The 66,293-nt window shown below is 40.2% G+C and overlaps 8 non-coding genes and 3 pseudogenes across 8 annotated transcripts; all 11 read right to left on the bottom strand.

Annotated features, from left to right (window-relative positions):
* Positions 1–6,697: 6,697 nt before the first annotated feature.
* LOC116803096 lies at positions 6,698–16,017 on the bottom strand (annotated as a pseudogene).
* Positions 16,018–16,411: 394 nt separating this feature from the next.
* On the bottom strand, positions 16,412–16,590 carry LOC116803099. Its single transcript, XR_004363381.1, has one exon. It is a non-coding gene; the product is annotated as a 5.8S ribosomal RNA (ribosomal RNA).
* A 686-nt stretch (positions 16,591–17,276) lies between these two features.
* On the bottom strand, positions 17,277–19,272 carry LOC116803092. Its single transcript, XR_004363376.1, has one exon. It is a non-coding gene; the product is annotated as a small subunit ribosomal RNA (ribosomal RNA).
* Positions 19,273–23,107: 3,835 nt separating this feature from the next.
* On the bottom strand, positions 23,108–23,286 carry LOC116803098. The gene has a single exon (XR_004363380.1). It is a non-coding gene; the product is annotated as a 5.8S ribosomal RNA (ribosomal RNA).
* Positions 23,287–23,973: 687 nt separating this feature from the next.
* LOC116803091 lies at positions 23,974–25,969 on the bottom strand. Its single transcript, XR_004363375.1, has one exon. It is a non-coding gene; the product is annotated as a small subunit ribosomal RNA (ribosomal RNA).
* A 9,370-nt stretch (positions 25,970–35,339) lies between these two features.
* LOC116803095 lies at positions 35,340–44,708 on the bottom strand (annotated as a pseudogene).
* Positions 44,709–45,102: 394 nt separating this feature from the next.
* Positions 45,103–45,281, bottom strand: LOC116803097. The gene has a single exon (XR_004363379.1). It is a non-coding gene; the product is annotated as a 5.8S ribosomal RNA (ribosomal RNA).
* A 687-nt stretch (positions 45,282–45,968) lies between these two features.
* LOC116803100 lies at positions 45,969–47,964 on the bottom strand. The gene has a single exon (XR_004363382.1). It is a non-coding gene; the product is annotated as a small subunit ribosomal RNA (ribosomal RNA).
* Positions 47,965–53,577: 5,613 nt separating this feature from the next.
* Positions 53,578–59,124, bottom strand: LOC116803094 (annotated as a pseudogene).
* A 394-nt stretch (positions 59,125–59,518) lies between these two features.
* Positions 59,519–59,697, bottom strand: LOC116803090. The gene has a single exon (XR_004363374.1). It is a non-coding gene; the product is annotated as a 5.8S ribosomal RNA (ribosomal RNA).
* A 687-nt stretch (positions 59,698–60,384) lies between these two features.
* LOC116803093 lies at positions 60,385–62,378 on the bottom strand. Its single transcript, XR_004363377.1, has one exon. It is a non-coding gene; the product is annotated as a small subunit ribosomal RNA (ribosomal RNA).
* Between the last annotated feature and the right edge of the window lie 3,915 nt (positions 62,379–66,293).

Genomic DNA, 66,293 nt, shown 5'->3' with positions numbered 1-66,293 from the left:
CACCAGATCGATATCCTACTCGTGAGCCGAAACCCACTTCTCCCCCAGATCCCATTTAATATCAGCGGATATGACCTCATCCATGCAGACCATCCTTCTGGCAAGAGCACGCGGTGGAGGCAGCCATCCTCATCAGGAGGGTATTCAATACCTAGAGCTGCCCGCGTTTCAGCAAGCTGGGCACAATGTCCTGTCATCAAGGATTGTCAGCCCGCAAGGAGATTTAGCATTGGAGCGGTCTACTTTCCCCCAGATACCGCATAACAGCATCTCACCTCGTGAGTTCTTCGAGCATTTTGGGCCGCTTCATAGCAGCTGGAGAATTATAACGCCAAACATTCTTGGTGGGGATCGCGCGCCAACAACCCCAAAGGGAAAACTCTGTTTTGGGTACTGCAACGCCACCGACTGGACTGCACTCCACTGGCGAGCCCACTCACTGGCCAACGAATCCCCTCAGACCCAGACCTACTGGACTTTGCTGTGTCGAAGGCATAGGGCATGCGAAGATCAGCTGCACAACAAATGCTGATCTCCTGTCAGACCACTGTGCAATAAACGTGCTAATCACCAGCCAGTCATCAGGAAACCCGCTCAGAAGGCTCCTGGAAAATATACCGACGCGCAAGTTCGCGTCCTGGATGCTTCCACCGTCAATCGAACCCCATCCTCAACACACCCAGGAACATTGATGAAGCATCGGGAATCTCACCAGGCAGATGCAAACGCTGCGGAATTCGCAAGCCCACCGCCACCAAAGACTGCGAAACACCTAGCAGGGACCTCCCTCTGGTCCCGGAAATTGCGGCGTGACTGAGAGAGGCGTCTAGGAGAGTTTGGTTCTTGACGCGCAATCAAGAGACAAAACAGCGCTCAATCACGCCACAAAGGAGTTGAAGGACAAGATCTCCAGCCTACGCCAGGACTCCTTCCTCAGATTCCTCGAGGAACTCTCTCCCGGGGACCCAGACCACAATCTGTGGAACGTCACCCGCCACATTAAACGACCAGCCAAAAAGGTTTCCGCAGTGCGCAAAGCAGATGGATCCTGGTGCCTTTCGGATGCTGAAAGAGCAGAAGCTTTCGCCGAACACCTTCACAACGCCTTCTCTCCGTTCGACTGCTGCACTGCCGAAGAACATGCTGAAACAGCCCGGTTTCTCAATAGCCCAAGCTCTCCCGGTCCCCCGTTGGAACCAGTCGACCTGAGGAAGTTGCGCAGGAGATTGCTCTACTGAAGAACAACAAATCTCCAGGCCTGGATCGTATAGATGCGGCGGCCCTAAAAATGCTCCATCCGCTGCACACAAATGCTGGCCAGCATTTACAACAGCTGCTTCCGGCTAGGGTACTTCCGGAAGAGTGGAAAAGAGCAGAGGTTATTGTCCTCCTCAAGCCTGGTAAGCCTGAAGCCAATCTCGCCTCCTATCGTCCGATTAGTTTGCTGGCAATCCTCTCCAAAATACTCGAAAGAGTATTTTTGCGCAGAGTATTGCCAGTACTGGATGAGGCTGGTTTGATCCCGATCACCAGTTTGGCTTCAGGCGCTCCCACGGAACACCAGAGCAATGCCACCGGCTAGTCGAACGGATCCTCGAGGCATTCGAGCAAAAGAAATACTGCTGCGGCTGTAATGCTCGACGTGAAGCAGGCATTCGACAGAGTTTGGCATCCTGGACTCCTCCATAAACTCAAATCCTACCTCCCAAGCCCCCATTTTACCCTCCTCAAATCCTACACTGAGGAGAGCATTCCAAGTCAGATGCGGAAGTGCAATAAGCCTACCCAGACTGATCAGAGCTGGAGTTCCGCAAGGCAGTGTGCTCGGACCAATACTGTAACCCTTTACACCGCAGACTTCCCATAATCCCCTCCAGGAACCTAACTATAGCGATTATGCAGATGACACGGCTTTCCTCGCCTCCTCATCCGACCACGAGAAGCTCCGAAACAATCCAAAGGCAAATGGACGCGCTACATCCCTGGCTCAGCAGGTGGAACATCGTAGTGAACGCGGAAAAATCTACCCAAACAACATTTGCACTAAGGAGAGGAGACTGCCCACCGGTCACGCTAAACGGAGTCATCATTCCCAACGCACCCGCACCCAAGTACCTAGGACTTACCCTGGACCGCAGGCTCACTTGGCGTCCCCACATCGTCAGCAAACGCATACAGGCCGATGCGCGTCTGAGGCAGATGCATTGGCTTATTGGGAGAGGGTCCAAGCTAAGGCAGAACCACAAAACCTGGTGTACAAGGCAATTCTCAAGCCATCTGGACCTACGGGATACAGCTATGGGGCACGGCAAGCCACACGAATCGCCTGCGTATACAGCGGTTCCAGAATAGGTGCTTGAGAATTGCCTGTAATGCGCATCCCTACCACGAGAATGTCGCCATACATAGGGAATTGGAATCCCACAAGTCGCTGATGAAATCTCCAGGCTCAGCGAGAGATACCTGAAAAGGCTCGAAACCACCCTAACCACCTCGCCACCAACCTGTTAGACAATAGCCAAACAAGCAGACGTCTCATGGGAGACACCCTCTCGACTTCCACAACAATAGACAACACATATAAAACCCGCCACAAATACATGTACAATAGTATCCCTTAAGCTAATGTTCCCCCCCGCAAAACCATTTAATTATTGTCCACTAGGACAGATTTTAAATAAATAAACGCACGCTAAAAAAAAAAAAAAAAAAAACTCATATAATTGCCAAATTCATATGAATACATAAGTTTTGAACAATATGAGAGGTCGGCAACACTGCCTACCTATAGTAGTTTTTGAACCCTGTCGTAATTCCGGTCGTTTCACTACTATACCTCTCACTATAATGGCTTTTCTCTATAATACTAAGAGAATATGGGAATATCTCAGCATTTTTTCCCATATACATATAATAATAACCATTTTCATATGTATATTATTTAATTTAATCATATAATTGCCAAAATCATATGAATACATAAGTTTTGAACAATATGAGAGGTCGGCAACCACTGCCTACCTATAGTAGTTTTTGAACCCTCTGTCGTAATTCCGGTCGTTTACACTACTATACCCTCTCACTATAATGGATTTCTCTATAATACTAAGAGAATGTGGAATATTTCAGCATTTTCCCTTATACATATAATAATTAATCATTTTCATATGTAATTATTTAATTACTCATACAATTGCCAAAATCATATGAATACATAAGTTTTGAACAATATGAGAGGTCGGCAACCACTGCCTACCTATAGTAGTTTTTGAACCCTCTGTCGTAATTCCGGTCGTTTACACTACTATACCCTCTCACTTAAATGGCTTTTCTCTATAATACTAAGAGAATATGGGAATATCTCAGCATTTTTTCCCATATACATATAATAATTAACCATTTTCATATGTATATTATTTAATTTAATCATATAATTGCCAAAATCATATGAATACATAAGTTTTGAACAATATGAGAGGTCGGCAACCACTGCCTACCTATAGTAGTTTTGAACCCTCTGTCGTAATTCCGGTCGTTTACACTACTATACCCTCTCACTATAATGGATTTTCTCTATAATACTAAGAGAATGTGGGAATATTTCAGCATTTTTCCCTTATACATATAATAATTAATCATTTTTCATATGTATATTATTTAATTTACTCATACAATTGCCAAAATCATATGAATACATAAGTTTTGAACAATATGAGAGGTCGGCAACCACTGCCTACCTATAGTAGTTTTTGAACCCTCTGTCGTAATTCCGGTGGTTTACACTACTATACCCTCTCACTTAAATGGCTTTTCTCTATAATACTAAGAGAATATGGGAATATCTCTGCATTTTTTCCCATATACATATAATAATTAATCATTTTCGTATGTATATTATTTAATTTACTCATACAATTGCCAAAATCATATGAATACATAAGTTTTGAACAATATGAGAGGTCGGCAACCACTGCCTACCTATAGTAGTTTTTGAACCCTCTGTCGTAATTCCGGTCGTTTACACTACTATACCCTCTCACTTAAATGGCTTTTCTCTATAATACTAAGAGAATATGGGAATATCTCTGCATTTTTTCCCATATACATATAATAATTAACCATTTCATATGTATATTATTTAATTTAATCATATAATTGCCAAAATCATATGAATACATAAGTTTTGAACAATATGAGAGTCGGCAACCACTGCCTACCTATAGTAGTTTTTGAACCCTCTGTCGTAATTCCGGTCGTTTACACTACTATACCCTCTCACTATAATGGATTTTCTCTATAATACTAAGAGAATGTGGGAATATTTCAGCATTTTTTCCCTTATACATATAATAATTAATCATTTTCATATGTATATTATTTAATTTACTCATATAATTGCCAAATTCATATGAATACATAAGTTTTGAACAATATGAGAGGTCGGCAACCACTGCCTACCTATAGTAGTTTTTGAACCCTCTGTCGTAATTCCGGTCGTTTACACTACTATACCCTCTCACTATAATGGATTTTCTCTATAATACTAAGAGAATGTGGGAATATTTCAGCATTTTTTCCCTTATACATATAATAATTAATCATTTTCATATGTATATTATTTAATTTACTCATACAATTGCCAAAATCATATGAATACATAAGTTTTGAACAATATGAGAGGTCGGCAACCACTGCCTACCTATAGTAGTTTTTGAACCCTCTGTCGTAATTCCGGTCGTTTACACTACTATACCCTCTCACTTAAATGGCTTTTCTCTATAATACTAAGAGAATATGGGAATATCTTAGCATTTTTTCCCATATACATATAATAATTAACCATTTTCATATGTATATTTTTTAATTTACTCATATAATTGCCAAATCATATAAATACATAAGTTTGAACAATATCAGAGGTCGGCAACGGTCTTTCCTCTATAATACTAAGATAATATGGGAATATTTCATCATTTTTTCCCTTATACATATAATAATTAATCATTTTCATATGTATATTATTTAATTTACTCGTATAATTGTCAAAATCCTATGAACACATAAGAGAATACAATATGAGAGGTCGGCGCAACCATAATATAGTAGTTGATGACGAGGTGTTTGGCAACTTGACACAATCCATTAAAGTCTTTATATTAATTATATGAAGGGACAATATCATATGCGTCACTAAATTGATGACGAGGTGTTTGGCAACTTGATACAATTCTTTAAAGTCTTTATATCAAAAATTATATGATAGGACAATATCATATGCGTCACTAAATTGATGACGAGGTGTTTGGCAACTTGACACAATTCATTAGAGTCTGTATATTAATTATATGATAGGGACAATATCATATGCGTCACTAAATTGATGACGAGGTGTTTGGCAACTTGATACAATTCTTTAAAGTCTTTATATCAAAAATTATATAATAAGGACAATATCATATGCGTCACTAAATTGATGACGAGGTGTTTGGCAACTTGACACAATCCATTAAAGTCTTTATATTAATTATATGATAGGGACAATATCATATGCGTCACTAAATTGATGACGAGGTGTTTGGCAACTTGATACAATTCTTTAAAGTCTATATATCAAAAATTATATGATAGGGACAATATCATATGCGTCACTAAATTGATGACGAGGTGTTTGGCAACTTGACACAATTCATTAAAGTCTGTATATTAATTATATGATAGGGACAATATCATATGCGTCACTAAATTGATGACGAGGTGTTTGGCAACTTGATACAATTCTTTAAAGTCTTTATATCAAAATTATATGATAAGGACAATATCATATGCGTCACTAAATTGATGACGAGGTGTTTGGCAACTTGACACAATCCATTAAAGTCTTTATATTAATTATATGATAGGGACAATATCATATGCGTCACTAAATTGATGACGAGGTGTTTGGCAACTTGATACAATTCTTTAAAGTCTTTATATCAAAAATTATATGATAAGGACAATATCATATGCGTCACTAAATTGATGACGAGGTGTTTGGCAACTTGACACAATTCATTAAAGTCTTTATATTAATTATATGATAGGGACAATATCATATGCGTCACTAAATTGATGACGAGGTGTTTGGCAACTTGACACAATCCATTAAAGTCTTTATATTAATTATATGATAGGGACAATATCATATGCGTCACTAAATTGATGACGAGGTGTTTGGCAACTTGATTCAATTCTTTAAAGTCTTTATATCAAAAATTATATGATAAGGACAATATCATATGCGTCACTAAATTGATGACGAGGTGTTTGGCAACTTGACACAATTCATTAAAGTCTGTATATTAATTATATGATAGGGACAATATCATATGCGTCACTAAATTGATGACGAGGTGTTTGGCAACTTGATACAATTCTTTAAAGTCTTTATATCAAAAATTATATGATAGGGACAATATCATATGCGTCACTAAATTGATGACGAGGTGTTTGGCAACTTGACACAATTCATTAAAGTCTTTATATTAATTATATGATAGGGACAATATCATATGCGTCACTAAATTGATGACGAGGTGTTTGGCAACTTGACACAATCCATTAAAGTCTTTATATTAATTATATGATAGGGACAATATCATATGCGTCACTAAATTGATGACGAGGTGTTTGGCTACAGGAAAAAATCATTTATTTATCGAATCATCAAGCAAAGGATAAGCTTCAGTGGATCGCAGTATGGCAGCTGCTCAACCACTTACAACACCTTGCCTGTTACAAAAGTCGTTTACAATTGATTCTAGGCTTTGTCATTGTATTAAATAATGCTTTTATATGTAACTAGCGCGGCATCAGGTGATCGAAGATCCTCCTAATTTACTATGTTACAAATTACATTGGCATCACATCCATTGTCGTTTATAAAATAAATTATAAACTTTAAATGGTTTAGAAGCCATACAATGCAAATTGCCCCTTATTTATCATTGCAGTCCAGCACGGATACGACCTTAGAGGCGTTCAGGCATAATCCAACGGACGTAGCGTCATACCACTGTTCGCTCGAACAAGTATTGTGCCATTGGTCCGTACCTGCGGTTCCTCTCGTACTACGCAGGAATGCTGTCGCAACAACGTTTTGTCATTAGTAGGGTAAAACTAACCTGTCTCACGACGGTCTAAACCCAGCTCACGTTCCCTTGCATGGGTGAACAATCCAACGCTTGGTGAATTTTGCTTCACAATGATAGGAAGAGCCGACATCGAAGGATCAAAAAGCGACGTCGCTATGAACGCTTGGCCGCCACAAGCCAGTTATCCCTATGGTAACTTTTCTGACACCTCTTGTTAAAAACTCTTTAAACCAAAAGGATCGATAGGCCGAGCTTTTGCTGTCCCTGTGTGTACTGAACACCGAGATCAAGTCAGCATTTGCCCTTTTGCTCTATGTGTGGTTTCTGTCCGCACTGAGCTGGCCTTGGGACACCTCCGTTATTATTTGAGAGATGTACCGCCCCAGTCAAACTCCCTACCTGGCAATGTCCTTGAATTGGATCATACCTGAGTAATTGGAGTTATACCAAATTTTCAAATCAAAAATACATAAATGCATCGTTTTATTAAAGAATTTGTTTGCGATTATATAACAAACTCGTGATACTTTGATCAAGAAGCTTGCATCAAAACCCAATACCATAAGATATAATAAATATATCCGTATAATGGCTAGGAAATGATACACGTTCCATTTAATCAAGTAAGTAAGGAAACAATAAGAGTAGTGGTATTTCATTGACGATACCAAACCGAGGTCTAATATCTCCCACTTATTCTACACCTCTTATGTCTCCTTACACTGCCAGATTAGAGTCAAGCTCAAAAGGGTCTTCTTTCCCCGCTAATTATTCCAAGCCCGTTCCCTTGGCTGTGGTTTCGCTAGATAGTAGATAGGGACAGTGACTTTCGGACTCTCCGAACTTGTTTTACGTGGCGTGTTCCACACTGAAGGGATTACAACCACGACACCCTGAACACCCACAAGTGGTGCATGTATCAACATGGTGCATGAGTCTGGATACGCCAGACAAACGTCCCGGACTGGAAGCTATAGCTATGTACATAGCGACCACCCCGGTAGCAATTCGAGTACTTGCTTGCCGGGCAAGCACTCCCCCTTGCTGAGGAGCGAGATCTACCTAAAATCTCTACTGATCTCTGGGTCACAGCACCGAGTTTTGCGCAACTAGCACCGTAACTCAAACGTCGAACACGAAGGCTCTACCCGCGATATGGGTATCAACCACAGCCACCACGATACTCCCACCAGGGGCCTACCTCAATGTGCTGTCTTGGAGCAGCACAACCCGTGGTACCGAAAGAGAGGCTCGGTGGCCTCCTCCTTTTGCTCCGACAAGCATGGTTAGAGGAACCAGTCGCTATATTAGTCGCCTCTTACGACAAGCAATAGCGGGCTGTGGAAGTATTCTCGCCCGCTAACCACACGGCGAAGTTTTGGGCTAAATACCCCTCCTCCTACGGAACACCTCGTCCGCAAACGCTGCCAGCCGTTGAATCCTCTGCTGATCTTCCAGGATTCTATTGAAGGTCCAGTTTTCGCCAAGGCGCTGCACTCCAAGTCCATCGAGGTTTCGCAAATCTGCATATAGAGGACAAGCGCACAATATGTGCATCCAGTCCTCATATGGATCACCACAAGCGCAAGCAGTGGTATCGCTGAGGGCTCTCCCTTGCAAAAATGCGTTAAACGACCCGTGACCTGTCAGCAGGAAAGACGTCCTCATCGAGAATCCAAAGCTTGGATCTCGATAGGCGAGAGTGACGTATGGGATGAACTTGTGCGTCACCCGTCCTGGTTCGCTGTCGTCATCCCATCTGTTTTGCCAATTCTGCAGCAAGCACTCCTCTAGGCGAGTCTTCCTCTGCTTCCAGCTTAGACACGTAGTGTCCTCGCCGTATAGCCAGTCGTTCTCCTCCAGCGGGTATCCACGCTTCAGCTTGTACTTGACCGCTAAAAACTTAGCAGCCAAGTCAAGCGGGGGAGCTCCGCCAAGTACCTGCAGTGCCACTGTGGACACTGTTCGGCATACCGAAAGGCATCCAAGCAGGATTAGCCTCTGGCAGGAGGCTAGTCGTCTCCGGGCGGCTACCTGTTCGGCGGTGTCATACCATACGGGGCACCAAACAGCACACAAGGTGCCATGAGTCCGTCATATATGGTCCGCCTGGCTCGAGGACTGAAGCCCAGTCGGCTCGAAGCACACGCGCCAATGCTCCAACGACTCCGGTCATCCGCTGGCGAAGCGAAGCTATGTGCGTGAGGAATTTCATTCCTTCACTGACCGTGATGCCAAGGTACCGACAGCTACGCACATACGGAAGGTTCGCTCCAGCAAACCTCACCGTAGGCGCACGTCTCAAGGCACCTTTCAGCAGCATTATTACCGTCTTGCTGGTCGAGACGGTAACGCCAACTTCCGCTCCCCACGCTTCTACGATGGACATCAGCTCTGCACCTTTTTCCTCTAGCTCAGCTCGGGAATTTCCCTCGACGAGAAGCAGCAAGTCATCCGCGTATGCACTCAGCTGCAATACGGCTGGAGACGCTGAAGCAGTACATCCATCAGTATGTCCAGATAAATGGGCCACTGATTGACCCTGCGGGCAGCCTCTAGTTACCGGTACATCCACAGTACCGGAACTGCTTCGGATCACTGCTCTTCGGCCGGAGAAAAAGCTCTGCCACAAGCCCATCTCCCGCATCCCAAGTCGGCTAGTCGGCGGAGTGCAGCACTCCATTCGACGTTGTCGAATGCTCCTTTGAAGTCCACGAATGTGCCGAGCACGTATTGCGCCGGGCTGGCACAAACACTGCTCTTCACGTGCCTCCAAGCATCCTCCACACATCGTCCTTGGCGAAATCCAAATTGCCATCTGCAGCCTTCCGGAAGAACTTCTCTCACACGATTCACCATGATGGCCTCGAGCACCTTACCAAAGACTGGTAGCAAGCATATTCCTCTATATGAGGAGGGCTCACATTTGTCCTTATCTGGCCTTTGAGCAGCGAGACAACTCGTGGGCACTTCCACTCAGCGGGAAAGTATCCTAATCGGATGCATCGGGAAAACAACGATGCAAGGTGCTCGGGTATGGCGCGCCAGACTGCCTTGCAGATAGTGCCATTAATGCCGTCCAAGCCGGGAGAGCGCCTGCTCTTCAACCGGGCAACACATGCATCAACCTCGAATACTTCGAGGGCCGGTGGACTTCCTCCGCGATGGCAGTCGGTGCTTCGGACTCCGCAACTGGGAAGAAATTGCGGAGGAGCACTCGTGCACAGTCACCCCAATCGGTGATCATCTCGCCATTCACGCGGAGGCACCCAATCTCCGTGCACTTCCTGCGGCCTCGGCAAATCTTATAGACGCGCCCCATGGGTCGTCGGCATGATCTCCCACGAAGCGTTTCCACTCATCCATTTTCGCCCTCCAAATGAGCTTCTTGTAGTTGGCTGAGGCCCGCCTCAGGTCGACCAATACACGCTCTATTGCGGCATCATCATCATGACGCCTTCCATTTTGAAGTAGGCGACGAAGTCTCCGGACTTCGCGCCTTGCATCACAGAGGTCGGCAGTCCACCAACGTGCTCTCCTGCTGGGCAATCGGATGGACTTTCTTCCCAGCGCAATATCACATACATTATGTACTATACTGCGCAGGGTCGAAACTTGCTGTCCAACGGCGACTCTGAGAAGTTTTCCGGAAGTTCGGCTGCTCTACTCACCATTTCCTCCTTGAACAATCGCCAACGTGCATTGGAGAAGTTCCAGGACGGCACAGGAGCTATGCTCTCAACTGCGCGCGCGGTAGTTGGTTCGGCCACAACAGTAATGATGTTGTGGTCACTCAATTCCCACTCGTCCACTCTCCACTCATATGTGGCCCACATAGATGCTGCCTCATTGACGATTGTCACGTCGATATCGCTTGTAGCTCTGTAATTATCGAACGTGTACACCTCTGTTGACTGGTTTAGGGCGGCGACTCTTGCCTCCAGCATCCACTCTGACAGCAGCTCACCCGTCTGTAGTTAGCTTGCCCCTCGGCATGACGAGAGAGTTTGCTAAGCCACATGGGGGACACTGCATTCGCGTCGAGGCCCAGGATTGCGGGGGTTCTGCTGGCCTGCAGCAGGACCGCATCCATGTACCGGATGTACGGTTCCAGAGGTGCATCATACTGGCAGTATGCGGCGCAAAGGAAGATTGAGCCAAAACTCCCTTTCACGACCAGACATACGCCATAATCTGTGGTGAGGGTCTCCACTGGCATACAGATGGCTTCCTGGTGATCCACTAGGATGGCTGCCTTCCCTCGCCGATCGATGAAAATTCTCATTCCTTCAGGCAGCACATCCATTCCGTCCCCGCGAGATACGGCTCCTGCACCAGCGCGAACATAGACTCCGATCTCCTGAGTCGGACTCCGAGCTCGATGGTCGCAGCTCGGCCTCGCCACAGTTCGCTTGGATGAAGCTAAACATTAGTGTCTAGCTTGCACCCTCGCCAGCAACGCCCCGTATATCGGGCAAACGCTCGAGAGCATGTAATGCCCCGAGGGTTGCCCTCTGTGCGGCAGTTCCGGCAGTCCACCGGGTTTTGGCACTTTGCCGCAGTGTGGCCTTGTTGCCCGCACTGGCGACAGACACTATCCTTCTGCCGGCATTCGCTGACCTTGTGGTCGAAACCCACACATCTGTGGCAGGCGTATGTGCGGACCTGTGACCGGCATCGGAATGAGAACCACTTGATGTAGACACGACCTACATCAAGCTTCGCCATCGCCCGGTCGTCAACCTCCAGCGTCACATTTACTGTGGCGCCGTCAGCTACCGACCACGCCTTGGTCACCAGGTGCACTGACTTCTTAAACTGGGCCAGATTCATTTCGCTGTCGAAGTTGTTTTCGTGGAGCTCCTTCATAAACTCCTCAGGGCCGATAGCTGTGTCGACGTCATATACGACGACCTTCGGCTTCTCGGCCGCATTCCGTGCCACATTTAGGCCAACCTCGGCGAATCTTTTTGAAGCGACCACCTTCTGCAGCTCTCCCACCGAAGGAGTGCGAATGATCGCACCACCACCTCGACGGAGCTCACGGACCTCGTGTACTCTGACTCCGAGAGAGGGTGCAACCATCGTTCGCACCTTTTCCGCTATGTCTTTCCCGATAGCGCAGGGTCGTCGCACTTCACCACCGCTGACCACGTCTCGCGGACCTTGGTAGTCCGCGGGCAGCGATGGGTGCAACCTGCTGCATCTGGGGAGCATTGGCGGCCGTATTTTTCAACAGATTCAACGACGGCGCGGCGGTGGCGGCATAGCAAGCCGCGTCTCCAGCTCTCCGCACCGGAGCATTAGCGCCAACACCAGCTCATCGTAGCGGCTGATAGCATATGAGAGCTCTTCCGTGTCCACTTCTCCTAGTCTGCGGAAGCTGCTTCTCACCATGCGCTGTGTGGCCGACAGCTCTGCCATCATGGCTGCTTGCCCAGCACGGGCGGCAGCGGTGGCGGCAGTGGCAGTGGTGGCAACAATTTTAGCAGCAGTGAAAACGGCGGAGGCAGCAGTGTGGTCGGCAGCAGGGGCAGCAGTAGGATCAGCAGCGGTGGCAGCAGCGTGGGGGGGGCAGCATCAATGGCAGCGTTCTCCGTAGCCGCCCGGGCGTCCTCCAGCGACGAAAACGGCTCCTCCAGTACCCCAACGGGTTCTGGCACTCCATTCGATGCCAGGGCAACCAATTTCGCCTGCGTTGGCGCCGAGCTCTTAGATGCCAGATGGCTTCTGCGCCTGCCTCGTCTGGACTTCATCGAGGCACTACTTCCGCTCAAGGCACTCGCGCTGCTGTCGCTCTCCATCGGCATAAATACGATGGTGGCTCCACCTACCGTCGACGCCAGCAACCGTATGCTCGTTTACTCGCTGACAAAAGGTAGTTGCTCTGGAACTCGAGCTCCACCTATCGGTAGAGTCTGGTAGCACTAAAACTCTCCCTAGACACAAACCTTAGCAGTGACTCCCACCAATAAGCTTTGTGACAGCTGATCAAAAGCTTACTCGAAAAACTTACTCGTAAGTTCGCCTTCAGCACGTGCTAAGTGGAAAATTCCCAACAATTAATTGTTAATTACTTCCAAACCGCTTGTTTATAACACACGAAAATTAGCACACGACTTTCGCGGAGCACTAATTCACCGATTTTATTACTTTCCAAACACGGAAAACCAAGTTCTTCGCAATCTGTACACGAGCGCAACGAAAACACGTCCGTCGTTAATCCATTCATGCGCGTCACTAATTAGATGACGAGGCATTTGGCTACCTTAAGAGAGTCATAGTTACTCCCGCCGTTGACCCGCGCTTACTTGAATTTCTTCACTTTGACATTCAGAGCACTGGGCAGAAATCACATTGTGTCAACACCCGCTAGGGCCATCACAATGCTTTGTTTTAATTAGACAGTCGGATTCCCCAAGTCCGTGCCAGTTCTGAATTGATTGTTAATTGATAATCGTTATAATTGATAAGAACTAATTGGTTTAACCCAAATAGTATTCTTAAAAATTTTAGCAAGAAAGTTCCACAATTGGCTACGTAACTAAACTATCCGGGGAACAAGTAACTAACATAAATGCTAGAAACTCTATTTACCCAGAACGAGCACATAAACCATGTTATTGTTTCCCAATCAAGCCCGACTATCTCAATCTTCAGAGCCAATCCTTATCCCGAAGTTACGGATCTAATTTGCCGACTTCCCTTACCTACATTATTCTATCGACTAGAGACTCTTCACCTTGGAGACCAGCTGCGGATATTGGTACGGCCTGTGAGAAGTTTGCGTGTCCCCACCATAAATTTTCAAGGTCCGAGGAGAAAATATCGACACAACAGTATATGTCATGCTCTTCTAGCCCATCTACCATATCTCTCTGCGAAAGACTTCCATGGTAGTACGGCTATAAAACAGAAAAGAAAACTCTTCCGATATCTCTCGACGGCTTCTTTATGGTCGTTCCTGTTGCCAGGATGAGCACGAGGCCCATATTTAATAACAAACGGATACTCAACAGGTTACGGAATTGGAACCGTATTCCCTTTCGTTCAAAATTATTCAAGTGTATTATATTCGCTTTGTTTATATAGTTAGGCATTTTTGTTTTACTTGAAAATTTTCGGCTTTCGCCTTGAACTTAGGACCGACTAACTCGTGATCAACCACTGTTCACACGAAACCTTCTCCACTTCAGTCCTCCAAGGTCTCATTCGATTATTTGCTACTACCACCAAGATCTGTACCAATGGCAGCTCCATGCAGGCTTACGCCAAACACTTCTACGCATACCATTGTACCTTCCTACTCACTAAAGTTTCAAAATTTATATCACAAGTAATATAAATCATCTACTTTAGCGGTAATGTATAGGTATACAACTTAAGCGCCATCCATTTTAAGGGCTAGTTGCTTCGGCAGGTGAGTTGTTACACACTCCTTAGCGGATTTCGACTTCCATGATCACCGTCCTGCTGTTTTAAGCAACCAACGCCTTTCATGGTATCTGCATGAGTTGTTAATTTGGGCACCGTAACATTACGTTTGGTTCATCCCACAGCGCCAGTTCTGCTTACCAAAAGTGGCCCACTGGGCACATTATATCATAACCTTGAACTTCATATCAAGAAAGTTAAGGTTCTTACCCATTTAAAGTTTGAGAATAGGTTAAGATCGTTTCGACCCTAAGGCCTCTAATCATTCGCTTTACCAGATAAGATTATTTTATATAATATTAAAATGCACCAGCTATCCTGAGGGAAACTTCGGAAGGAACCAGCTACTAGATGGTTCGATTGGTCTTTCGCCCCTATACTCAATTCTGACAATCGATTTGCACGTCAGAACTGTTTCGGTCTTCCATCAGGGTTTCCCCTGACTTCAACCTGATCAAGTATAGTTCACCATCTTTCGGTCACAGCATATATGCTCAAGGTACGTTCCAGTTAGAGGCATAAATAATATAAATATACATTATACATAACTATATAGAACGCCCCGGGATTGTGTTAATTAGCTATAAATAGCTAAAAAACTAATCCCATTATTAGTCAAGTTAATTACGCTATTAGGTTTACATCCCAATAACTTGCACATATGTTAGACTCCTTGGTCCGTGTTTCAAGACGGGTCCCGAAGGTATCCTGAATCTTTCGCATTGTTAATCATACAAGAGCATATAATAAACACAAAAATCAATGATAATTATGCCATTATATAATTCCGAAAAATTAACGCTCTGTAATAATATAAATCTATCAGCACTTTATCAATTAATAACATTTATTCTGTGTTAAAATGCAAGCAATTTAATTGGAATAAACTATAAGTTATATTTTATGATAAATTTGGGATATGCTAATAGATTACAATGTCCTTATATGGAAAAAATGCACATTATTCTTAATAATATTATTTAAATATTACAATTTTAATGATGAATTTTCGGGCTTAACCTCTAAGCAGTTTCACGTACTGTTTAACTCTCTATTCAGAGTTCTTTTCAACTTTCCCTCACGGTACTTGTTTACTATCGGTCTCATGGTTATATTTAGTTTTAGATGGAGTTTACCACCCACTTAGTGCTGCACTATCAAGCAACACGACTCTTTGGAAACATCATCTAGCAATCATTAACGTTATACGGGCCTGGCACCCTCTATGGGTAAATGGCCTCATTTAAGAAGGACTTAAATCATTAATTTCTCATACTAGAATATTGACGCTCCATACACTGCATCTCACATTTGCCATATAGACAAAGTGACTTAGTGCTGAACTGTTTTCTTTTCGCTCGCCGCTACTAAGAAAATCCTTGTTAGTTTCTTTTCCTCCCCTAATTAATATGCTTAAATTCAGGGGGTAGTCCCATATGAGTTGAGGTTGTATATATAACTATATTTTGCCATAAATTCTTTATATATAAATGATAAAACAATCAATTAAATTCGTTATAAATAGTTCCAATAGTTCTTGTAAGCAAAGTCATTTTTATCCATTTAACGAACCAACGAAGAATAATAACAAAACCAAGATTTTTCTTTTTCCGAATCATTAATAAGAGACAATTCTAGATGAAAAATATTTCAATTTTTTATGCTAGACATTTCTCAGTATTATTTGATTGAAAAAGAAAATATTTCTCTTCGTTTTTCACATTCAAATGTGAGATAATGTTTTTCATTTCTTTTTTAATATTATGAATAAAATCATTATTTAATCCAATAATATACCATATGCTTATAAAAAATTTATAAACAACTTAATTAGCATAGTCTTACAACCCTCAACCATATGTAGTCCAAGCAGCACTATAAAATTAATTAAAGTACATAACAGCATGGACTGCGATATGCGTTCAAAATGTCGATGTTCATGTGTCCTGCAGTTCACACGATGACGCACAGTTTGCTGCGTTCTTCATCGACCCATGAGCCGAGTGATCCACCGCTTAGAGTTTTATAATTCAATTTTATATAATGTCAATATTGTTTTTATTGAAAGAAATTAAAAATACACCATTTTACTGGCATATATCAATTCCTTCAATAAATTTATTTTTATACCTAAAATAAATGTTGCGAAATGTCTTAGTTTCATATAAGCATTATGTATCATAATAATCTGGTTATGGTTTGCTATTTTGGGTGACACATACTGCAAAATTTATATAAAACATTAACCTGATGGATGACAGGTACAAACATTGTATATTTTAGGTTGTTGCATTAGCCAACGTATGCTCATAACATAGATGAACAATACATATTCGCAACGCGTGTATATTATGGTCCATATACACACACACTTATTTGATTACCACACATTCAAAATTATTTTTATTTTAATTCGACTTCTACTTTCGAATTTAGTTTAGTTTCTTCGATTTCCATTTTCGAGAATTTGTTTTTATAGGAAACGCCGTTGTTGTAGTAAGTACTGCCACAAATACGCACAGCAACATTAATAATGTTAAAGTCTTTTTATGAGGTTGCCAAGCCCCACATATAAAATAAAAGCCATCTTCATTTTATTTTGACTTTAACTTTTGATTCCGTGGAATCATTTTGTAATATTTTTATTTTGGTAAATTGTATTTATTTGTATTATAACAAATATTTATTAACGATAAGGATATTATACAATAATGATCCTTCCGCAGGTTCACCTACGGAAACCTTGTTACGACTTTTACTTCCTCTAAATAATCAAGTTCGGTCAACTTTTGCGAAACAACCGTAACACGCAAGGCGTCACAGTGATCACGTCCGGAGACCTCACTAAATAATTCAATCGGTAGTAGCGACGGGCGGTGTGTACAAAGGGCAGGGACGTAATCAATGCGAGTTAATGACTCACACTTACTGGGAATTCCAAGTTCATGTGAACAGTTTCAGTTCACAATCCCAAGCATGAAAGTGGTTCAGCGGTTTACCCGGACCTCTCGGTCTAGGAAATACACGTTGATACTTTCATTGTAGCGCGCGTGCAGCCCAGGACATCTAAGGGCATCACAGACCTGTTATTGCTCAATCTCATTATTGCTAGACGCAATTTGTCCATTTAAGAAGCTAGTGTCCTTATAATGGGACAAACCAACAGGTACGGCTCCACTTACATAAACACATTCAAACACAATAAACATTTTACTGCCACCATGAATGAAGGCTAACATAAGCTTCAGCACCATAATCCTGAAGATATCTATTTAATATATTTGAGTCTCGTTCGTTATCGGAATTAACCAGACAAATCACTCCACGAACTAAGAACGGCCATGCACCACCACCCATAGATTCGAGAAAGAGCTATCAATCTGTCTTACACACTTATGTTCGGACCTGGTAAGTTTTCCCGTGTTGAGTCAAATTAAGCCGCAGGCTCCACTCCTGGTGGTGCCCTTCCGTCAATTCCTTTAAGTTTCAGCTTTGCAACCATACTTCCCCCGGAGCCCAAAAGCTTTGGTTTCCCGGGAAGCGACTGAGAGAGCCATAAAAGTAGCTACACCCAATTGCTAGCTGGCATCGTTTATGGTTAGAACTAGGGCGGTATCTGATCGCCTTCGAACCTCTAACTTTCGTTCTTGATTAATGAAAACATCTTTGGCAAATGCTTTCGCTTAAGTTAGTCTTACGACGGTCCAAGAATTTCACCTCTCGCGTCGTAATACTAATGCCCCCAAACTGCTTCTATTAATCATTACCTCTTGATCTGAAAACCAATGAAAGCAGAACAGAGGTCTTATTTCATTATCCCATGCACAGAATATTCAGGCATTTGAAGCCTGCTTTAAGCACTCTAATTTGTTCAAAGTAATAGTACCGGCCCACAATAACACTCGTTTAAGAGCACTAGTGCAGGTTTTTAAATAGGAGGAACATATGAAAAAATACAAGTATTTAATCACATATAAGAACTCCACCGGTAATACGCTTACATACATAAAGGTATAGTACTAACCACAATTGTAAGTTGTACTACCCGTATGAAGCACAAGTTCAACTACGAACGTTTTAACCGCAACAACTTTAATATACGCTATTGGAGCTGGAATTACCGCGGCTGCTGGCACCAGACTTGCCCTCCAATTGGTCCTTGTTAAAGGATTTAAAGTGTACTCATTCCAATTACAGGGCCTCGGATATGAGTCCTGTATTGTTATTTTTCGTCACTACCTCCCCGAGCTGGGAGTGGGTAATTTACGCGCCTGCTGCCTTCCTTAGATGTGGTAGCCGTTTCTCAGGCTCCCTCTCCGGAATCGAACCCTGATTCCCCGTTACCCGTTGCAACCATGGTAGTCCTAGATACTACCATCAAAAGTTGATAGGGCAGACATTTGAAAGATCTGTCGTCGGTACAAGACCATACGATCTGCATGTTATCTAGAGTTCAACCAATATAACGATCTTGCGATCGCTTGGTTTTAGCCTAATAAAAGCACATGTCCCATAAGGTTCATGTTTTAATTGCATGTATTAGCTCTAGAATTACCACAGTTATCCAAGTAACTGTTAACGATCTAAGGAACCATAACTGATATAATGAGCCTTTTGCGGTTTCACTTTTAATTCGTGTGTACTTAGACATGCATGGCTTAATCTTTGAGACAAGCATATAACTACTGGCAGGATCAACCAGAATAATGTTTTTCCTTCATATTCCATTCATATTTTTTGAATCGAAATAAGCAATATAATAGATATATAGATTTTTCACTTTATATAATTCCATGATTTTTATTATATTGAATAAAATTCAATATTTCGCCTTTGGGTAAAATTTTAAATATATAAATATAAGTAAAAAATCTATTCGATTACGGCCATTTTTATATAGCATTCGTAATCCATATTTTCATTTTTAATTTATACTTGTTTTACCAATATAACAAGAATTTCATATAATTATTGTAATATATATGTTTCTATAATTTTATCTTTTTATATATACATATTTCATTATAAAATATCATTTTATTTCCAACATACATAATTATTGTATCCACACATGTACAATTTTTGTTTAACCAATATAAATATTAAGTTAAATCATTTGCATTTTGAAGATAAATTTAAAATTTATCTCTTTTCATATATCTCTCTGGTAATATATAACATAAAACCAAGCGCATATGATAATATTTCCACATTTAATATATAATTTTATATTTCTTTCATAAGAATCCATATTTGTATTATACCGTAACGATATAATAATCCAACTATACGGCAGGTAATAAATTAATATTTGCCTGCCTCCAAAAATTAACGATAATATATGGAAACGATTTGTTATTCTATATATAATAGAAACTTGACTTTTGTTTCAACGATATTATCTAAAAAGCGTATATTCCTATTATCCGCGGAGCCAAGTCCCGTGTTCTATAGAACTGAGAAACAAATTTGTACGGATAATAATATACTTTATTTTATGTAACCAATATAAACATAATCCGAAATAAATATTTCGAATAATGCGGGAGGTCGGCAACCACTGCCTACCTATAGTAGTTTTTGAACCCGCTGTCCTCAAAGCGGGTATTTTCAATTCCGTTTGCCACCCAACATACGGTCTATTCTCTTATATATTAAGAGATTATAGGAACATTTCATTTTTTTTCCATTATTCATATATAATATGATTATTTTTTTTTTTATACATATAATAAATATTAATTTTTATATGTTTATTATTTAATTTACTCATATAATTGCCAAATTCATATGAATACATAAGTTTTGAACAATATGAGAGGTCGGCAACCACTGCCTACCTATAGTAGTTTTTGAACCCTCTGTCGTAATTCCGGTCGTTTACACTACTATACCCTCTCACTATAATGGATTTTCTCTATAATACTAAGAGAATGTGGGAATATTTCAGCATTTTTTCCCTTATACATATAATAATTAATCATTTTCATATGTATATTATTTAATTTACTCATATAATTGCCAAATTCATATGAATACATAAGTTTTGAACAATATGAGAGGTCGGCAACCACTGCCTACCTATAGTAGTTTTTGAACCCTCTGTCGTAATTCTGCGAAAGACTTCCATGGTAGTACGGCTATAAAACAGAAAAGAAAACTCTTCCGATATCTCTCGACGGCTTCTTTATGGTCGTTCCTGTTGCCAGGATGAGCACGAGGCCCATATTTAATAACAAACGGATACTCAACAGGTTACGGAATTGGAACCGTATTCCCTTTCGTTCAAAATTATTCAAGTGTATTATATTCGCTTTGTTTATATAGTTAGGCATTTTTGTTTTACTTGAAAATTTTCGGCTTTCGCCTTGAACTTAGGACCGACTAACTCGTGATCAACCACTGTTCACACGAAACCCTTCTCCACTTCAGTCCTCCAAGGTCTCATTCGATTATTTGCTACTACCACCAAGATCTGTACCAATGGCAGCTCCATGCAGGCTTACGCCAAACACTTCTACGCATACCATTGTACCTTCCTACTCACTAAAGTTTCAAAATTTATATCACAAGTAATATAAATCATCTACTTTAGCGGTAATGTATAGGTATACAACTTAAGCGCCATCCATTTTAAGGGCTAGTTGCTTCGGCAGGTGAGTTGTTACACACTCCTTAGCGGATTTCGACTTCCATGATCACCGTCCTGCTGTTTTAAGCAACCAACGCCTTTCATGGTATCTGCATGAGTTGTTAATTTGGGCACCGTAACATTACGTTTGGTTCATCCCACAGCGCCAGTTCTGCTTACCAAAAGTGGCCCACTGGGCACATTATATCATAACCTTGAACTTCATATCAAGAAAGTTAAGGTTCTTACCCATTTAAAGTTTGAGAATAGGTTAAGATCGTTTCGACCCTAAGGCCTCTAATCATTCGCTTTACCAGATAAGATTATTTTATATAATATTAAAATGCACCAGCTATCCTGAGGGAAACTTCGGAAGGAACCAGCTACTAGATGGTTCGATTGGTCTTTCGCCCCTATACTCAATTCTGACAATCGATTTGCACGTCAGAACTGTTTCGGTCTTCCATCAGGGTTTCCCCTGACTTCAACCTGATCAAGTATAGTTCACCATCTTTCGGGTCACAGCATATATGCTCAAGGTACGTTCCAGTTAGAGGCATAAATAATATAAATATACATTATACATAACTATATAGAAACGCCCCGGGATTGTGTTAATTAGCTATAAATAGCTAAAAAACTAATCCCATTATTAGTCAAGTTAATTACGCTATTAGGTTTACATCCCAATAACTTGCACATATGTTAGACTCCTTGGTCCGTGTTTCAAGACGGGTCCCGAAGGTATCCTGAATCTTTCGCATTGTTAATCATACAAGAGCATATAATAAACACAAAAATCAATGATAATTATGCCATTATATAATTCCGAAAAATTAACGCTCTGTAATAATATAAATCTATCAGCACTTTATCAAATTAATAACATTTATTCTGTGTTAAAATGCAAGCAATTTAATTGGAATAAACTATAAGTTATATTTTATGATAAATTTGGGATATGCTAATAGATTACAATGTCCTTATATGGAAAAAATGCACATTATTCTTAATAATATTATTTAAATATTACAATTTTAATGATGAATTTTCCATAACGGATATTCAGGTTCATCGGGCTTAACCTCTAAGCAGTTTCACGTACTGTTTAACTCTCTATTCAGAGTTCTTTTCAACTTTCCCTCACGGTACTTGTTTACTATCGGTCTCATGGTTATATTTAGTTTTAGATGGAGTTTACCACCCACTTAGTGCTGCACTATCAAGCAACACGACTCTTTGGAAACATCATCTAGCAATCATTAACGTTATACGGGCCTGGCACCCTCTATGGGTAAATGGCCTCATTTAAGAAGGACTTAAATCATTAATTTCTCATACTAGAATATTGACGCTCCATACACTGCATCTCACATTTGCCATATAGACAAAGTGACTTAGTGCTGAACTGTTTTCTTTTCGCTCGCCGCTACTAAGAAAATCCTTGTTAGTTTCTTTTCCTCCCCTAATTAATATGCTTAAATTCAGGGGGTAGTCCCATATGAGTTGAGGTTGTATATATAACTATATTTTGCCATAAATTCTTTATATATAAATGATAAAACAATCAATTAAATTCGTTATAAATAGTTCCAATAGTTCTTGTAAGCAAAGTCATTTTTATCCATTTAACGAACCAACGAAGAATAATAACAAAACCAAGATTTTTCTTTTTCCGAATCATTAATAAGAGACAATTCTAGATGAAAAATATTTCAATTTTTTATGCTAGACATTTCTCAGTATTATTTGATTGAAAAAGAAAATATTTCTCTTCGTTTTTCACATTCAAATGTGAGATAATGTTTTTCATTTCTTTTTTAATATTATGAATAAAATCATTATTTAATCCAATAATATACCATATGCTTATAAAAAATTTATAAACAACTTAATTAGCATAGTCTTACAACCCTCAACCATATGTAGTCCAAGCAGCACTATAAAATTAATTAAAGTACATAACAGCATGGACTGCGATATGCGTTCAAAATGTCGATGTTCATGTGTCCTGCAGTTCACACGATGACGCACAGTTTGCTGCGTTCTTCATCGACCCATGAGCCGAGTGATCCACCGCTTAGAGTTTTATAATTCAATTTTATATAATGTCAATATTGTTTTTATTGAAAGAAATTAAAAATACACCATTTTACTGGCATATATCAATTCCTTCAATAAATTTATTTTTATACCTAAAATAAATGTTGCGAAATGTCTTAGTTTCATATAAGCATTATGTATCATAATAATCTGGTTATGGTTTGCTATTTTGGGTGACACATACTGCAAAATTTATATAAAACATTAACCTGATGGATGACAGGTACAAACATTGTATATTTTAGGTTGTTGCATTAGCCAACGTATGCTCATAACATAGATGAACAATACATATTCGCAACGCGTGTATATTATGGTCCATATACACACACACTTATTTTGATTACCACACATTCAAAATTATTTTTATTTTAATTCGACTTCTACTTTCGAATTTAGTTTAGTTTCTTCGATTTCCATTTTCGAGAATTTGTTTTTATAGGAAACGCCGTTGTTGTAGTAAGTACTGCCACAAATACGCACAGCAACATTAATAATGTTAAAGTCTTTTTATGAGGTTGCCAAGCCCCACATATAAAATAAAAGCCATCTTCATTTTATTTTGACTTTAACTTTTGATTCCGTGGAATCATTTTGTAATATTTTTATTTTGGTAAATTGTATTTATTTGTATTATAACAAATATTTATTAACGATAAGGATATTATACAATAATGATCCTTCCGCAGGTTCACCTACGGAAACCTTGTTACGACTTTTACTTCCTCTAAATAATCAAGTTCGGTCAACTTTTGCGAAACAACCGTAACACGCAAGGCGTCACAGTGATCACGTCCGGAGACCTCACTAAATAATTCAATCGGTAGTAGCGACGGGCGGTGTGTACAAAGGGCAGGGACGTAATCAATGCGAGTTAATGACTCACACTTACTGGGAATTCCAAGTTCATGTGAACAGTTTCAGTTCACAATCCCAAGCATGAAAGTGGTTCAGCGGTTTACCCGGACCTCTCGGTCTAGGAAATACACGTTGATACTTTCATTGTAGCGCGCGTGCAGCCCAGGACATCTAAGGGCATCACAGACCTGTTATTGCTCAATCTCATTATTGCTAGACGCAATTTGTCCATTTAAGAAGCTAGTGTCCTTATAATGGGACAAACCAACAGGTACGGCTCCACTTACATAAACACATTCAAACACAATAAACATTTTACTGCCACCATGAATGAAGGCTAACATAAGCTTCAGCACCATAATCCTGAAGATATCTATTTAATATATTTGAGTCTCGTTCGTTATCGGAATTAACCAGACAAATCACTCCACGAACTAAGAACGGCCATGCACCACCACCCATAGATTCGAGAAAGAGCTATCAATCTGTCTTACACACTTATGTTCGGACCTGGTAAGTTTTCCCGTGTTGAGTCAAATTAAGCCGCAGGCTCCACTCCTGGTGGTGCCCTTCCGTCAATTCCTTTAAGTTTCAGCTTTGCAACCATACTTCCCCCGGAGCCCAAAAGCTTTGGTTTCCCGGGAAGCGACTGAGAGAGCCATAAAAGTAGCTACACCCAATTGCTAGCTGGCATCGTTTATGGTTAGAACTAGGGCGGTATCTGATCGCCTTCGAACCTCTAACTTTCGTTCTTGATTAATGAAAACATCTTTGGCAAATGCTTTCGCTTAAGTTAGTCTTACGACGGTCCAAGAATTTCACCTCTCGCGTCGTAATACTAATGCCCCCAAACTGCTTCTATTAATCATTACCTCTTGATCTGAAAACCAATGAAAGCAGAACAGAGGTCTTATTTCATTATCCCATGCACAGAATATTCAGGCATTTGAAGCCTGCTTTAAGCACTCTAATTTGTTCAAAGTAATAGTACCGGCCCACAATAACACTCGTTTAAGAGCACTAGTGCAGGTTTTTAAATAGGAGGAACATATGAAAAAATACAAGTATTTAATCACATATAAGAACTCCACCGGTAATACGCTTACATACATAAAGGTATAGTACTAACCACAATTGTAAGTTGTACTACCCGTATGAAGCACAAGTTCAACTACGAACGTTTTAACCGCAACAACTTTAATATACGCTATTGGAGCTGGAATTACCGCGGCTGCTGGCACCAGACTTGCCCTCCAATTGGTCCTTGTTAAAGGATTTAAAGTGTACTCATTCCAATTACAGGGCCTCGGATATGAGTCCTGTATTGTTATTTTTCGTCACTACCTCCCCGAGCTGGGAGTGGGTAATTTACGCGCCTGCTGCCTTCCTTAGATGTGGTAGCCGTTTCTCAGGCTCCCTCTCCGGAATCGAACCCTGATTCCCCGTTACCCGTTGCAACCATGGTAGTCCTAGATACTACCATCAAAAGTTGATAGGGCAGACATTTGAAAGATCTGTCGTCGGTACAAGACCATACGATCTGCATGTTATCTAGAGTTCAACCAATATAACGATCTTGCGATCGCTTGGTTTTAGCCTAATAAAAGCACATGTCCCATAAGGTTCATGTTTTAATTGCATGTATTAGCTCTAGAATTACCACAGTTATCCAAGTAACTGTTAACGATCTAAGGAACCATAACTGATATAATGAGCCTTTTGCGGTTTCACTTTTAATTCGTGTGTACTTAGACATGCATGGCTTAATCTTTGAGACAAGCATATAACTACTGGCAGGATCAACCAGAATAATGTTTTTCCTTCATATTCCATTCATATTTTTTGAATCGAAATAAGCAATATAATAGATATATAGATTTTTCACTTTATATAATTCCATGATTTTTATTATATTGAATAAAATTCAATATTTCGCCTTTGGGTAAAATTTTAAATATATAAATATAAGTAAAAAATCTATTCGATTACGGCCATTTTTATATAGCATTCGTAATCCATATTTTCATTTTTAATTTATACTTGTTTTACCAATATAACAAGAATTTCATATAATTATTGTAATATATATGTTTCTATAATTTTATCTTTTTATATATACATATTTCATTATAAAATATCATTTTATTTCCAACATACATAATTATTGTATCCACACATGTACAATTTTTGTTTAACCAATATAAATATTAAGTTAAATCATTTGCATTTTGAAGATAAATTTAAAATTTATCTCTTTTCATATATCTCTCTGGTAATATATAACATAAAACCAAGCGCATATGATAATATTTCCACATTTAATATATAATTTTATATTTCTTTCATAAGAATCCATATTTGTATTATACCGTAACGATATAATAATCCAACTATACGGCAGGTAATAAATTAATATTTGCCTGCCTCCAAAAATTAACGATAATATATGGAAACGATTTGTTATTCTATATATAATAGAAACTTGACTTTTGTTTCAACGATATTATCTAAAAAGCGTATATTCCTATTATCCGCGGAGCCAAGTCCCGTGTTCTATAGAACTGAGAAACAAATTTGTACGGATAATAATATACTTTATTTTATGTAACCAATATAAACATAATCCGAAATAAATATTTCGAATAATGCGGGAGGTCGGCAACCACTGCCTACCTATAGTAGTTTTTGAACCCGCTGTCCTCAAAGCGGGTATTTTCAATTCCGTTTGCCACCCAACATACGGTCTATTCTCTTATATATTAAGAGATTATAGGAACATTTCATTTTTTTTCCATTATTCATATATAATATGATTATTTTTTTTTTTATACATATAATAAATATTAATTTTTATATGTTTATTATTTAATTTACTCATATAATTGCCAAATTCATATGAATACATAAGTTTTGAACAATATGAGAGGTCGGCAACCACTGCCTACCTATAGTAGTTTTTGAACCCTCTGTCGTAATTCCGGTCGTTTACACTACTATACCCTCTCACTATAATGGCTTTTCTCTATAATACTAAGAGAATATGGGAATATCTCAGCATTTTTTCCCATATACATATAATAATTAACCATTTTCATATGTATATTATTTAATTTAATCATATAATTGCCAAAATCATATGAATACATAAGTTTTGAACAATATGAGAGGTCGGCAACCACTGCCTACCTATAGTAGTTTTTGAACCCTCTGTCGTAATTCCGGTCGTTTACACTACTATACCCTCTCACTATAATGGATTTTCTCTATAATACTAAGAGAATGTGGGAATATTTCAGCATTTTTTCCCTTATACATATAATAATTAATCATTTTCATATGTATATTATTTAATTTACTCATACAATTGCCAAAATCATATGAATACATAAGTTTTGAACAATATGAGAGGTCGGCAACCACTGCCTACCTATAGTAGTTTTTGAACCCTCTGTCGTAATTCCGGTCGTTTACACTACTATACCCTCTCACTTAAATGGCTTTTCTCTATAATACTAAGAGAATTGGGAATATTTCAGCATTTTTTCCCTTATACATATAATAATTAACCATTTTCATATGTATATTATTTAATTTACTCATATAATTGCCAAAATCATATGAATACATAAGTTTTGAACAATATGAGAGGTCGGCAACCACTGCCTACCTATAGTAGTTTTTGAACCCTCTGTCGTAATTCCGGTCGTTTACACTACTATACCCTCTCACTTAATGGTTTTCTCTATAATACTAAGAGAATGTGGGAATATTCAGCATTTTTTCCCTATACATATAATAATTAATCATTTTCATATGTATATTATTTAATTTATCATACAATTGCCAAAATCATATGAATACATAAGTTTTGAACAATATGAGAGGTCGGCAACCACTGCCTACCTATAGTAGTTTTTGAACCCTCTGTCGTAATTCCGGTGTTTACACTACTATACCCTCTCACTAAATGGTTTTCTCTATAATACTAAGAGAATATGGGAATATCTCTGCATTTTTTCCCATATACATATAATAATTAATCATTTTCGTATGTATATTATTTAATTTACTCATACAATTGCCAAAATCATATGAATACATAAGTTTTGAACAATATGAGAGGTCGGCAACCACTGCCTACCTATAGTAGTTTTTGAACCCTCTGTCGTAATTCCGGTCGTTTACACTACTATACCCTCTCACTTAAATGGCTTTTCTCTATAATACTAAGAGAATATGGGAATATCTCTGCATTTTTTCCCATATACATATAATAATTAACCATTTTCATATGTATATTATTTAATTTAATCATATAATTGCCAAAATCATATGAATACATAAGTTTTGAACAATATGAGAGGTCGGCAACCACTGCCTACCTATAGTAGTTTTTGAACCCTCTGTCGTAATTCCGGTCGTTTACACTACTATACCCTCTCACTATAATGGATTTTCTCTATAATACTAAGAGAATGTGGGAATATTCAGCATTTTTTCCCTATACATATAATAATTAATCATTTTCATATGTATATTATTTAATTTACTCATATAATTGCCAAATTCATATGAATACATAAGTTTTGAACAATATGAGAGGTCGGCAACCACTGCCTACCTATAGTAGTTTTTGAACCCTCTGTCGTAATTCCGGTCGTTTACACTACTATACCCTCTCACTATAATGGATTTTCTCTATAATACTAAGAGAATGTGGGAATATTTCAGCATTTTTTCCCTTATACATATAATAATTAATCATTTTCATATGTATATTATTTAATTTACTCATACAATTGCCAAAATCATATGAATACATAAGTTTTGAACAATATGAGAGGTCGGCAACCACTGCCTACCTATAGTAGTTTTTGAACCCTCTGTCGTAATTCCGGTCGTTTACACTACTATACCCTCTCACTTAAATGGCTTTTCTCTATAATACTAAGAGAATATGGGAATATCTTAGCATTTTTTCCCATATACATATAATAATTAACCATTTTCATATGTATATTTTTTAATTTACTCATATAATTGCCAAAATCATATAAATACATAAGTTTGAACAATATCAGAGGTCGGCAACGGTCTTTCCTCTATAATACTAAGATAATATGGGAATATTTCATCATTTTTTCCCTTATACATATAATAATTAATCATTTTCATATGTATATTATTTAATTTACTCGTATAATTGTCAAAATCCTATGAACACATAAGAGAATACAATATGAGAGGTCGGCGCAACCATAATATAGTAGTTGATGACGAGGTGTTTGGCAACTTGACACAATCCATTAAAGTCTTTATATTAATTATATGAAAGGGACAATATCATATGCGTCACTAAATTGATGACGAGGTGTTTGGCAACTTGATACAATTCTTTAAAGTCTTTATATCAAAAATTATATGATAGGGACAATATCATATGCGTCACTAAATTGATGACGAGGTGTTTGGCAACTTGACACAATTCATTAGAGTCTGTATATTAATTATATGATAGGGACAATATCATATGCGTCACTAAATTGATGACGAGGTGTTTGGCAACTTGATACAATTCTTTAAAGTCTTTATATCAAAAATTATATAATAAGGACAATATCATATGCGTCACTAAATTGATGACGAGGTGTTTGGCAACTTGACACAATCCATTAAAGTCTTTATATTAATTATATGATAGGGACAATATCATATGCGTCACTAAATTGATGACGAGGTGTTTGGCAACTTGATACAATTCTTTAAAGTCTATATATCAAAAATTATATGATAGGGACAATATCATATGCGTCACTAAATTGATGACGAGGTGTTTGGCAACTTGACACAATTCATTAAAGTCTGTATATTAATTATATGATAGGGACAATATCATATGCGTCACTAAATTGATGACGAGGTGTTTGGCAACTTGATACAATTCTTTAAAGTCTTTATATCAAAAATTATATGATAAGGACAATATCATATGCGTCACTAAATTGATGACGAGGTGTTTGGCAACTTGACACAATCCATTAAAGTCTTTATATTAATTATATGATAGGGACAATATCATATGCGTCACTAAATTGATGACGAGGTGTTTGGCAACTTGATACAATTCTTTAAAGTCTTTATATCAAAAATTATATGATAAGGACAATATCATATGCGTCACTAAATTGATGACGAGGTGTTTGGCAACTTGACACAATTCATTAAAGTCTTTATATTAATTATATGATAGGGACAATATCATATGCGTCACTAAATTGATGACGAGGTGTTTGGCAACTTGACACAATCCATTAAAGTCTTTATATTAATTATATGATAGGGACAATATCATATGCGTCACTAAATTGATCAGTCGCGATCGAACACTCGACGAGTGCAGACGTGCCTGCGGATCGACAGCAAATTGTTAGCAAATTGTTAGCAAATTGTTCACAGTTGTAAGTCCCGTTACTTGTGCCCAGCCACTTCGCGTCGCGTGATCTTGTCGCGCGTTTTGATTGGCCCAGCCAACGTACCTAACGGTAGTTCGCACTAACACCATCGCACACCCGAGTGTGCGTGTTATCAGCGCAAAAAACCCAGTGCTCGAAGCAGCGGTATAATTGCAAAGCAGCAGCCACGTGCTGCCTGGCTCACCGGCTTACGGTGCCCAGCTTCCCCCCCCCCCCCCCCCCTCCTCACTCCTTATCAACTTTGGAGAAGATGGACTGGCAGGCCCCCCCGCGCACCCACAAGCTTGGAACAACACCACGCAAAAAGGCTCTGAGAACACGCAAGAGCAGCTCCAGCAGCGAGGGAAGCACCTCGCATACAGAGCCGGGCGAGATAAAGCGAAAACCGGCAAAGAAAGCACAGGGAGAGGAGCTGGAAGATAAGCCAAGCACTAGCGCAGCTCTGCGCAAGAAGCTCGCCAACAACGCCTTCGCTTTACTCTCGACCGAAGAAGACGAGTACGACCAAGAGAGCTCTGATGACGAACCCGGACCTAAAGACGATTCCAAGCCCAAGACCCCCGAGAAACCAAAGCCCACCCCGAAGACCATCAAGCCACCTCCGATTTTTATCCCCGATGTGACCAACATCTCGGCACTCGTCAAGATGATCACGACTCTTGTAGGCCCGAAGAACAATTTTACCTACAAGACCGTGAATGGCAACAACGTACGTGTCATGATGCCGGACAAAGAGTCCTATACAGCTCTGCGTCTCCAACTTGTGGCCCAAAACAAGAGGCATCGGACTTTCCAGCCGAAAGATGAACGTGCATACAAGGTTGTCATCAAAGGACTCCACCACTCCACCGATCGTGAGGAAATCATTGAAGACCTTCGCAGACAAGGGCACGCTGTTAGAGATCTGCACAATCCCATTGGCAGAAGAACTAAAGAACCGCTGGGAATATTCTTCGCCAACCTGGAGCCTTCCAGCAACAACAAAGACGTCTACCAAGTCAAGCGGATCTGCAGGTCGGTAGTAACCATTGAACCGCCGCAGAAGTTCAACGACGTGCCTCAATGCTTCAGGTGCCAAGGATTCGGTCATACACAGCGTTACTGCTTCCTGGAATACCGATGTGTAAAGTGTGGAGGCCCTCACGAATCGAGGGCATGTGAGAAGAGGGAGGACGACAAAGCGTGCTGCTTCCACTGCCAGGCGGACCATCCTGCGTCTTTCAAGGGATGCCCTGCATACAAAAGGGCCAAAGCACTCGCTGCTCCGAAAACAAGGCCCGTCGCTAATGCTAACAAGGCGCCGCCCGTGGCATCACCAAACGTCACCTCTGGCAGGAGCTACCGAGACGCCCTCAACGGAGTGCACGCAGCACCGCAGAATCCCACAACCCCAGTCCAAACCCAAACAGAAACCCCACACTCCGGTCAGATAGAAGCGATGTTCGCTCGCATGGAAGGAATGATGGAAAGGATGATGGAGCGCATGTTCACCCAGATGACACAGCTGGTGGCCACCATTCTCAACAGCAAGTCATGCAACTAAAGCTCCACCTAGTCGTCTGGAATGCGAACGGCCTGCAGAACAGCAAGGCCATAGTCGAGCACCATCTGAAGACCCACCAGATCGATATCCTACTCGTAGCCGAAACCCACTTCTCCCCCAGATCCCACTTTAATATCAGCGGATATGACCTCATCCATGCAGACCATCCTTCTGGCAGAGCACGCGGTGGAGCAGCCATCCTCATCAGGAGCGGTATTCAATACCTAGAGCTGCCCGCGTTTCAGCAAGACTGGGCACAATGTCCTGTCATCAGGATTGTCAGCCCGCAAGGAGATTTAGACATTGGAGCGGTCTACTTTCCCCCCAGATACCGCATAACAGCATCTCACCTCAGTGAGTTCTTCGAGCATTTTGGGCCCCGCTTCATAGCAGCTGGAGATTATAACGCCAAACATTCTTGGTGGGGATCGCGCGCCAACAACCCCAAAGGGAAAACTCTGTTTGGGTACCTGCAACGCCACCGACTGGACTGCCACTCCACTGGCGAGCCCACTCACTGGCCAACGAATCCCCTCAAGACTCCAGACCTACTGGACTTTGCTGTGTCGAAAGGCATAGGGCATGCGAAGATCAGCTGCACAACAAATGCTGATCTCCTGTCAGACCACTGTGCAATAAACGTGCTAATCAACACGCCAGTCCTCAGGAAAACCCCGCTCAGAAGGCTCACTGGAAAATATACCGACGCCGCCAAGTTCGCGTCCTGGATGCTCTCCACCGTCAATCCGAACCCCATCCTCAACACACCCAGGAACATTGATGAAGCTATCGGGAATCTCACCAGGCAGATGCAAAACGCTGCGGAATTCGCAAGCCCACCGCCACCAAAGACTGCGAGAACACCTAGCAGGGACCTCCACCTCTGGTCCCCGGAAATTGCGGCACTCGTGACTGAGAAGAGGCGTCTCAGGAGAGTTTGGTTCTTGACGCGCAATCCAAGAGACAAAACAGCGCTCAATCACGCCACAAAGGAGTTGAAGGACAAGATCTCCAGCCTACGCCAGGACTCCTTCCTCAGATTCCTCGAGGAACTCTCTCCCGGGGACCCAGACCACAATCTGTGGAACGTCACCCGCCACATTAAACGACCAGCCAAAAAGGTTTCCGCAGTGCGCAAAGCAGATGGATCCTGGTGCCTTTCGGATGCTGAAAGAGCAGAAGCTTTCGCCGAACACCTTTACAACGCCTTCTCTCCGTTCGACTGCTGCACTGCCGAAGAACATGCTGAAACAGCCCGGTTTCTCAATAGCCCAAGCTCTCCCGGTCCCCCGTTGGAACCAGTCGACCCTGAGGAAGTTGCGCAGGAGATTGCTCTACTGAAGAACAACAAATCTCCAGGCCTGGATCGTATAGATGCGGCGGCCCTAAAAATGCTCCCATCCCGCTGCACACAAATGCTGGCCAGCATTTACAACAGCTGCTTCCGGCTAGGGTACTTCCCGGAAGAGTGGAAAAGAGCAGAGGTTATTGTCCTCCTCAAGCCTGGTAAGCCTGAAGCCAATCTCGCCTCCTATCGTCCGATTAGTTTGCTGGCAATCCTCTCCAAAATACTCGAAAGAGTATTTTTGCGCAGAGTATTGCCAGTACTGGATGAGGCTGGTTTGATCCCCGATCACCAGTTTGGCTTCAGGCGCTCCCACGGAACACCAGAGCAATGCCACCGGCTAGTCGAACGGATCCTCGAGGCATTCGAGCAAAAGAAATACTGCTGCGCTGTAATGCTCGACGTGAAGCAGGCATTCGACAGAGTTTGGCATCCTGGACTCCTCCATAAACTCAAATCCTACCTCCCAAGCCCCCATTTTACCCTCCTCAAATCCTACACTGAGGGAAGAGCATTCCAAGTCAGATGCGGAAGTGCAATAAGCCTACCCAGACTGATCAGAGCTGGAGTTCCGCAAGGCAGTGTGCTCGGACCAATACTGTACACCCTTTACACCGCAGACCTTCCCATAATCCCCTCCAGGAACCTAACTATAGCGACTTATGCAGATGACACGGCTTTCCTCGCCTCCTCATCCGACCCACGAGAAGCCTCCGAAACAATCCAAAGGCAAATGGACGCGCTACATCCCTGGCTCAGCAGGTGGAACATCGTAGTGAACGCGGAAAAATCTACCCAAACAACATTTGCACTAAGGAGAGGAGACTGCCCACCGGTCACGCTAAACGGAGTCATCATTCCCAACGCACCCGCACCCAAGTACCTAGGACTTACCCTGGACCGCAGGCTCACTTGGCGTCCCCACATCGTCAGCAAACGCATACAGGCCGATGCGCGTCTGAGGCAGATGCATTGGCTTATTGGGAGAGGGTCCAAGCTAAGGCAGAACCACAAAATCCTGGTGTACAAGGCAATTCTCAAGCCCATCTGGACCTACGGGATACAGCTATGGGGCACGGCAAGCCACACGAATCGCCTGCGTATACAGCGGTTCCAGAATAGGTGCTTGAGAATTGCCTGTAATGCGCATCCCTACCACGAGAATGTCGCCATACATAGGGAACTTGGAATCCCACAAGTCGCTGATGAAATCTCCAGGCTCAGCGAGAGATACCTGAAAAGGCTCGAAAACCACCCTAACCACCTCGCCACCAACCTGTTAGACAATAGCCAAACAAGCAGACGTCTCATGAGGAGACACCCTCTCGATCTTCCACAACAATAGACAACACATATAAAACCCGCCACAAATACATGTACAATAGTATCCCTTAAGCTAATGTTCCCCCGCAAAACCATTTAATTATTGTCCACTAGGACAGATTTTAAATAAATAAACGCACGCTAAAAAAAAAAAAAAAAAAAAAAAAAAAAAAAAACTAAATTGATGACGAGGTGTTTGGCAACTTGATACAATTCTTTAAAGTCTTTATATCAAAAATTATATGATAGGACAATATCATATGCGTCACTAAATTGATGACGAGGTGTTTGGCAACTTGACACAATTCATTAAAGTCTTTATATTAATTATATGATAGGGACAATATCATATGCGTCACTAAATTGATGACGAGGTGTTTGGCAACTTGACACAATCCATTAAAGTCTTTATATTAATTATATGATAGGGACAATATCATATGCGTCACTAAATTGATGACGAGGTGTTTGGCTACAGGAAAAAATCATTTATTTATCGAATCATCAAGCAAAGGATAAGCTTCAGTGGATCGCAGTATGGCAGCTGCTCAACCACTTACAACACCTTGCCTGTTACAAAAGTCGTTTACAATTGATTCTAGGCTTTGTCATTGTATTAAATAATGCTTTTATATGTAACTAGCGCGGCATCAGGTGATCGAAGATCCTCCTAATTTACTATGTTACAAATTACATTGGCATCACATCCATTGTCGTTTATAAAATAAATTATAAACTTTAAATGGTTTAGAAGCCATACAATGCAAATTGCCCCTTATTTATCATTGCAGTCCAGCACGGATACGACCTTAGAGGCGTTCAGGCATAATCCAACGGACGTAGCGTCATACCACTGTTCGCTCGAACAAGTATTGTGCCATTGGTCCGTACCTGCGGTTCCTCTCGTACTACGCAGGAATGCTGTCGCAACAACGTTTTGTCATTAGTAGGGTAAAACTAACCTGTCTCACGACGGTCTAAACCCAGCTCACGTTCCCTTGCATGGGTGAACAATCCAACGCTTGGTGAATTTTGCTTCACAATGATAGGAAGAGCCGACATCGAAGGATCAAAAAGCGACGTCGCTATGAACGCTTGGCCGCCACAAGCCAGTTATCCCTATGGTAACTTTTCTGACACCTCTTGTTAAAAACTCTTTAAACCAAAAGGATCGATAGGCCGAGCTTTTGCTGTCCCTGTGTGTACTGAACACCGAGATCAAGTCAGCATTTGCCCTTTTGCTCTATGTGTGGTTTCTGTCCGCACTGAGCTGGCCTTGGGACACCTCCGTTATTATTTGAGAGATGTACCGCCCCAGTCAAACTCCCTACCTGGCAATGTCCTTGAATTGGATCATACCTGAGTAATTGGAGTTATACCAAATTTTCAAATCAAAAATACATAAATGCATCGTTTTATTAAAGAATTTGTTTGCGATTATATAACAAACTCGTGATACTTTGATCAAGAAGCTTGCATCAAAACCCAATACCATAAGATATAATAAATATATCCGTATAATGGCTAGGAAATGATACACGTTCCATTTAATCAAGTAAGTAAGGAAACAATAAGAGTAGTGGTATTTCATTGACGATACCAAACCGAGGTCTAATATCTCCCACTTATTCTACACCTCTTATGTCTCCTTACACTGCCAGATTAGAGTCAAGCTCAAAAGGGTCTTCTTTCCCCGCTAATTATTCCAAGCCCGTTCCCTTGGCTGTGGTTTCGCTAGATAGTAGATAGGGACAGTGACTTTCGGACCTCTCCGAACTTGTTTTACGTGGCGTGTTCCACACTGAAGGGATTACAACCACGACACCCTGAACACCCACAAGTGGTGCATGTATCAACATGGTGCATGAGTCTGGATACGCCAGACAAACGTCCCGGACTGGAAGCTATAGCTATGTACATAGCGACCACCCCGGTAGCAATTCGAGTACTTGCTTGCCGGGCAAGCACTCCCCCTTGCTGAGGAGCGAGATCTACCTAAAATCTCTACTGATCTCTGGGTCACAGCACCCGAGTTTTGCGCAACTAGCACCGTAACTCAAACGTCGAACACGAAGGCTCTACCCGCGATATGGGTATCAACCACAGCCACCACGATACTCCCACCAGGGGGCCTACCTCAATGTGCTGTCTTGGAGCAGCACAACCCGTGGTACCGAAAGAGAGGCTCGGTGGGCCTCCTCCTTTTGCTCCGACAAGCATGGTTAGAGGAACCAGTCGCTATATTAGTCGCCTCTTACGACAAGCAATAGCGGGCTGTGGAAGTATTCTCGCCCGCTAACCACACGGCGAAGTTTTGGGCTAAATACCCCTCCTCCTACGGAACACCTCGTCCGCAAACGCTGCCAGCCGTTGAATCCTCTGCTGATCTTCCAGGATTCTATTGAAGGTCCAGTTTTCGCCAAGGCGCTGCACTCCAAGTCCATCGAGGTTTCGCAAATCTGCATATAGAGGACAAGCGCACAATATGTGCATCCAGTCCTCATATGGATCACCACAAGCGCAAGCAGTGGTATCGCTGAGGGCTCTCCCTTGCAAAAATGCGTTAAACGACCCGTGACCTGTCAGCAGGAAAGACGTCCTCATCGAGAATCCAAAGCTTGGATCTCGATAGGCGAGAGTGACGTATGGGATGAACTTGTGCGTCACCCGTCCTGGTTCGCTGTCGTCATCCCATCTGTTTTGCCAATTCTGCAGCAAGCACTCCTCTAGGCGAGTCTTCCTCTGCTTCCAGCTTAGACACGTAGTGTCCTCGCCGTATAGCCAGTCGTTCTCCTCCAGCGGGTATCCACGCTTCAGCTTGTACTTGACCGCTAAAAACTTAGCAGCCAAGTCAAGCGGGGGAGCTCCGCCAAGTACCTGCAGTGCCACTGTGGACACTGTTCGGCATACCGAAAGGCATCCAAGCAGGATTAGCCTCTGGCAGGAGGCTAGTCGTCTCCGGGCGGCTACCTGTTCGGCGGTGTCATACCATACCGGGGCACCAAACAGCACACAAGGTGCCATGAGTCCGTCATATATGGTCCGCCTGGCTCGAGGACTGAAGCCCCAGTCGGCTCGAAGCACACGCGCCAATGCTCCAACGACTCCGGTCATCCGCTGGCGAAGCGAAGCTATGTGCGTGAGGAATTTCATTCCTTCACTGACCGTGATGCCAAGGTACCGACAGCTACGCACATACGGAAGGTTCGCTCCAGCAAACCTCACCGTAGGCGCACGTCTCAAGGCACCTTTCAGCAGCATTATTACCGTCTTGCTGGTCGAGACGGTAACGCCAACTTCCGCTCCCCACGCTTCTACGATGGACATCAGCTCTGCACCTTTTTCCTCTAGCTCAGCTCGGGAATTTCCCTCGACGAGAAGCAGCAAGTCATCCGCGTATGCACTCAGCTGGCAATACGGCTGGAGACGCTGAAGCAGTACATCCATCAGTATGTCCCAGATAAATGGGCCACTGATTGACCCCTGCGGGCAGCCTCTAGTTACCGGTACATCCACAGTACCGGAACTGCTTCGGATCACTGCTCTTCGGCCGGAGAAAAAGCTCTGCCACAAGCCCATCTCCCGGCATCCCAAGTCGGCTAGTCGGCGGAGTGCAGCACTCCATTCGACGTTGTCGAATGCTCCTTTGAAGTCCACGAATGTGCCGAGCACGTATTGCGCCGGGCTGGCACAAACACTGCTCTTCACGTGCCTCCAAGCATCCTCCACACATCGTCCTTGGCGAAATCCAAATTGCCATCTGCAGCCTTCCGGAAGAACTTCTCTCACACGATTCACCATGATGGCCTCGAGCACCTTACCAAAGACTGGTAGCAAGCATATTCCTCTATATGAGGAGGGCTCACATTTGTCCTTATCTGGCCCTTTGAGCAGCGAGACAACTCGTGGGCACTTCCACTCAGCGGGAAAGTATCCTAATCGGATGCATCGGGAAAACAACGATGCAAGGTGCTCGGGTATGGCGCGCCAGACTGCCTTGCAGATAGTGCCATTAATGCCGTCCAAGCCGGGAGAGCGCCTGCTCTTCAACCGGGCAACACATGCATCAACCTCGAATACTTCGAGGGCCGGTGGGACTTCCTCCGCGATGGCAGTCGGTGCTTCGGACTCCGCAACTGGGAAGAAATTGCGGAGGAGCACTCGTGCACAGTCACCCCAATCGGTGATCATCTCGCCATTCACGCGGAGGCACCCAATCTCCGTGCACTTCCTGCGGCCTCGGCAAATCTTATAGACGCGCCCCCATGGGTCGTCGGCATGATCTCCCACGAAGCGTTTCCACTCATCCATTTTCGCCCTCCAAATGAGCTTCTTGTAGTTGGCTGAGGCCCGCCTCAGGTCGACCAATACACGCTCTATTGCGGCATCATCATCATGACGCCTTCCATTTTGAAGTAGGCGACGAAGTCTCCGGACTTCGCGCCTTGCATCACAGAGGTCGGCAGTCCACCAACGTGCTCTCCTGCTGGGCAATCGGATGGACTTTCTTCCCAGCGCAATATCACATACATTATGTACTATACTGCGCAGGGTCGAAACTTGCTGGTCCAACGGCGACTCTGAGAAGTTTTCCGGAAGTTCGGCTGCTCTACTCACCATTTCCTCCTTGAACAATCGCCAACGTGCATTGGAGAAGTTCCAGGACGGCACAGGAGCTATGCTCTCAACTGCGCGCGCGGTAGTTGGTTCGGCCACAACAGTAATGATGTTGTGGTCACTCAATTCCCACTCGTCCACTCTCCACTCATATGTGGCCCACATAGATGCTGCCTCATTGACGATTGTCACGTCGATATCGCTTGTAGCTCTGTAATTATCGAACGTGTACACCTCTGTTGACTGGTTTAGGGCGGCGACTCTTGCCTCCAGCATCCACTCTGACAGCAGCTCACCCCGTCTGTAGTTAGCTTGCCCCTCGGCATGACGAGAGAGTTTGCTAAGCCACATGGGGGACACTGCATTCGCGTCGAGGCCCAGGATTGCGGGGGTTCTGCTGGCCTGCAGCAGGACCGCATCCATGTACCGGATGTACGGTTCCAGAGGTGCATCATACTGGCAGTATGCGGCGCAAAGGAAGATTGAGCCAAAACTCCCTTTCACGACCAGACATACGCCATAATCTGTGGTGAGGGTCTCCACTGGCATACAGATGGCTTCCTGGTGATCCACTAGGATGGCTGCCTTCCCTCGCCGATCGATGAAAATTCTCATTCCTTCAGGCAGCACATCCATTCCGTCCCCGCGAGATACGGCTCCTGCACCAGCGCGAACATAGACTCCGATCTCCTGAGTCGGACTCCGAGCTCGATGGTCGCAGCTCGGCCTCGGCCACAGTTCGCTTGGATGAAGCTAAACATTAGTGTCTAGCTTGCACCCTCGCCAGCAACGCCCCGTATATCGGGCAAACGCTCGAGAGCATGTAATGCCCCGAGGGTTGCCCTCTGTGGCGGCAGTTCCGGCAGTCCACCGGGTTTTGGCACTTTGCCGCAGTGTGGCCTTGTTGCCCGCACTGGCGACAGACACTATCCTTCTGCCGGCATTCGCTGACCTTGTGGTCGAAACCCACACATCTGTGGCAGGCGTATGTGCGGACCTGTGACCGGCATCGGAATGAGAACCACTTGATGTAGACACGACCTACATCAAGCTTCGCCATCGCCCGGTCGTCAACCTCCAGCGTCACATTTACTGTGGCGCCGTCAGCTACCGACCACGCCTTGGTCACCAGGTGCACTGACTTCTTAAACTGGGCCAGATTCATTTCGCTGTCGAAGTTGTTTTCGTGGAGCTCCTTCATAAACTCCTCAGGGCCGATAGCTGTGTCGACGTCATATACGACGACCTTCGGCTTCTCGGCCGCATTCCGTGCCACATTTAGGCCAACCTCGGCGAATCTTTTTGAAGCGACCACCTTCTGCAGCTCTCCCACCGAAGGAGTGCGAATGATCGCACCACCACCTCGACGGAGCTCACGGACCTCGTGTACTCTGACTCCGAGAGAGGGTGCAACCATCGTTCGCACCTTTTCCGCTATGTCTTTCCCCGATAGCGCAGGGTCGTCGCACTTCACCACCGCTGACCACGTCTCGCGGACCTTGGTAGTCCGCGGGGCAGCGATGGGTGCAACCTGCTGCATCTGGGGAGCATTGGCGGCCGTATTTTTCAACAGATTCAACGACGGCGGCGGCGGTGGCGGCATAGCAAGCCGCGTCTCCAGCTCTCCGCACCGGAGCATTAGCGCCAACACCAGCTCATCGTAGCGGCTGATAGCATATGAGAGCTCTTCCGTGTCCACTTCTCCTAGTCTGCGGAAGCTGCTTCTCACCATGCGCTGTGTGGCCGACAGCTCTGCCATCATGGCTGCTTGCCCAGCACGGGCGGCAGCGGTGGCGGCAGTGGCAGTGGTGGCAACAATTTTAGCAGCAGTGAAAACGGCGGAGGCAGCAGTGTGGTCGGCAGCAGGGGCAGCAGTAGGATCAGCAGCGGTGGCAGCAGCGTGGGGGGGGGCAGCATCAATGGCAGCGTTCTCCGTAGCCGCCCGGGCGTCCTCCAGCGACGAAAACGGCTCCTCCAGTACCCCAACGGGTTCTGGCACTCCATTCGATGCCAGGGCAACCAATTTCGCCTGCGTTGGCGCCGAGCTCTTAGATGCCAGATGGCTTCTGCGCCTGCCTCGTCTGGACTTCATCGAGGCACTACTTCCGCTCAAGGCACTCGCGCTGCTGTCGCTCTCCATCGGCATAAATACGATGGTGGCTCCACCTACCGTCGACGCCAGCAACCGTATGCTCGTTTACTCGCTGACAAAAGGTAGTTGCTCTGGAACTCGAGCTCCACCTATCGGTAGAGTCTGGTAGCACTAAAACTCTCCCTAGACACAAACCTTAGCAGTGACTCCCACCAATAAGCTTTGTGACAGCTGATCAAAAAGCTTACTCGAAAAACTTACTCGTAAGTTCGCCTTCAGCACGTGCTAAGTGGAAAATTCCCAACAATTAATTGTTAATTACTTCCAAACCGCTTGTTTATAACACACGAAAATTAGCACACGACTTTCGCGGAGCACTAATTCACCGATTTTATTACTTTCCAAACACGGAAAACCAAGTTCTTCGCAATCTGTACACGAGCGCAACGAAAACACGTCCGTCGTTAATCCATTCATGCGCGTCACTAATTAGATGACGAGGCATTTGGCTACCTTAAGAGAGTCATAGTTACTCCCGCCGTTGACCCGCGCTTACTTGAATTTCTTCACTTTGACATTCAGAGCACTGGGCAGAAATCACATTGTGTCAACACCCGCTAGGGCCATCACAATGCTTTGTTTTAATTAGACAGTCGGATTCCCCAAGTCCGTGCCAGTTCTGAATTGATTGTTAATTGATAATCGTTATAATTGATAAGAACTAATTGGTTTAACCCAAATAGTATTCTTAAAAATTTTAGCAAGAAAGTTCCACAATTGGCTACGTAACTAAACTATCCGGGGAACAAGTAACTAACATAAATGCTAGAAACTCTATTTACCCAGAACGAGCACATAAACCATGTTATTGTTTCCCAATCAAGCCCGACTATCTCAATCTTCAGAGCCAATCCTTATCCCGAAGTTACGGATCTAATTTGCCGACTTCCCTTACCTACATTATTCTATCGACTAGAGACTCTTCACCTTGGAGACCAGCTGCGGATATTGGTACGGCCTGTTGAGAAGTTTGCGTGTCCCCACCATAAATTTTCAAGGTCCGAGGAGAAAATATCGACACAACAGTATATGTCATGCTCTTCTAGCCCATCTACCATATCTCTCTGCGAAAGACTTCCATGGTAGTACGGCTATAAAACAGAAAAGAAAACTCTTCCGATATCTCTCGACGGCTTCTTTATGGTCGTTCCTGTTGCCAGGATGAGCACGAGGCCCATATTTAATAACAAACGGATACTCAACAGGTTACGGAATTGGAACCGTATTCCCTTTCGTTCAAAATTATTCAAGTGTATTATATTCGCTTTGTTTATATAGTTAGGCATTTTTGTTTTACTTGAAAATTTTCGGCTTTCGCCTTGAACTTAGGACCGACTAACTCGTGATCAACCACTGTTCACACGAAACCCTTCTCCACTTCAGTCCTCCAAGGTCTCATTCGATTATTTGCTACTACCACCAAGATCTGTACCAATGGCAGCTCCATGCAGGCTTACGCCAAACACTTCTACGCATACCATTGTACCTTCCTACTCACTAAAGTTTCAAAATTTATATCACAAGTAATATAAATCATCTACTTTAGCGGTAATGTATAGGTATACAACTTAAGCGCCATCCATTTTAAGGGCTAGTTGCTTCGGCAGGTGAGTTGTTACACACTCCTTAGCGGATTTCGACTTCCATGATCACCGTCCTGCTGTTTTAAGCAACCAACGCCTTTCATGGTATCTGCATGAGTTGTTAATTTGGGCACCGTAACATTACGTTTGGTTCATCCCACAGCGCCAGTTCTGCTTACCAAAAGTGGCCCACTGGGCACATTATATCATAACCTTGAACTTCATATCAAGAAAGTTAAGGTTCTTACCCATTTAAAGTTTGAGAATAGGTTAAGATCGTTTCGACCCTAAGGCCTCTAATCATTCGCTTTACCAGATAAGATTATTTTATATAATATTAAAATGCACCAGCTATCCTGAGGGAAACTTCGGAAGGAACCAGCTACTAGATGGTTCGATTGGTCTTTCGCCCCTATACTCAATTCTGACAATCGATTTGCACGTCAGAACTGTTTCGGTCTTCCATCAGGGTTTCCCCTGACTTCAACCTGATCAAGTATAGTTCACCATCTTTCGGGTCACAGCATATATGCTCAAGGTACGTTCCAGTTAGAGGCATAAATAATATAAATATACATTATACATAACTATATAGAACGCCCCGGGATTGTGTTAATTAGCTATAAATAGCTAAAAAACTAATCCCATTATTAGTCAAGTTAATTACGCTATTAGGTTTACATCCCAATAACTTGCACATATGTTAGACTCCTTGGTCCGTGTTTCAAGACGGGTCCCGAAGGTATCCTGAATCTTTCGCATTGTTAATCATACAAGAGCATATAATAAACACAAAAATCAATGATAATTATGCCATTATATAATTCCGAAAAATTAACGCTCTGTAATAATATAAATCTATCAGCACTTTATCAAATTAATAACATTTATTCTGTGTTAAAATGCAAGCAATTTAATTGGAATAAACTATAAGTTATATTTTATGATAAATTTGGGATATGCTAATAGATTACAATGTCCTTATATGGAAAAAATGCACATTATTCTTAATAATATTATTTAAATATTACAATTTTAATGATGAATTTTCCATAACGGATATTCAGGTTCATCGGGCTTAACCTCTAAGCAGTTTCACGTACTGTTTAACTCTCTATTCAGAGTTCTTTTCAACTTTCCCTCACGGTACTTGTTTACTATCGGTCTCATGGTTATATTTAGTTTTAGATGGAGTTTACCACCCACTTAGTGCTGCACTATCAAGCAACACGACTCTTTGGAAACATCATCTAGCAATCATTAACGTTATACGGGCCTGGCACCCTCTATGGGTAAATGGCCTCATTTAAGAAGGACTTAAATCATTAATTTCTCATACTAGAATATTGACGCTCCATACACTGCATCTCACATTTGCCATATAGACAAAGTGACTTAGTGCTGAACTGTTTTCTTTTCGCTCGCCGCTACTAAGAAAATCCTTGTTAGTTTCTTTTCCTCCCCTAATTAATATGCTTAAATTCAGGGGGTAGTCCCATATGAGTTGAGGTTGTATATATAACTATATTTTGCCATAAATTCTTTATATATAAATGATAAAACAATCAATTAAATTCGTTATAAATAGTTCCAATAGTTCTTGTAAGCAAAGTCATTTTTATCCATTTAACGAACCAACGAAGAATAATAACAAAACCAAGATTTTTCTTTTTCCGAATCATTAATAAGAGACAATTCTAGATGAAAAATATTTCAATTTTTTATGCTAGACATTTCTCAGTATTATTTGATTGAAAAAGAAAATATTTCTCTTCGTTTTTCACATTCAAATGTGAGATAATGTTTTTCATTTCTTTTTTAATATTATGAATAAAATCATTATTTAATCCAATAATATACCATATGCTTATAAAAAATTTATAAACAACTTAATTAGCATAGTCTTACAACCCTCAACCATATGTAGTCCAAGCAGCACTATAAAATTAATTAAAGTACATAACAGCATGGACTGCGATATGCGTTCAAAATGTCGATGTTCATGTGTCCTGCAGTTCACACGATGACGCACAGTTTGCTGCGTTCTTCATCGACCCATGAGCCGAGTGATCCACCGCTTAGAGTTTTATAATTCAATTTTATATAATGTCAATATTGTTTTTATTGAAAGAAATTAAAAATACACCATTTTACTGGCATATATCAATTCCTTCAATAAATTTATTTTTATACCTAAAATAAATGTTGCGAAATGTCTTAGTTTCATATAAGCATTATGTATCATAATAATCTGGTTATGGTTTGCTATTTTGGGTGACACATACTGCAAAATTTATATAAAACATTAACCTGATGGATGACAGGTACAAACATTGTATATTTTAGGTTGTTGCATTAGCCAACGTATGCTCATAACATAGATGAACAATACATATTCGCAACGCGTGTATATTATGGTCCATATACACACACACTTATTTTGATTACCACACATTCAAAATTATTTTTATTTTAATTCGACTTCTACTTTCGAATTTAGTTTAGTTTCTTCGATTTCCATTTTCGAGAATTTGTTTTTATAGGAAACGCCGTTGTTGTAGTAAGTACTGCCACAAATACGCACAGCAACATTAATAATGTTAAAGTCTTTTTATGAGGTTGCCAAGCCCCACATATAAAATAAAAGCCATCTTCATTTTATTTTGACTTTAACTTTTGATTCCGTGGAATCATTTTGTAATATTTTTATTTTGGTAAATTGTATTTATTTGTATTATAACAAATATTTATTAACGATAAGGATATTATACAATAATGATCCTTCCGCAGGTTCACCTACGGAAACCTTGTTACGACTTTTACTTCCTCTAAATAATCAAGTTCGGTCAACTTTTGCGAAACAACCGTAACACGCAAGGCGTCACAGTGATCACGTCCGGAGACCTCACTAAATAATTCAATCGGTAGTAGCGACGGGCGGTGTGTACAAAGGGCAGGGACGTAATCAATGCGAGTTAATGACTCACACTTACTGGGAATTCCAAGTTCATGTGAACAGTTTCAGTTCACAATCCCAAGCATGAAAGTGGTTCAGCGGTTTACCCGGACCTCTCGGTCTAGGAAATACACGTTGATACTTTCATTGTAGCGCGCGTGCAGCCCAGGACATCTAAGGGCATCACAGACCTGTTATTGCTCAATCTCATTATTGCTAGACGCAATTTGTCCATTTAAGAAGCTAGTGTCCTTATAATGGGACAAACCAACAGGTACGGCTCCACTTACATAAACACATTCAAACACAATAAACATTTTACTGCCACCATGAATGAAGGCTAACATAAGCTTCAGCACCATAATCCTGAAGATATCTATTTAATATATTTGAGTCTCGTTCGTTATCGGAATTAACCAGACAAATCACTCCACGAACTAAGAACGGCCATGCACCACCACCCATAGATTCGAGAAAGAGCTATCAATCTGTCTTACACACTTATGTTCGGACCTGGTAAGTTTTCCCGTGTTGAGTCAAATTAAGCCGCAGGCTCCACTCCTGGTGGTGCCCTTCCGTCAATTCCTTTAAGTTTCAGCTTTGCAACCATACTTCCCCCGGAGCCCAAAAGCTTTGGTTTCCCGGGAAGCGACTGAGAGAGCCATAAAAGTAGCTACACCCAATTGCTAGCTGGCATCGTTTATGGTTAGAACTAGGGCGGTATCTGATCGCCTTCGAACCTCTAACTTTCGTTCTTGATTAATGAAAACATCTTTGGCAAATGCTTTCGCTTAAGTTAGTCTTACGACGGTCCAAGAATTTCACCTCTCGCGTCGTAATACTAATGCCCCCAAACTGCTTCTATTAATCATTACCTCTTGATCTGAAAACCAATGAAAGCAGAACAGAGGTCTTATTTCATTATCCCATGCACAGAATATTCAGGCATTTGAAGCCTGCTTTAAGCACTCTAATTTGTTCAAAGTAATAGTACCGGCCCACAATAACACTCGTTTAAGAGCACTAGTGCAGGTTTTTAAATAGGAGGAACATATGAAAAAATACAAGTATTTAATCACATATAAGAACTCCACCGGTAATACGCTTACATACATAAAGGTATAGTACTAACCACAATTGTAAGTTGTACTACCCGTATGAAGCACAAGTTCAACTACGAACGTTTTAACCGCAACAACTTTAATATACGCTATTGGAGCTGGAATTACCGCGGCTGCTGGCACCAGACTTGCCCTCCAATTGGTCCTTGTTAAAGGATTTAAAGTGTACTCATTCCAATTACAGGGCCTCGGATATGAGTCCTGTATTGTTATTTTTCGTCACTACCTCCCCGAGCTGGGAGTGGGTAATTTACGCGCCTGCTGCCTTCCTTAGATGTGGTAGCCGTTTCTCAGGCTCCCTCTCCGGAATCGAACCCTGATTCCCCGTTACCCGTTGCAACCATGGTAGTCCTAGATACTACCATCAAAAGTTGATAGGGCAGACATTTGAAAGATCTGTCGTCGGTACAAGACCATACGATCTGCATGTTATCTAGAGTTCAACCAATATAACGATCTTGCGATCGCTTGGTTTTAGCCTAATAAAAGCACATGTCCCATAAGGTTCATGTTTTAATTGCATGTATTAGCTCTAGAATTACCACAGTTATCCAAGTAACTGTTAACGATCTAAGGAACCATAACTGATATAATGAGCCTTTTGCGGTTTCACTTTTAATTCGTGTGTACTTAGACATGCATGGCTTAATCTTTGAGACAAGCATATAACTACTGGCAGGATCAACCAGAATAATGTTTTTCCTTCATATTCCATTCATATTTTTTGAATCGAAATAAGCAATATAATAGATATATAGATTTTTCACTTTATATAATTCCATGATTTTTATTATATTGAATAAAATTCAATATTTCGCCTTTGGGTAAAATTTTAAATATATAAATATAAGTAAAAAATCTATTCGATTACGGCCATTTTTATATAGCATTCGTAATCCATATTTTCATTTTTAATTTATACTTGTTTTACCAATATAACAAGAATTTCATATAATTATTGTAATATATATGTTTCTATAATTTTATCTTTTTATATATACATATTTCATTATAAAATATCATTTTATTTCCAACATACATAATTATTGTATCCACACATGTACAATTTTTGTTTAACCAATATAAATATTAAGTTAAATCATTTGCATTTTGAAGATAAATTTAAAATTTATCTCTTTTCATATATCTCTCTGGTAATATATAACATAAAACCAAGCGCATATGATAATATTTCCACATTTAATATATAATTTTATATTTCTTTCATAAGAATCCATATTTGTATTATACCGTAACGATATAATAATCCAACTATACGGCAGGTAATAAATTAATATTTGCCTGCCTCCAAAAATTAACGATAATATATGGAAACGATTTGTTATTCTATATATAATAGAAACTTGACTTTTGTTTCAACGATATTATCTAAAAAGCGTATATTCCTATTATCCGCGGAGCCAAGTCCCGTGTTCTATAGAACTGAGAAACAAATTTGTACGGATAATAATATACTTTATTTTATGTAACCAATATAAACATAATCCGAAATAAATATTTCGAATAATGCGGGAGGTCGGCAACCACTGCCTACCTATAGTAGTTTTTGAACCCGCTGTCCTCAAAGCGGGTATTTTCAATTCCGTTTGCCACCCAACATACGGTCTATTCTCTTATATATTAAGAGATTATAGGAACATTTCATTTTTTTTCCATTATTCATATATAATATGATTATTTTTTTTTTTATACATATAATAAATATTAATTTTTATATGTTTATTATTTAATTTACTCATATAATTGCCAAATTCATATGAATACATAAGTTTTGAACAATATGAGAGGTCGGCAACCACTGCCTACCTATAGTAGTTTTTGAACCCTCTGTCGTAATTCCGGTCGTTTACACTACTATACCCTCTCACTATAATGGCTTTTCTCTATAATACTAAGAGAATATGGGAATATCTCAGCATTTTTTCCCATATACATATAATAATTAACCATTTTCATATGTATATTATTTAATTTAATCATATAATTGCCAAAATCATATGAATACATAAGTTTTGAACAATATGAGAGGTCGGCAACCACTGCCTACCTATAGTAGTTTTTGAACCCTCTGTCGTAATTCCGGTCGTTTACACTACTATACCCTCTCACTATAATGGATTTTCTCTATAATACTAAGAGAATGTGGGAATATTTCAGCATTTTTTCCCTTATACATATAATAATTAATCATTTTCATATGTATATTATTTAATTTACTCATACAATTGCCAAAATCATATGAATACATAAGTTTTGAACAATATGAGAGGTCGGCAACCACTGCCTACCTATAGTAGTTTTTGAACCCTCTGTCGTAATTCCGGTCGTTTACACTACTATACCCTCTCACTTAAATGGCTTTTCTCTATAATACTAAGAGAATATGGGAATATCTCAGCATTTTTTCCCATATACATATAATAATTAACCATTTTCATATGTATATTATTTAATTTAATCATATAATTGCCAAAATCATATGAATACATAAGTTTTGAACAATATGAGAGGTCGGCAACCACTGCCTACCTATAGTAGTTTTTGAACCCTCTGTCGTAATTCCGGTCGTTTACACTACTATACCCTCTCACTATAATGGATTTTCTCTATAATACTAAGAGAATGTGGGAATATTTCAGCATTTTTTCCCTTATACATATAATAATTAATCATTTTCATATGTATATTATTTAATTTACTCATACAATTGCCAAAATCATATGAATACATAAGTTTTGAACAATATGAGAGGTCGGCAACCACTGCCTACCTATAGTAGTTTTTGAACCCTCTGTCGTAATTCCGGTGGTTTACACTACTATACCCTCTCACTTAAATGGCTTTTCTCTATAATACTAAGAGAATATGGGAATATCTCTGCATTTTTTCCCATATACATATAATAATTAATCATTTTCGTATGTATATTATTTAATTTACTCATACAATTGCCAAAATCATATGAATACATAAGTTTTGAACAATATGAGAGGTCGGCAACCACTGCCTACCTATAGTAGTTTTTGAACCCTCTGTCGTAATTCCGGTCGTTTACACTACTATACCCTCTCACTTAAATGGCTTTTCTCTATAATACTAAGAGAATATGGGAATATCTCTGCATTTTTTCCCATATACATATAATAATTAACCATTTTCATATGTATATTATTTAATTTAATCATATAATTGCCAAAATCATATGAATACATAAGTTTTGAACAATATGAGAGGTCGGCAACCACTGCCTACCTATAGTAGTTTTTGAACCCTCTGTCGTAATTCCGGTCGTTTACACTACTATACCCTCTCACTATAATGGATTTTCTCTATAATACTAAGAGAATGTGGGAATATTTCAGCATTTTTTCCCTTATACATATAATAATTAATCATTTTCATATGTATATTATTTAATTTACTCATATAATTGCCAAATTCATATGAATACATAAGTTTTGAACAATATGAGAGGTCGGCAACCACTGCCTACCTATAGTAGTTTTTGAACCCTCTGTCGTAATTCCGGTCGTTTACACTACTATACCCTCTCACTATAATGGATTTTCTCTATAATACTAAGAGAATGTGGGAATATTTCAGCATTTTTTCCCTTATACATATAATAATTAATCATTTTCATATGTATATTATTTAATTTACTCATACAATTGCCAAAATCATATGAATACATAAGTTTTGAACAATATGAGAGGTCGGCAACCACTGCCTACCTATAGTAGTTTTTGAACCCTCTGTCGTAATTCCGGTCGTTTACACTACTATACCCTCTCACTTAAATGGCTTTTCTCTATAATACTAAGAGAATATGGGAATATCTTAGCATTTTTTCCCATATACATATAATAATTAACCATTTTCATATGTATATTTTTTAATTTACTCATATAATTGCCAAAATCATATAAATACATAAGTTTGAACAATATCAGAGGTCGGCAACGGTCTTTCCTCTATAATACTAAGATAATATGGGAATATTTCATCATTTTTTCCCTTATACATATAATAATTAATCATTTTCATATGTATATTATTTAATTTACTCGTATAATTGTCAAAATCCTATGAACACATAAGAGAATACAATATGAGAGGTCGGCGCAACCATAATATAGTAGTTGATGACGAGGTGTTTGGCAACTTGACACAATCCATTAAAGTCTTTATATTAATTATATGAAAGGGACAATATCATATGCGTCACTAAATTGATGACGAGGTGTTTGGCAACTTGATACAATTCTTTAAAGTCTTTATATCAAAAATTATATGATAGGGACAATATCATATGCGTCACTAAATTGATGACGAGGTGTTTGGCAACTTGACACAATTCATTAGAGTCTGTATATTAATTATATGATAGGGACAATATCATATGCGTCACTAAATTGATGACGAGGTGTTTGGCAACTTGATACAATTCTTTAAAGTCTTTATATCAAAAATTATATAATAAGGACAATATCATATGCGTCACTAAATTGATGACGAGGTGTTTGGCAACTTGACACAATCCATTAAAGTCTTTATATTAATTATATGATAGGGACAATATCATATGCGTCACTAAATTGATGACGAGGTGTTTGGCAACTTGATACAATTCTTTAAAGTCTATATATCAAAAATTATATGATAGGGACAATATCATATGCGTCACTAAATTGATGACGAGGTGTTTGGCAACTTGACACAATTCATTAAAGTCTGTATATTAATTATATGATAGGGACAATATCATATGCGTCACTAAATTGATCCAGAGCAATGCCACCGGCTAGTCGAACGGATCCTCGAGGCATTCGAGCAAAAGAAATACTGCTGCGCTGTAATGCTCGACGTGAAGCAGGCATTCGACAGAGTTTGGCATCCTGGACTCCTCCATAAACTCAAATCCTACCTCCCAAGCCCCCATTTTACCCTCCTCAAATCCTACACTGAGGGAAGAGCATTCCAAGTCAGATGCGGAAGTGCAATAAGCCTACCCAGACTGATCAGAGCTGGAGTTCCGCAAGGCAGTGTGCTCGGACCAATACTGTACACCCTTTACACCGCAGACCTTCCCATAATCCCCTCCAGGAACCTAACTATAGCGACTTATGCAGATGACACGGCTTTCCTCGCCTCCTCATCCGACCCACGAGAAGCCTCCGAAACAATCCAAAGGCAAATGGACGCGCTACATCCCTGGCTCAGCAGGTGGAACATCGTAGTGAACGCGGAAAAATCTACCCAAACAACATTTGCACTAAGGAGAGGAGACTGCCCACCGGTCACGCTAAACGGAGTCATCATTCCCAACGCACCCGCACCCAAGTACCTAGGACTTACCCTGGACCGCAGGCTCACTTGGCGTCCCCACATCGTCAGCAAACGCATACAGGCCGATGCGCGTCTGAGGCAGATGCATTGGCTTATTGGGAGAGGGTCCAAGCTAAGGCAGAACCACAAAATCCTGGTGTACAAGGCAATTATCAAGCCCATCTGGACCTACGGGATACAGCTATGGGGCACGGCAAGCCACACGAATCGCCTGCGTATACAGCGGTTCCAGAATAGGTGCTTGAGAATTGCCTGTAATGCGCATCCCTACCACGAGAATGTCGCCATACATAGGGAACTTGGAATCCCACAAGTCGCTGATGAAATCTCCAGGCTCAGCGAGAGATACCTGAAAAGGCTCGAAAACCACCCTAACCACCTCGCCACCAACCTGTTAGACAATAGCCAAACAAGCAGACGTCTCATGAGGAGACACCCTCTCGATCTTCCACAACAATAGACAACACATATAAAACCCGCCACAAATACATGTACAATAGTATCCCTTAAGCTAATGTTCCCCCGCAAAACCATTTAATTATTGTCCACTAGGACAGATTTTAAATAAATAAACGCACGCTAAAAAAAAAAAAAAAAAAAAAAAAAAAAAAAAACTAAATTGATGACGAGGTGTTTGGCAACTTGATACAATTCTTTAAAGTCTTTATATCAAAAATTATATGATAGGGACAATATCATATGCGTCACTAAATTGATGACGAGGTGTTTGGCAACTTGACACAATTCATTAAAGTCTTTATATTAATTATATGATAGGGACAATATCATATGCGTCACTAAATTGATGACGAGGTGTTTGGCAACTTGACACAATCCATTAAAGTCTTTATATTAATTATATGATAGGGACAATATCATATGCGTCACTAAATTGATGACGAGGTGTTTGGCTACAGGAAAAAATCATTTATTTATCGAATCATCAAGCAAAGGATAAGCTTCAGTGGATCGCAGTATGGCAGCTGCTCAACCACTTACAACACCTTGCCTGTTACAAAAGTCGTTTACAATTGATTCTAGGCTTTGTCATTGTATTAAATAATGCTTTTATATGTAACTAGCGCGGCATCAGGTGATCGAAGATCCTCCTAATTTACTATGTTACAAATTACATTGGCATCACATCCATTGTCGTTTATAAAATAAATTATAAACTTTAAATGGTTTAGAAGCCATACAATGCAAATTGCCCCTTATTTATCATTGCAGTCCAGCACGGATACGACCTTAGAGGCGTTCAGGCATAATCCAACGGACGTAGCGTCATACCACTGTTCGCTCGAACAAGTATTGTGCCATTGGTCCGTACCTGCGGTTCCTCTCGTACTACGCAGGAATGCTGTCGCAACAACGTTTTGTCATTAGTAGGGTAAAACTAACCTGTCTCACGACGGTCTAAACCCAGCTCACGTTCCCTTGCATGGGTGAACAATCCAACGCTTGGTGAATTTTGCTTCACAATGATAGGAAGAGCCGACATCGAAGGATCAAAAAGCGACGTCGCTATGAACGCTTGGCCGCCACAAGCCAGTTATCCCTATGGTAACTTTTCTGACACCTCTTGTTAAAAACTCTTTAAACCAAAAGGATCGATAGGCCGAGCTTTTGCTGTCCCTGTGTGTACTGAACACCGAGATCAAGTCAGCATTTGCCCTTTTGCTCTATGTGTGGTTTCTGTCCGCACTGAGCTGGCCTTGGGACACCTCCGTTATTATTTGAGAGATGTACCGCCCCAGTCAAACTCCCTACCTGGCAATGTCCTTGAATTGGATCATACCTGAGTAATTGGAGTTATACCAAATTTTCAAATCAAAAATACATAAATGCATCGTTTTATTAAAGAATTTGTTTGCGATTATATAACAAACTCGTGATACTTTGATCAAGAAGCTTGCATCAAAACCCAATACCATAAGATATAATAAATATATCCGTATAATGGCTAGGAAATGATACACGTTCCATTTAATCAAGTAAGTAAGGAAACAATAAGAGTAGTGGTATTTCATTGACGATACCAAACCGAGGTCTAATATCTCCCACTTATTCTACACCTCTTATGTCTCCTTACACTGCCAGATTAGAGTCAAGCTCAAAAGGGTCTTCTTTCCCCGCTAATTATTCCAAGCCCGTTCCCTTGGCTGTGGTTTCGCTAGATAGTAGATAGGGACAGTAGGAATCTCGTTAATCCATTCATGCGCGTCACTAATTAGATGACGAGGCATTTGGCTATTTTTTTTTTTTTTTTTTTTTTTTTGATCGCGGAGGTATGGAAATCTATCGAAAGATACTAGGTCTGTCAACACTTCAGTTTCCTAGCATGCACGATTCATTGCTCTATCTGAACCGAAGTTCCGCAACGCCTACGTACTAAAACCATCCTCATAGCCAATTTATATATTACCATTATTTGCGATGTTTATGCCTTTATTGATGTTATGCCAAGACAGCAAGCAAATGTTTTGAACCAAACGTTTTAGCTAAGTCCAATCTCGGGAAAACCCGCTCAGGTACATGAACTGTTTAAAACAACCGAGACTGCCTCTCATAACCTGGACGCTAATGATATGACTATCATATTTGCTGAGGAGACCCTTCGCTATCAATCTTTTAACGGATTGACCACTCCAGATCCCCCTCCAGTTCAGGGTGGCAGAATGGAATTCAATGTCACCTGCGGCTTCGAATCTGCGACGCAACTCAGTTCGTATGTCCGGTCTGTCGTATCTATTGATTTTGCGCTGGTGTGCATCATCCATAGAGTGTCCGTCTGTCACAATTTGTATGTCGATCACATCAATGTGATTTTGTCGTAGTGCCACCAGGTCTGGTTTATTAAGACCGGATTCGCACTGCAGACTTGGTTCAACAATGACTACGCAGCCTCTCTCCTCAAGTCCCCGCTTGATTCGATTTACTACGCAGTTGTGTCTAGCTATGCGCCTCCCATGCGATCGGTAACATTTTTGCATAATATGGTTTGTTGTTTCGGGAGCGTCACATCCTGCACGACACTGTCGTTCCAATTCGTGCCTTCCCCTTGTAGTACGAGACTTCGTGGGTAGGGCATTTATCCGCAGACGAATACCGTCTATATATTCCTTTCCTGTTAGTAAACGCGTGGGTTGATTAACCCACCCGTGTTGCGGGCCCCAATGGCCTGCTTCACGGAGTCCGCTACCATCAACTGAGAGGTACAATTTGTTCGCCCAATATTTTTCTATTGCCGGACGCGATAACAATTCATTTTGTTCTGCTAATAATCTATCTCGGGCCCGTTGTTTTTCTGCTTCGAGGAAAGAGCTGGCTACCTCGTTTTGCGTGAGGTGAGGCCATTTAATATTACTCAAACGTCTTAGCCTTAACATTGGAGCTACCCATCTAAGTGATGGAATTCCGAGACCTCCACTTTTTGGGGGTGCGTGAATGAATGCTATCGGTATATCCAGCGGAAGATTTAGCCATCTTCGCACATAGTATCGTATTAGTTTGTCAGTTTTTCGTAGGACGCCTATCGCCACACTCCCAAGGGCTAACTTGTGATAGAGCTGTGGGATAAGGACAGTCCTAAGGGCGAACATCCTCTGTTGTGGTTTGAGGGGGGCCTTTGTCAATCTTTGTAGCTTCGGACCAATGTCCTCGGCCGGATTGCATCGAACCCTCCCGGTTGCAGTGAAGTTGATGCCTAAGTACTTCCACTCGTCCGTTCGCTTCAATGATGGAATCTCCCTTGAGCCTACGTAAAAGCTCTGTGCCTCTAGCACGGTACACTTCTGTTTCGGCTGGCCCTTAATGCCAACGGTAAAACATTTGTCGGCATTAAGAGAGTCATAGTTACTCCCGCCGTTGACCCGCGCTTACTTGAATTTCTTCACTTTGACATTCAGAGCACTGGGCAGAAATCACATTGTGTCAACACCCGCTAGGGCCATCACAATGCTTTGTTTTAATTAGACAGTCGGATTCCCCAAGTCCGTGCCAGTTCTGAATTGATTGTTAATTGATAATCGTTATAATTGATAAGAACTAATTGGTTTAACCCAAATAGTATTCTTAAAAATTTTAGCAAGAAAGTTCCACAATTGGCTACGTAACTAAACTATCCGGGGAACAAGTAACTAACATAAATGCTAGAAACTCTATTTACCCAGAACGAGCACATAAACCATGTTATTGTTTCCCAATCAAGCCCGACTATCTCAATCTTCAGAGCCAATCCTTATCCCGAAGTTACGGATCTAATTTGCCGACTTCCCTTACCTACATTATTCTATCGACTAGAGACTCTTCACCTTGGAGACCAGCTGCGGATATTGGTACGGCCTGTTGAGAAGTTTGCGTGTCCCCACCATAAATTTTCAAGGTCCGAGGAGAAAATATCGACACAACAGTATATGTCATGCTCTTCTAGCCCATCTACCATATCTCTCTGCGAAAGACTTCCATGGTAGTACGGCTATAAAACAGAAAAGAAAACTCTTCCGATATCTCTCGACGGCTTCTTTATGGTCGTTCCTGTTGCCAGGATGAGCACGAGGCCCATATTTAATAACAAACGGATACTCAACAGGTTACGGAATTGGAACCGTATTCCCTTTCGTTCAAAATTATTCAAGTGTATTATATTCGCTTTGTTTATATAGTTAGGCATTTTTGTTTTACTTGAAAATTTTCGGCTTTCGCCTTGAACTTAGGACCGACTAACTCGTGATCAACCACTGTTCACACGAAACCCTTCTCCACTTCAGTCCTCCAAGGTCTCATTCGATTATTTGCTACTACCACCAAGATCTGTACCAATGGCAGCTCCATGCAGGCTTACGCCAAACACTTCTACGCATACCATTGTACCTTCCTACTCACTAAAGTTTCAAAATTTATATCACAAGTAATATAAATCATCTACTTTAGCGGTAATGTATAGGTATACAACTTAAGCGCCATCCATTTTAAGGGCTAGTTGCTTCGGCAGGTGAGTTGTTACACACTCCTTAGCGGATTTCGACTTCCATGATCACCGTCCTGCTGTTTTAAGCAACCAACGCCTTTCATGGTATCTGCATGAGTTGTTAATTTGGGCACCGTAACATTACGTTTGGTTCATCCCACAGCGCCAGTTCTGCTTACCAAAAGTGGCCCACTGGGCACATTATATCATAACCTTGAACTTCATATCAAGAAAGTTAAGGTTCTTACCCATTTAAAGTTTGAGAATAGGTTAAGATCGTTTCGACCCTAAGGCCTCTAATCATTCGCTTTACCAGATAAGATTATTTTATATAATATTAAAATGCACCAGCTATCCTGAGGGAAACTTCGGAAGGAACCAGCTACTAGATGGTTCGATTGGTCTTTCGCCCCTATACTCAATTCTGACAATCGATTTGCACGTCAGAACTGTTTCGGTCTTCCATCAGGGTTTCCCCTGACTTCAACCTGATCAAGTATAGTTCACCATCTTTCGGGTCACAGCATATATGCTCAAGGTACGTTCCAGTTAGAGGCATAAATAATATAAATATACATTATACATAACTATATAGAACGCCCCGGGATTGTGTTAATTAGCTATAAATAGCTAAAAAACTAATCCCATTATTAGTCAAGTTAATTACGCTATTAGGTTTACATCCCAATAACTTGCACATATGTTAGACTCCTTGGTCCGTGTTTCAAGACGGGTCCCGAAGGTATCCTGAATCTTTCGCATTGTTAATCATACAAGAGCATATAATAAACACAAAAATCAATGATAATTATGCCATTATATAATTCCGAAAAATTAACGCTCTGTAATAATATAAATCTATCAGCACTTTATCAAATTAATAACATTTATTCTGTGTTAAAATGCAAGCAATTTAATTGGAATAAACTATAAGTTATATTTTATGATAAATTTGGGATATGCTAATAGATTACAATGTCCTTATATGGAAAAAATGCACATTATTCTTAATAATATTATTTAAATATTACAATTTTAATGATGAATTTTCCATAACGGATATTCAGGTTCATCGGGCTTAACCTCTAAGCAGTTTCACGTACTGTTTAACTCTCTATTCAGAGTTCTTTTCAACTTTCCCTCACGGTACTTGTTTACTATCGGTCTCATGGTTATATTTAGTTTTAGATGGAGTTTACCACCCACTTAGTGCTGCACTATCAAGCAACACGACTCTTTGGAAACATCATCTAGCAATCATTAACGTTATACGGGCCTGGCACCCTCTATGGGTAAATGGCCTCATTTAAGAAGGACTTAAATCATTAATTTCTCATACTAGAATATTGACGCTCCATACACTGCATCTCACATTTGCCATATAGACAAAGTGACTTAGTGCTGAACTGTTTTCTTTTCGCTCGCCGCTACTAAGAAAATCCTTGTTAGTTTCTTTTCCTCCCCTAATTAATATGCTTAAATTCAGGGGGTAGTCCCATATGAGTTGAGGTTGTATATATAACTATATTTTGCCATAAATTCTTTATATATAAATGATAAAACAATCAATTAAATTCGTTATAAATAGTTCCAATAGTTCTTGTAAGCAAAGTCATTTTTATCCATTTAACGAACCAACGAAGAATAATAACAAAACCAAGATTTTTCTTTTTCCGAATCATTAATAAGAGACAATTCTAGATGAAAAATATTTCAATTTTTTATGCTAGACATTTCTCAGTATTATTTGATTGAAAAAGAAAATATTTCTCTTCGTTTTTCACATTCAAATGTGAGATAATGTTTTTCATTTCTTTTTTAATATTATGAATAAAATCATTATTTAATCCAATAATATACCATATGCTTATAAAAAATTTATAAACAACTTAATTAGCATAGTCTTACAACCCTCAACCATATGTAGTCCAAGCAGCACTATAAAATTAATTAAAGTACATAACAGCATGGACTGCGATATGCGTTCAAAATGTCGATGTTCATGTGTCCTGCAGTTCACACGATGACGCACAGTTTGCTGCGTTCTTCATCGACCCATGAGCCGAGTGATCCACCGCTTAGAGTTTTATAATTCAATTTTATATAATGTCAATATTGTTTTTATTGAAAGAAATTAAAAATACACCATTTTACTGGCATATATCAATTCCTTCAATAAATTTATTTTTATACCTAAAATAAATGTTGCGAAATGTCTTAGTTTCATATAAGCATTATGTATCATAATAATCTGGTTATGGTTTGCTATTTTGGGTGACACATACTGCAAAATTTATATAAAACATTAACCTGATGGATGACAGGTACAAACATTGTATATTTTAGGTTGTTGCATTAGCCAACGTATGCTCATAACATAGATGAACAATACATATTCGCAACGCGTGTATATTATGGTCCATATACACACACACTTATTTTGATTACCACACATTCAAAATTATTTTTATTTTAATTCGACTTCTACTTTCGAATTTAGTTTAGTTTCTTCGATTTCCATTTTCGAGAATTTGTTTTTATAGGAAACGCCGTTGTTGTAGTAAGTACTGCCACAAATACGCACAGCAACATTAATAATGTTAAAGTCTTTTTATGAGGTTGCCAAGCCCCACATATAAAATAAAAGCCATCTTCATTTTATTTTGACTTTAACTTTTGATTCCGTGGAATCATTTTGTAATATTTTTATTTTGGTAAATTGTATTTATTTGTATTATAACAAATATTTATTAACGATAAGGATATTATACAATAATGATCCTTCCGCAGGTTCACCTACGGAAACCTTGTTACGACTTTTACTTCCTCTAAATAATCAAGTTCGGTCAACTTTTGCGAAACAACCGTAACACGCAAGGCGTCACAGTGATCACGTCCGGAGACCTCACTAAATAATTCAATCGGTAGTAGCGACGGGCGGTGTGTACAAAGGGCAGGGACGTAATCAATGCGAGTTAATGACTCACACTTACTGGGAATTCCAAGTTCATGTGAACAGTTTCAGTTCACAATCCCAAGCATGAAAGTGGTTCAGCGGTTTACCCGGACCTCTCGGTCTAGGAAATACATGTGATACTTTCATTGTAGCGCGCGTGCAGCCCAGGACATCTAAGGGCATCACAGACCTGTTATTGCTCAATCTCATTATTGCTAGACGCAATTTGTCCATTTAAGAAGCTAGTGTCCTTATAATGGGACAAACCAACAGGTACGGCTCCACTTACATAAACACATTCAAACACAATAAACATTTTACTGCCACCATGAATGAAGGCTACATAAGCTTCAGCACCATAATCCTGAAGATATCTATTTAATATATTTGAGTCTCGTTCGTTATCGGAATTAACCAGACAAATCACTCCACGAACTAAGAACGGCCATGCACCACCACCCATAGATTCGAGAAAGAGCTATCAATCTGTCTTACACACTTATGTTCGGACCTGGTAAGTTTTCCCGTGTTGAGTCAAATTAAGCCGCAGGCTCCACTCCTGGTGGTGCCCTTCCGTCAATTCCTTTAAGTTTCAGCTTTGCAACCATACTTCCCCCGGAGCCCAAAAGCTTTGGTTTCCCGGGAAGCGACTGAGAGAGCCATAAAAGTAGCTACACCCAATTGCTAGCTGGCATCGTTTATGGTTAGAACTAGGGCGGTATCTGATCGCCTTCGAACCTCTAACTTTCGTTCTTGATTAATGAAAACATCTTTGGCAAATGCTTTCGCTTAAGTTAGTCTTACGACGGTCCAAGAATTTCACCTCTCGCGTCGTAATACTAATGCCCCCAAACTGCTTCTATTAATCATTACCTCTTGATCTGAAAACCAATGAAAGCAGAACAGAGGTCTTATTTCATTATCCCATGCACAGAATATTCAGGCATTTGAAGCCTGCTTTAAGCACTCTAATTTGTTCAAAGTAATAGTACCGGCCCACAATAACACTCGTTTAAGAGCACTAGTGCAGGTTTTTAAATAGGAGGAACATATGAAAAAATACAAGTATTTAATCACATATAAGAACTCCACCGGTAATACGCTTACATACATAAAGGTATAGTACTAACCACAATTGTAAGTTGTACTACCCGTATGAAGCACAAGTTCAACTACGAACGTTTTAACCGCAACAACTTTAATATACGCTATTGGAGCTGGAATTACCGCGGCTGCTGGCACCAGACTTGCCCTCCAATTGGTCCTTGTTAAAGGATTTAAAGTGTACTCATTCCAATTACAGGGCCTCGGATATGAGTCCTGTATTGTTATTTTTCGTCACTACCTCCCCGAGCTGGGAGTGGGTAATTTACGCGCCTGCTGCCTTCCTTAGATGTGGTAGCCGTTTCTCAGGCTCCCTCTCCGGAATCGAACCCTGATTCCCCGTTACCCGTTGCAACCATGGTAGTCCTAGATACTACCATCAAAAGTTGATAGGGCAGACATTTGAAAGATCTGTCGTCGGTACAAGACCATACGATCTGCATGTTATCTAGAGTTCAACCAATATAACGATCTTGCGATCGCTTGGTTTTAGCCTAATAAAAGCACATGTCCCATAAGGTTCATGTTTTAATTGCATGTATTAGCTCTAGAATTACCACAGTTATCCAAGTAACTGTTAACGATCTAAGGAACCATAACTGATATAATGAGCCTTTTGCGGTTTCACTTTTAATTCGTGTGTACTTAGACATGCATGGCTTAATCTTTGAGACAAGCATATAACTACTGGCAGGATCAACCAGAATAATGTTTTTCCTTCATATTCCATTCATATTTTTTGAATCGAAATAAGCAATATAATAGATATATAGATTTTTCACTTTATATAATTCCATGATTTTTATTATATTGAATAAAATTCAATATTTCGCCTTTGGGTAAAATTTTAAATATATAAATATAAGTAAAAAATCTATTCGATTACGGCCATTTTTATATAGCATTCGTAATCCATATTTTCATTTTTAATTTATACTTGTTTTACCAATATAACAAGAATTTCATATAATTATTGTAATATATATGTTTCTATAATTTTATCTTTTTATATATACATATTTCATTATAAAATATCATTTTATTTCCAACATACATAATTATTGTATCCACACATGTACAATTTTTGTTTAACCAATATAAATATTAAGTTAAATCATTTGCATTTTGAAGATAAATTTAAAATTTATCTCTTTTCATATATCTCTCTGGTAATATATAACATAAAACCAAGCGCATATGATAATATTTCCACATTTAATATATAATTTTATATTTCTTTCATAAGAATCCATATTTGTATTATACCGTAACGATATAATAATCCAACTATACGGCAGGTAATAAATTAATATTTGCCTGCCTCCAAAAATTAACGATAATATATGGAAACGATTTGTTATTCTATATATAATAGAAACTTGACTTTTGTTTCAACGATATTATCTAAAAAGCGTATATTCCTATTATCCGCGGAGCCAAGTCCCGTGTTCTATAGAACTGAGAAACAAATTTGTACGGATAATAATATACTTTATTTTATGTAACCAATATAAACATAATCCGAAATAAATATTTCGAATAATGCGGGAGGTCGGCAACCACTGCCTACCTATAGTAGTTTTTGAACCCGCTGTCCTCAAAGCGGGTATTTTCAATTCCGTTTGCCATCCAACATACGGTCTATTCTCTTATATATTAAGAGATTATAGGAACATTTCATTTTTTTTCCATTATTCATATATAATATGATTATTTTTTTTTTTATACATATAATAAATATTAATTTTTATATGTTTATTATTTAATTTACTCATATAATTGCCAAATTCATATGAATACATAAGTTTTGAACAATATGAGAGGTCGGCAACCACTGCCTACCTATAGTAGTTTTTGAACCCTCTGTCGTAATTCCGGTCGTTTACACTACTATACCCTCTCACTATAATGGCTTTTCTCTATAATACTAAGAGAATATGGGAATATCTCAGCATTTTTTCCCATATACATATAATAATTAACCATTTTCATATGTATATTATTTAATTTAATCATATAATTGCCAAAATCATATGAATACATAAGTTTTGAACAATATGAGAGGTCGGCAACCACTGCCTACCTATAGTAGTTTTTGAACCCTCTGTCGTAATTCCGGTCGTTTACACTACTATACCCTCTCACTATAATGGATTTTCTCTATAATACTAAGAGAATGTGGGAATATTTCAGCATTTTTTCCCTTATACATATAATAATTAATCATTTTCATATGTATATTATTTAATTTACTCATACAATTGCCAAAATCATATGAATACATAAGTTTTGAACAATATGAGAGGTCGGCAACCACTGCCTACCTATAGTAGTTTTTGAACCCTCTGTCGTAATTCCGGTCGTTTACACTACTATACCCTCTCACTTAAATGGCTTTTCTCTATAATACTAAGAGAATATGGGAATATCTCAGCATTTTTTCCCATATACATATAATAATTAACCATTTTCATATGTATATTATTTAATTTAATCATATAATTGCCAAAATCATATGAATACATAAGTTTTGAACAATATGAGAGGTCGGCAACCACTGCCTACCTATAGTAGTTTTTGAACCCTCTGTCGTAATTCCGGTCGTTTACACTACTATACCCTCTCACTATAATGGATTTTCTCTATAATACTAAGAGAATGTGGGAATATTTCAGCATTTTTTCCCTTATACATATAATAATTAATCATTTTCATATGTATATTATTTAATTTACTCATACAATTGCCAAAATCATATGAATACATAAGTTTTGAACAATATGAGAGGTCGGCAACCACTGCCTACCTATAGTAGTTTTTGAACCCTCTGTCGTAATTCCGGTGGTTTACACTACTATACCCTCTCACTTAAATGGCTTTTCTCTATAATACTAAGAGAATATGGGAATATCTCTGCATTTTTTCCCATATACATATAATAATTAATCATTTTCGTATGTATATTATTTAATTTACTCATACAATTGCCAAAATCATATGAATACATAAGTTTTGAACAATATGAGAGGTCGGCAACCACTGCCTACCTATAGTAGTTTTTGAACCCTCTGTCGTAATTCCGGTCGTTTACACTACTATACCCTCTCACTTAAATGGCTTTTCTCTATAATACTAAGAGAATATGGGAATATCTCTGCATTTTTTCCCATATACATATAATAATTAACCATTTTCATATGTATATTATTTAATTTAATCATATAATTGCCAAAATCATATGAATACATAAGTTTTGAACAATATGAGAGGTCGGCAACCACTGCCTACCTATAGTAGTTTTTGAACCCTCTGTCGTAATTCCGGTCGTTTACACTACTATACCCTCTCACTATAATGGATTTTCTCTATAATACTAAGAGAATGTGGGAATATTTCAGCATTTTTTCCCTTATACATATAATAATTAATCATTTTCATATGTATATTATTTAATTTACTCATACAATTGCCAAAATCATATGAATACATAAGTTTTGAACAATATGAGAGGTCGGCAACCACTGCCTACCTATAGTAGTTTTTGAACCCTCTGTCGTAATTCCGGTCGTTTACACTACTATACCCTCTCACTTAAATGGCTTTTCTCTATAATACTAAGAGAATATGGGAATATCTTAGCATTTTTTCCCATATACATATAATAATTAACCATTTTCATATGTATATTTTTTAATTTACTCATATAATTGCCAAAATCATATAAATACATAAGTTTGAACAATATCAGAGGTCGGCAACGGTCTTTCCTCTATAATACTAAGATAATATGGGAATATTTCATCATTTTTTCCCTTATACATATAATAATTAATCATTTTCATATGTATATTATTTAATTTACTCGTATAATTGTCAAAATCCTATGAACACATAAGAGAATACAATATGAGAGGTCGGCGCAACCATAATATAGTAGTTGATGACGAGGTGTTTGGCAACTTGACACAATCCATTAAAGTCTTTATATTAATTATATGAAAGGGACAATATCATATGCGTCACTAAATTGATGACGAGGTGTTTGGCAACTTGATACAATTCTTTAAAGTCTTTATATCAAAAATTATATGATAGGGACAATATCATATGCGTCACTAAATTGATGACGAGGTGTTTGGCAACTTGACACAATTCATTAGAGTCTGTATATTAATTATATGATAGGGACAATATCATATGCGTCACTAAATTGATGACGAGGTGTTTGGCAACTTGATACAATTCTTTAAAGTCTTTATATCAAAAATTATATAATAAGGACAATATCATATGCGTCACTAAATTGATGACGAGGTGTTTGGCAACTTGACACAATCCATTAAAGTCTTTATATTAATTATATGATAGGGACAATATCATATGCGTCACTAAATTGATGACGAGGTGTTTGGCAACTTGATACAATTCTTTAAAGTCTATATATCAAAAATTATATGATAGGGACAATATCATATGCGTCACTAAATTGATGACGAGGTGTTTGGCAACTTGACACAATTCATTAAAGTCTGTATATTAATTATATGATAGGGACAATATCATATGCGTCACTAAATTGATGACGAGGTGTTTGGCAACTTGATACAATTCTTTAAAGTCTT

The sequence above is a fragment of the Drosophila sechellia genome, unplaced genomic scaffold, assembly GCF_004382195.2.
Source record: "Drosophila sechellia strain sech25 unplaced genomic scaffold, ASM438219v1 U_286, whole genome shotgun sequence".
NCBI classification, from domain to species: Eukaryota; Metazoa; Arthropoda; class Insecta; order Diptera; family Drosophilidae; genus Drosophila; species Drosophila sechellia.
Note: the sequence above shows the minus strand (reverse complement) of the source record. Positions and strands in the feature narration are given on the sequence as shown.